At 48.4% G+C, this 70,869-nt stretch overlaps 1 protein-coding gene and 1 long non-coding RNA gene across 3 annotated transcripts; one reads left to right on the forward strand and one right to left on the reverse strand.

Annotated features, from left to right (window-relative positions):
- Positions 1 to 7,799: 7,799 nt before the first annotated feature.
- LOC311531584 lies at positions 7,800 to 11,813 on the reverse strand. The gene is made up of 3 exons (XR_014714246.1): positions 11,472 to 11,813; positions 8,835 to 8,989; positions 7,800 to 8,076 (listed from the first exon to the last, which is right to left on the reverse strand). It is a non-coding gene; the product is annotated as an uncharacterized lncRNA (long non-coding RNA).
- A 250-nt stretch (positions 11,814 to 12,063) lies between these two features.
- PES1 (pescadillo ribosomal biogenesis factor 1) lies at positions 12,064 to 33,522 on the forward strand. 2 transcript variants are annotated; one of them, XM_084649415.1, is made up of 15 exons: positions 12,064 to 12,225; positions 12,965 to 13,044; positions 18,478 to 18,631; positions 19,441 to 19,550; positions 23,575 to 23,746; positions 24,179 to 24,268; positions 27,290 to 27,406; positions 27,701 to 27,778; positions 28,233 to 28,322; positions 28,489 to 28,619; positions 29,172 to 29,297; positions 29,634 to 29,818; positions 30,066 to 30,205; positions 31,351 to 31,518; positions 32,589 to 33,522. In XM_084649415.1, the coding sequence occupies exons 1-15, from the start codon at positions 12,202 to 12,204 to the stop codon at positions 32,673 to 32,675; spliced, it is 1,752 nt and encodes a 583-aa protein (XP_084505541.1). In that variant the 5' UTR covers positions 12,064 to 12,201; the 3' UTR covers positions 32,676 to 33,522. The 2 variants fall into 2 exon arrangements, with proteins under 2 accessions (XP_084505541.1, XP_084505542.1); XM_084649416.1 differs by having other exon boundaries at positions 30,069 to 30,205.
- Positions 33,523 to 70,869: the final 37,347 nt, after the last annotated feature.

A 70,869-nucleotide genomic window follows, 5' to 3' on the forward strand; every position in this document is an offset into this window, starting at 1 on the left:
GCTCCTTCTCAGAATCAGGTTGGCCACCCCTGGCATAGAGTGACTACACGAGAGACCTTATAGCAGCACAGGTGCATCGGAACAGCTATGATGCTGTAAGGTCTCTAGTGTAGCCATAGCCTAAATCTCTAGCTGTTATAGTTGTGAAAAAAAATGACCCAAGTGAAACTGATGTAAGAGAGAGCCTCAAACTGACCCATTCATTCATTGGGTGCTAACTCAGAGGCCAATGATACTTTCAATGTCAACATTGTTAACTATTTCACTGTTCATCACAGCATGAAGGAAAGGAAAGGAAGTGTCATATTATAAAGATCTTCACACCAGTTGTCATAAATATAAAGGGAAGGCTAACCACCTTTAAATCCCTCCTGGCCAGAGGAAAAAACCCTTTCACCTGTAAAGGGTTAAGAAGCTAGGATAACCTCACTGGCACCTGACCAAAATGACCAATGAGGAGACAAGATACTTTCAAAAGCTGGGAAGAGGGAGAACATCAAAGGGTCCGTGTCTGTCTGGGTGAGGCTTTTGCCAGGGACAGAACAGGAATGGAGTCTTAGAATTTAGTAAGTAATCTAGCTAGATATGCGTTAGATTATGATTTCTTTAAATGGCTGAGAAAATAAGTTGTGCTGAATAGAATGAATATTCCTGTCTGTTTCAGAGTAACAGCCGTGTTACTCTGTATTCGCAAAAAGAAAAGGAGTACTTGTGGCACCTTAGAGACTAACCAATTTATTTGAGCATGAGCTTTCGTGAGCTACAGCTCACTTCATCGGATGCATACCGTGGAAACTGCAGCAGACTTTATATACATACAGAGAATATGAAACAATACCTCCTCCCACCCCACTGTCCTGCTGGTAATAGCTTATCTAAAGTGATCATCAAGTTGGGCCATTTCCAGCACAAATCCAGGTTTTCTCACCCTCCACCCCCCCCACACACAAATTCACTCTCCTGCTGGTGATAGCCCATCCAAAGTGACAACTCTCTACACAATGTGCATGATAATCAAGTTGGGCCATTTCCTGCACAAATCCAGGTTCTCTCACCCCCTCTCCCCCCTCCCAAAAACCACACACACAAACTCACTATCCTGTTGGTAATAGCTCATCCAAAGTGACCACTCTCAAAGTTTAAATCCAAGTTAAACCAGATAATCTGGGGGGGGGGGTAGGAAAAAACAAGGGGAAATAGGCTACCTTGCATAATGACTTAGCCACTCCCAGTCTCTATTTAAGCCTAAATTAATAGTATCCAATTTGCAAATGAATTCCAATTCAGCAGTTTCTCGCTGGAGTCTGGATTTGAAGTTTTTTTGTTTTAAGATAGCGACCTTCATGTCGGTGATTGCGTGACCAGAGAGATTGAAGTGTTCTCCGACTGGTTTATGAATGTTATAATTCTTGACATCTGATTTGTGTCCATTTATTCTTTTACGTAGAGACTGTCCAGTTTGACCAATGTAAATGGCAGAGGGGCATTGCTGGCACATGATGGCATATATCACATTGTTGGATGTGCAGGTGAACAAGCCTCTGATAGTGTGGCTGATGTTATTAGGCCCTGTGATGGTGTCCCCTGAATAGATATGTGGGCACAGTTGGCAACGGGCTTTGTTGCAAGGATAGGTTCCTGGGTTAGTGGTTCTGTTGTGTGGTATGTGGTTGTTGGTGAGTATTTGCTTCAGGTTGCGGGGCTGTCTGTCGGCAAGGACTGGCCTGTCTCCCAAGATTTGTGAGAGTGTTGGGTCATCCTTTAGGATAGGTTGTAGATCCTTAATAATGCGTTGGAGGGGTTTTAGTTGGGGGCTGAAGGTGACGGCTAGTGGCGTTCTGTTATTTTCTTTGTTAGGCCTGTCCTGTAGTAGGTAACTTCTGGGAACTCTTCTGGCTCTATCAATCTGTTTCTTTACTTCCGCAGGTGGGTATTGTAGTTGTAAGAAAGCTCGACAGAGATCTTGTAGGTGTTTGTCTCTGTCTGAGGGGTTGGAGCAAATGCGGTTGTATCGCAGAGCTTGGCTGTAGACGATGGATCGTGTGGTGTGGTCAGGGTGAAAGCTGGAGGCATGCAGGTAGGAATAGCGGTCAGTAGGTTTCCGGTATAGGGTGGTGTTTATGTGACCATTGTTTATGAGCACTGTAGTGTCCAGGAAGTGGATCTCTTGTATGGACTGGACCAGGCTGAGGTTGATGGTGGGATGGAAATTGTTGAAATCATGGTGGAATTCCTCAAGGGCTTCTTTTCCATGGGTCCAGATGATGAAGATGTCATCAATATAGCGCAAGTAGAGTAGGGGCTTTAGGGGACGAGAGCTGAGGAAGCGTTGTTCTAAATCAGCCATAAAAATGTTGGCATACTGTGGGGCCATGCGGGTACCCATAGCAGTGCCGCTGATCTGAAGGTATACATTGTCCCCAAATGTAAAATAGTTATGGGTAAGGACAAAGTCACAAAGTTCAGCCACCAGGTTAGCCGTGACATTATCGGGGATAGTGTTCTTGACGGCTTGTAGTCCATCTTTGTGTGGAATGTTGGTGTAGAGGGCTTCTACATCCATAGTGGCCAGGATGGTGTTATCAGGAAGATCACCGATGGATTGAAGTTTCCTCAGGAAGTCAGTGGTGTCTCGAAGGTAGCTGGGAGTGCTGGTAGCGTAAGGCCTGAGGAGGGAGTCTACATAGCCAGACAATCCTGCTGTCAGGGTGCCAATGCCTGAGATGATGGGGCGCCCAGGATTTCCAGGTTTATGGATCTTGCGTAGTAGATAGAATATCCCAGGTTGGGGTTCCAGGGGTGTGTCTGTGCGGATTTGATCTTGTGCTTTTTCAGGAAGTTTCTTGAGCAAATGCTGTAATTGCTTTTGGTAACTCTCAGTGGGATCATAGGGTAATGGCTTGTAGAAACTCGTTTTGGAGAGCTGCCGAGCAGCCTAGCCACTATGGATGTAGAAGCCCTCTACACCAACATTCCACACAAAGATGGACTACAAGCCGTCAAGAACACTATCCCCGATAATGTCACGGCTAACCTGGTGGCTGAACTTTGTGACTTTGTCCTTACCCATAACTATTTTACATTTGGGGACAATGTATACCTTCAGATCAGCGGCACTGCTATGGGTACCCGCATGGCCCCACAGTATGCCAACATTTTTATGGCTGATTTAGAACAACGCTTCCTCAGCTCTCGTCCCCTAAAGCCCCTACTCTACTTGCGCTATATTGATGACATCTTCATCATCTGGACCCATGGCAAAGAAGCCCTTGAGGAATTCCACCATGATTTCAACAATTTCCATCCCACCATCAACCTCAGCCTGGTCCAGTCCATACAAGAGATCCACTTCCTGGACACTACAGTGCTCATAAACAATGGTCACATAAACACCACCCTATACCGGAAACCTACTGACTGCTATTCCTACCTGCATGCCTCCAGCTTTCACCCTGACCACACCACACAATCCATCGTCTACAGCCAAGCTCTGCAACAACCGCATTTGCTCCAACCTCTCAGACAGAGACAAACACCTACAAGATCTCTGTCGAGCTTTCTTACAACTACAATACCCACCTGCGGAAGTAAAGAAACAGATTGATAGAGCCAGAAGAGTTCCCAGAAGTTACCTACTACAGGACAGGCCTAACAAAGAAAATAACAGAACGCCACTAGCCGTCACCTTCAGCCCCCAACTAAAACCCCTCCAACGCATTATTAAGGATCTACAACCTATCCTAAAGGATGACCCAACACTCTCACAAATCTTGGGAGACAGGCCAGTCCTTGCCGACAGACAGCCCCGCAACCTGAAGCAAATACTCACCAACAACCACATACCACACAACAGAACCACTAACCCAGGAACCTATCCTTGCAACAAAGCCCGTTGCCAACTGTGCCCACATATCTATTCAGGGGACACCATCACAGGGCCTAATAACATCAGCCACACTATCAGAGGCTCGTTCACCTGCACATCCAACAATGTGATATATGCCATCATGTGCCAGCAATGCTCCTCTGCCATTTACATTGGTCAAACTGGACAGTCTCTACATAAAAGAATAAATGGACACAAATCAGATGTCAAGAATTATAACATTCATAAACCAGTCGGAGAACACTTCAATCTCTCTGGTCACGCAATCAGACATGAAGGTCGCTATCTTAAAACAAAAAAACTTCAAATCCAGACTCCAGCGAGAAACTGCTGAATTGGAATTCATTTGCAAATTGGATACTATTAATTTAGGCTTAAATAGAGACTGGGAGTGGCTAAGTCATTATGCAAGGTAGCCTATTTCCCCTTGTTTTTTCCTACCCCCCCCCCCAGATGTTCTGGTTTAACTTGGATTTAAACTTTGAGAGTGGTCAGTTTGGATGAGCTATTACCAGCAGGAGAGTAAGTTTGTGTGTGTATGGGGGTGGGGGGGTGAGAAAACCTGGATTTGTGCTGGAAATGGCCCAACTTGATTATCATGCACATTGTAGGGAGAGTGGTCACTTTGGATGAGCTATTACCAGCAGGATAGTGAGTTTGTGTGTGTGGTTTTTGGGAGGGGGGTGAGGGGGTGAGAGAACCTGGATTTGTGCAGGAAATGGCCCAACTTGATTATCATGCACATTGTGTAGAGAGTTGTCACTTTGGATGGGCTATCACCAGCAGGAGAGTGAATTTGTGTGGGGGGGTGGAGGGTGAGAAAACCTGGATTTGTGCTGGAAATGGCCCAACTTGATGATCACTTTAGATAAGCTATTACCAGCAGGACAGTGGGGTGGGAGGAGGTATTGTTTCATATTCTCTGTATGTATATAAAGTCTGCTGCAGTTTCCACAGTATGCATCCGACGAAGTGAGCTGTAGCTCACGAAAGCTCATGCTCAAATAAATTGGTTAGTCTCTAAGGTGCCACAAGTACTCCATTCCTGTCTGTGTGTCTTTTTGTAACCTAAGGTTTTGCCTAGAGGGATTCTCTATATTTTGAATCAAATTACCCTGTAAGGTATTTACCATTCTGATCTTACAGAGGTGATCCTTTTCTTTTTACTGTTTCTTCTATTAAAATGTTTCTTTTCAAGAACTGAATGCTTTTTTTCATTGTTCTAAGATCCAAGGGCTTGCGTCTGTGGTCACCTATGCAAATTGGTGAGGATTTTTACCAAACCTTCCCCAAGAAATAGGGTGCAAGGGTTCGGAGGATTTTGGGGGGAAAAGACGTTTCCAAACAACGCTTTCTCAGGATCCCAGAGAAACGTTTGGTGGTGGCAGTGGAAAACCAAGGGCAAAGGGTAAAATAGTTTGTACCTTGGGGAAGTTTTAACCTAAGGTGGTAAAAGTAAGCTTAGGAGGTTTTCATGCAGGTCCCCACATTTGTACCCTAGAGTTCAAAGTGGGGAAGGAACCTTGACACCAGTGTTTACCAAAAGGAGTGATGGTGCAGAGTATAAAAGAGTAGCTGGAAAAGAGGTCTGGTGTGTGGAAGATCTATAAATTAATCTACATAGGCCTTTAACACCACATGTTGGAACTGAAAAAGGAGGTGAATGGTTTCATTCTCCTTGAGGTAGGCTCCTCTTTCAAAAGTTTGGGAAATGTTACCTGGACAAGAAATGCACCCATTGTGGCTGTTTAAGTGTTTGCCACAGCAGTGTGAATAGAAACTGAACCCAGCTCTTGTGCTCTCTGGTAAGTTCATGGGAAGATAAATGAAGGTTACTGTATTAGAATATAGATATTCAGGCCTGCCTGTAAAGACCAATACTTTAAGAACTTAAGTGTATTTTTAACACTTTGCTAGTTATAGAGGTATAAAACAAAGAATCAAAATCACATGTCTGCTTGTATATGGGCCTTCTCTCACTAGGATGGTCCGAGGCCTTGTTCTTAGGCTAAGGCCTTTGGCTCATCCTCACATCCCAAACCAGTTACATTGAAATAAGGTGGTATTGGGCTGTTAGGAAGACGATCCTGTCCTGATAGTGCCTATCACCAACAGCTAAAGAAATAGATCTTAAGATGGTTAAAGAAAACTTAGGTTTCAGAGTAGCAGCCGTGTTAGTCTGTATCCGCAAAAAGAACAGGAGTACATTAGTTAAGATGAGCTATTAACAGCAGGAGAAAAAAAACTTTTGTAGTGATAATCAAGATGGCCCATTTAGACAGTTGACAAGAAGGTGTGCGGATACTTAAGGAAATAGATTAAATATGCATAATGATGCAGGGAGTGGCTTGGTCATTACACATATTGAATCTATTTCCTTAAGTATCTTCACACCTTTCTCATCTTAACTAATTAGCCTCTCACAGTTTGTATGGTAACTTCCAACTTATCTGTATGTTTGTGGGTATATATATATATATATATATGTTCCACTCTATGCATCTGATGAAGTGAGCTGTAGCTCACGAAAGTTTATGCTCAAATAAATTTGTTAGTCTCTAAGGTGCCACAAGTCCTCCTTTTCTTTTTGCGAATACAGACTAACATGGCTGCTACTCTGAAAAAAGTACTCCTGTTCTTTTTAAAGAAAACGTAGTTTGATAGTATCCTGTCTGGCAAGAAATCACTTATCAATGGTTGCGGTTGTGAAACCCTCATTTCTGTATTATTTTATCTTTATGGCCCCCACTTTTCTATTGTTAATCTGTTTCTCTAATTGTTTTTGTTTGCTGTATAATTAATTTTGCCAGGTGTAAGTTAATTAGGGTAGTGGGATATAATTGGTTAGAGAATTATATTACAATATGTTAGGATTGATTAGTTAAATTTCAGTAAAATGATTGGTTAAGGTATAGCTGAGAATATTACTATACATACTGGGGTCAAACAGGAAGTGGAAGGGAAAATTGAAATCATGCTTGCTAAGCGGGGAAGGGAATGGGTATAGGGAACTTGGAACAGGGACACAGGCAAGGCTCTGCGGCGTCAGAGCTGGGAACAGAACACTGGGGAACAGACTCTATCAGCGTATAGCGATAAGCCCGACTGATGTGAAGGGCTTCGGAATATGCTTGCTTGGAAACTAACCCCAATAAACATTGCATTGTCTGCACTTTGGACTTCTGATCTTTTGCTGCTTGCTGTCTGTGTGACAAGAACCAGGGAAGTGGGAGGGTTGAGAGAAAACCCTCTAACATACTGTGACCCTATGCACCCTATATTCACACACTACTGCAGTACTATTTGTTCAAATTATGCCTTGTGCAGTATTACCTGAAAGCTAATAGACTGATTATTAATATGATTGTAAAATGCATGTGTTAATGTTACATGTGAAGTTCTAAATTCCCTCTGTACGATGTTACTAGAACTAGCCTGACCTAGGTAAAGGTAATTAACAGGTCTGTCTGAGACAAAGGAATGTAGGTTTACCTCAATATACATATTAGCAGTAAACAAAGCTCTCTAGCTAAAGGGTGTGTGTGTGTGTGTGTGTGTGTGGTGTGTGTGTGTGTCGTGATCCTGAACTCAAGAGGCAGAGATTTAACCTGGCTCCTCCACCCTAGAGAGACACAGGAGGCTGAATCCTCAGGAGGCCTTCCTAACTTGTAAGATAAAGACAATCACTTTGGGGATATAAGGATCAGGAAGAGAGACTCCATCTTTATCCTTCACCTTAGGAGACAAAGGAACCAAGTTCTTTGACCTCTGTGATGGGTCCTAGACAGCAAAAGCTGGAAAGGAGGCTGTGGGTGAGAGAAACCATCTTGAAGAAAAACTTAATCTAACAAGATACAGTCTTAGTCTTTTAGATGCATTTGCACTTTTATTTTCTTGTTATTTCTACCTTTATTCCTTTTACTTGGTATCACTTTATCCATGATTTTTTTGTTAATATACTTGTTTTGCTTTCATTAAAAATTGTCAGATTTCCCCAATAGGAACATGTTTAAGACAAGCAAATAATGCTGCTACTGCCCAAGTGGACTCGGATCTCACAGCACGAGGCACCGGACTGCTGTTTAACCCATCTGGAAATGGTCTGAGCAGATACATCACGGAAGAATTGGTAGGGGAAGTAGAAGTGGGTTGCAGCCTAGGCAGCAGTGACCATGAGATGATTAAGGATCCTGACAAAAGGAAGAAAGCAGATTAGCAAAATATGGACCCTGGACTTCAGAAAAGCAGACTTAGACTCCCTTAGGGAACTGATAGGCAGGATCCCCTGGAAGGCTAACGTGAGGGGGAAAGGTGTCCAGGAGAGCTGGCTGTATTTTAAAGAAGCCTTATTGAGGGGGCAGGAACAAACCATCCTGATGTGCAGGAAGAATAGCAAATATGGCAGGCGACCAGCTTGGCTGCCATATTTGCTGCATGCAGGGGTGTAATCAGGAAGGCCAAGGCACAACTGGAGTTGCAGCTAGCAAGGGATTTGAAGGGTTTCTACAGGTATGTTAGCAACAAGAAGAAGGTCAGGGAAAGTGTGGGACCCTTACTGAATGGGGGAGGCAACATAGTGACAGATGTGGAAAAAGCTGAAGTACTCAATGCTTTTTTTGCTTCGGTCTTCACAGACAAGGTCAGCTCCCAGACTGCTGCACTGGGCAACAGAGTATGGGGAGGACGTGAGCAGCCCATAGTGGTGAAAGAACAGCTTAAGGACTATTTAGAAAAGCTGGACATGCACAAGTCCATGGGTCCAGATCTAATGCATCCAAGGATGCTGAGGGAGTTGCCTGATGTGATTCCAGAGCCATTGGCCATTATCTTTGAAAATTTGTGGCGAGCGGGGGAGGCCCCAGACAAATTGGAAAAAGGCAAATATACTGCCCATATTTTAAAAAGTGAAGAAAGAGAACCCAGGAAACTACAGACAGGTCAGGCTCACTTCAGTCCCTGGCAAAGTCATGGAGCAGGTCCTCAAGGAATCCATTTTGAAGCACGTGGAGGAGAGGAAGGTGGTCAGGAACAGTCAACATGGATTCACCAAGGGCAAGTCATGCCTGACCAACCTGATTGCCTTCGTTGATGAGATAACTGGCTCTGTGGATATTGGGAAAGTGGTGGATGTGACATATCTTGACTTTAGCAAAGCTTTTGATACAGTCTCCCACAGTATTCTTGCCAGCAAATTAAAATAGTATGGATTGGATGAATGGACTATAAGGTGGATAGAAAGCTGGCTAGACTGTCCGTCTCAAAGGGTAGTGATCAACGGCTCGATGTCCAGTTGGCAGCCGGTAGCAAGTGGAGTGCCCCAGGGGTCGTTTTGTTCAACATCTTTATTAATGATCTGGATGATGGGATGAATTGCACCCTCACCAAGTTCACAGATGACACTAAGATGCGGGGAGAGGTAGATATGCTGGAGGGTAAGGATAGGGTTCAGAGTGATCTAGACAAATTGGAGGATTGGGCCAAAAGAAATCTGATGAATCATAGAATCATAGAATATCAGGGTTGGAAGGAACCCCAGAAGGTCATCTAGTCCAACCCCCTGCTCAAAGCAGGACCAATTCCCAGTTAAATCATCCCAGCCAGGGCTTTGTCAAGCCTGACCTTAAAAACCTCTAAGGAAGGAGATTCTACCACCTCCCTAGGTAACGCATTCCAGTGTTTCACCACCCTCTTAGTGAAAAAGTTTTTTCCCTAATATCCAATCTAAACCTCCCCCACTGCAACTTGAGACCATTACTCCTCGTTCTGTCATCTGCTACCATTGAGAACAGTCTAGAGCCATCCTCTTTGGAACCCCCTTTCAGGTAGTTGAAAGCAGCTATCAAATCCCCCCTCATTCTTCTCTTCTGCAGGCTAAACAATCCCAGCTCCCTCAGCCTCTCCTCATAACTCATGTGTTCCAGTCCCCTAATCATTTTTGTTGCCCTTCGCTGGACTCTCTCCAATTTATCCACATCCTTCTTGAAGTGTGGGGCCCAAAACTGGACACAGTACTCCAGATGAGGCCTCACCAATGTCGAATAGAGGGGAACGATCACATCCCTCGATCTGCTCGCTATGCCCCTACTTATACAGCCCAAAATGCCATTGGCCTTCTTGGCAACAAGGGCACACTGCTGACTCATATCCAGCTTCTCGTCCACTGTCACCCCTAGGTCCTTTTCCGCAGAACTGCTGCCTAGACATTCGGTCCCTAGTCTGTAGCTGTGCATTGGATTCTTCCGTCTTAAGTGCAGGACCCTGCACTTATCCTTATTGAACCTCATCAGATTCCTTTTGGCCTAATCTTCCAATTGGTCTAGGTCCTTCTGTATCCTATCCCTCCCCTCCAGCGTATCTACCACTCCTCCCAGTTTAGTATCATCCGCAAATTTGCTGAGAGTGCAATCCACACCATCCTCCAGATCATTTATGAAGATATTGAATAAAACCGGCCCCAGGACCGACCCTTGGGGCACTCCACTTGATACCGGCTGCCAACTAGACATGGAGCCATTGATCACTACCCGTTGAGCCCGACAATCTAGCCAGCTTTCTACCCACCTTATAGTGCATTCATCAAGCCCATACTTCCTGAGGTTCAACAAGGACAAGTGCAGTATCCTGCACTTAGGAAGGAAGAATCCCATGTACTGATATGGGCTGCAGAATGATGGGCTAAGCAGCAGTTCCGCAGAGAAGGACCTGGGGATTACAGTGGACAAGAAGCTGGATCTGAGTCAGCAGTGTGCCCTCATTGCCAAGAAGGCCAATGGCATATTGGGCTGTATTAGTAGGAGCATTGCCAGCAGATCGAGGGAAGTGATTATTCCCCTTTATTCGGCACTGGTGAGGCCACACCTGGACTATTGCGTCCAGTTTTGGGCCCCCCACTACAGAAGGGATGTGGACAAATGGGAGAGTCCAGTGGAGGACAATGAAAATGATTAGGGGGCTGGGGCACATGACTTAGAAGGAGAGACTGAGGGAACTGGGCTTATTTAGTCTGCAGAAGAGAAGAGAAGAGTGAAGGGGGATTTGATGGCAGCCTTCAACTACCTGAAGGGGGTTCCAAAGAGGATGGATCTCGGCTGTTCTCAGTGGTGGCAGATGACAGAACAAGAAGCAATGGTTTTAAGTTGCAGTGTGGGGTGGGGGGCAAGGGGGTGTCTAGGTTGGATATTAGGAAACACTATTTCACTAGGAGGGTGGTGAAGCACTGGAATGGGTTCCCTAGGGAGTTGGTGGAATCTCCTTCCTTAGAGGCTTCTAAGGCCTGTCTTGACAAAGCCCTGGCTGGGATGATTAGCTGGTGTTGGTCCTGCACGGGATTAGATGACCTCCTGAGAGCTCTTCCAACCCTAACATTCTATGACTCTATGATCATAACTCAGATGATTCTTAGAATAGGAAAAAATAACAAAGAGGAGTTCCTAAAACCTTTAGGTCTATTTAAAGACTATGCTAATACCCTTCCAGCATCTAAAGTATGCAACTCAGATGGCCCTTTATTAGCATGGAGCTTTGGAAAAAATACTGGTAAATTAACTGATTGACGCGAAACTTGGAAACTATTTTTGGCAAAAACCTGGGTCAGGCGCAAGGACCCGCCGTGTCTTCATGAAACCGAGCGAGCGGCAGGTCTGCCATCAAGGCGCGCAATTCCCGACCCCTCCGGCTCTCCTCACGGCCGCAGCAGAGAAGGGAAGCGCCGAGCACGGCGCTACGGGAGCAGCCCTCAGCGCGCAACCCTCCGCAGGCGCCTGCCCCGGCCCGAGCCGCTCCCCGCCCCTTGTGCGCAGCCCCCGGGTGACGCCGGGGGGCAGGGAGACCGGGCAGCCAACGCGAGGGGGCGGGGGGTACCAGGCGCCCGCGTGGGCACGTCGGGCTCCCACGGCCCCAAACCAGGACCGGCCCCACAGAACCAAAGCAGCGGCCGCCCCGCCCCTTTCCCGGCAAGCCCCGCGCAGCCCTGCCCCCCAGCGTGGTGTGCGCAGTCTCTGGACCCCTTTCCCAGCAGGCCCCGCGAGCCCAGGGTCTGCCCGACTCATGCCTGAGGGGCGCGCGGGCGCCCCCCGCCGCCTTCCTGAGGCTCCCCGCGCCCCGGGCCGGCGGCGCTGCGGGCTCCGCGCCGGGAGCGAGGCGGTGGCCTGGCGCAGGGCCGCTCGGATGGTGCCGCCCGCGCAGGCAGCGAGAGGCAGCCCCGGCCCGTGGGGTCCTCGGCGCGGCGCGGCGCGCCACGTGGGAGCAGTTGGAGCCGCCGCCTGGAGAGCCAGCGGGCGCGGGGAGCGGAGCGCGGCCGCCGCTGAGCCGCAGCCATGGGCGGCCTGGAGAAGAAGAAGGTACCGGCCCGCGGGGCTGCTGCTGCGCCTCGCCCCTCCCCGCTCCGCTCCGCTCCGCTGCCTGGGCCCGTCGGGGCTCGTCCCCCGCGCTGGGCAGCGGCTCGCGAGCTCGCTTCGCCCCGGAGCCGCCTGAGCCCGCGGGTCCCCGCGGGCTGGGCTGGGCTGGGCTCGGCTCGGTCTCCTCCCGGGCGTGCCAGGGCTCCGCTCGCTGCCAGCAGCGCGTCGGCCCCGGTCTGCGGCGGGCCGGGCCTGCTGCCCCGGGGCGCCGCTCTCTGTGCAGGCGGGGCACGTGCCGGCACCCGGCGGCCACCGGGAGTGTCCGTCCCCCCCCCCCCCCGTTAGTGCCCTTCGCGGCGTCGGCTTGCCAGTTCTTAAGGTGCCCACAAATCGCTCTCAGCTGGGTGTCAGGGCACCTCGTGTAAATCCCTTCTTGTCTCAGCTGCTGTGGGTTCCTCCTGCATGCCCTGCGCTCAGGTAATAATCCACAGAATATTGTTGCTATCAATAGATTCCTGAGATCCTAGGTAGCTGTTCTCTAAAGGATCCCCAATTTGGAGGTGAGCCTCTTTTTCTGTATCTCGGATCCTGTGTGGATTAGTCTGCTTAATATCTATACTGAGTTACTCACCTCACCTTCTCTGAGCCAGTCACTAGTTTTCCTTGTGCTCAGTGATCCCAATTCAAGGAAACTTCTGTCCCCTGTGCTGCTAATGAATCTTTGTCCTTGTTTCTTCCTAAGTACGAGAGGGGATCAGCCACAAACTACATCACTAGAAACAAGGCCCGGAAGAAACTACAGCTGAGCCTCGCAGACTTCAGGTAAGGAATGGTTTAGGGTTTCCAAGTGAGGTGAGAGAAGCTGAAAAATGTTGAATTGTCAGCCTTGGATATTGACTTGTTCTGTTCCTGTGTAATGTGACTTACAGTGCAAGAGCTGTCCAGCCTCCTTTGCTAATTTGTGATAGTCCTGCCCTGCAGGGTTCCTCTTCTAGAGGCGAAAGGGGATTCTGTTTGCTTATGTGTATATATATGTTGCTCCTCTCAGCCAGTTCAGTCTGTTTTCTGTGTTAAGGTTGCTAGTAAGCATATAAAGAGATGTGAGCATCTGGTCTTAGGGCTATTCCACACTGGCACTTTACAGCGGTGCAACTTTCCCACTTAGGGGTGTGAAAAAACACAGCCCAAGTGCTGCAAGTTTCAGCACTGTAACATGCCAGTATAGACAGTACACCAGCGCTGGGAGCTACGCCCCTCGTGGAGTTGATTTATTTAGAGCTCTGGGAGAGCTGTCTCCCATCGCTTGCTGCGACTACCCAAGCCACATTAAAGCGCTGCCAGTGTAGACAAGCCCGTAGTGAACTGTTTACAAAATCACCATTTGTCTACCCTTTTTTGCACATTCCTGGGGCTCAAACTTTAGATCCTCCCCAAGTTGAACTCAGTTGCTCAGAATCTATCTCAGCTAGTACATGGTACCCACTCTCTCTGCATGGAAGCCATATTGGAAAGTTATTAAGGGTAAAACTTGTAACTCCAGGTTGGCCAAGCCCAACTGAGATTCAGATCCTCATGTGTTGCATTGGGAAGCATGTAGACGTGTACAGTGTGGTGCACCATGGGTAGTCCAGTAGCACTGTCTCTTGGGAACTTTGGCAATGCATGGTGAAGCAGAAACAAGTCGTCCAGGGGTGGCTGGCAGCAAGGGTCAACTTCACAGTGTGCAACTCTCTCCTTCCCATAATGTTATCTAACTCCCATAATTTTTCACGTCTTTAAAAAAAAAAAAAAAAAATCCCACACATCTGTACAGCCCTCTTCCTTGCTGTTTGTCACCTTTGACAGAATCACGGAGCCTGTACAGCTCTGCCCTATTGGCATGAGTGTTGCAAGCACAGGACGCATGTTCCTTCGGTATTTACAGAGCCTCAAGAAGAACTGAAGTACATTAACTCCTCACTTAAAGTCGTCCCTGTTAACGTTTTGTTGCTGATCAATTAGAGAACATGCTTGTTTAAAGTTGCTCAATGCTCCCTTATAACGTTAAAAGAAAAGGAGTACTTGTGGCACCTTAGAGACTAACCAATTTATTTGAGCGTAAGCTTTCGTGAGCTATAGCTCACTTCATCGGATGCATACTTTGGAAAGTGTAGAAGATCTTTTTATACACACAAAGCATGAAAAAATACCTCCCCCCCACCCCACTCTCCTGCTGGTAATAGCTTATCTAAAGTGATCATTCTCCTTACAATGTGTATAATAATCAAGTTGGGTCATTTTCAGCACAAAACCCCGATGAAGTGAGCTGTAGCTCACGAAAGCTTATGCTCAAATAAATTGGTTAGTCTCTAAGGTGCCACAAGTACTCCTTTTCTTTTTGCGAATACAGACTAACACGGCTGTTACTCTGAAACCTGTCCTTATAACCTTGTTTATAAGGGACTGCCTGCTTTGTCCACTGCTTGCAGAAAGAGCAGCCCATTGGAGCGAGCTGGTGGGGGCTTGGAACCAGGGTGGACCGGCAGCACTCCTATCGGCTCCCCTAAGTTTCTTGTGTGGTAGCTGCCCACCAGGCTATCAATTGTCGGGCAGTTCAGCTGTCCCTCCCCCCCACTGCCCTGTGCTGCTCCTGCCCTCTGCCCTGGAGCTGCTCCCGAGAGCCTCCTGCTTGCTGTGCAGTGGGGGAAGAGGGGTGCTAATGTCTGGGTGTCCCCCTTCCCGCTGCTTCTGGCCCCCATCTCCCCAGAGCAGGGGAGACAGGATGGGGCTCAGGACGGAGAGAGCTTGCTGGCAGCAGCTGCTGTCTCAACTTGCAGATCTACTTAAAAAGGCAAAAAGAAAAGGAGGACTTGTGGCACCTTAGAGACTAAAAAACTTATTTGAGCATAAGCTTTCATGAGCTACAGCAAAGGCAGTATACTTAAAGTAGGGTCAGCATACTTAAAGGGGCAATGCGCATCTCTCTCTCACACATGGTGTGTGTCGCTGTCCCCCCTCCCTCCATTCGTGCTGCCTTGTAGTGTGTGGAGGGCTCAGTCAAGTGCTAGTTCATCATTTAACAGTAAGGCATTCCCTGGAAAATATGCCACCGTCTGCCACTTCAACCAAGCTTCACATCGCTGCTGTGTACAGTGTTAAATTTTTGTTTAAAACTTATCCTGTGTGTATGTATATGTGTGTATGTATAATAAATATAAAAATATAGTCTTTTGTCTGGCAAAAAAAAATTTCCCTGGAACCTAAGCCTCTCCTCCCCCCTCTCCCCCCCCATTAATTCTTATGGGGAAATTGAATTCACTTAACATTGTTTTGCTTAAGGTAGCATTTTTCAGGAACGTAACTACAACATTATGCAAGGAGTTACTGTAGCGGGGAACAAGATGACTTCTTGGAGGGCAGATTGCTGTGGGACATAGCGAGAACTCATTCAGGGTTGTTGATGTTCACAGAGCAGCTGTACGTGGTGGAGTGCCTATTCTGGGACTGAGAAATGAACATTTACTGGTGGGATCGCATCAAAATGCAGGCTTATGATGACAAGCAGTGGCTGCAGCACTTTCGTGTGCACAAGGCCACATTCCTAGAACTGTGTTGAGTTCACCCCAGCCCTTCAGTGCAGGGACATCAAACTAAGAACTGTGCTGACAGTGGAGAAGCGAGTGGGGATTGCACTGCTGAATTTTGTAATGCAGGATTGCTACTGGTCAGGTCATTCTCAGCAATGTGCAGGACATAGTGGATGGCTTTGCAGCAGTGGGGTTCCTGACCTGTGGTGGAGGCATAGGGTTATATGCGTGCCATCTGTTTTGGCACTAGACCACCTTGCCACAAAGTACATCAACAGAAAGGACTACTTTTCTATGGTTGTGCAAGCGCTGTGGATCACTGGGCATACTTCGCTGACATCAGTGTAGGCTGGTTCAGGGAAGGGGCATGACACTCATGTCTTTAAGAACACAGGATTGTTCATAAAGTCACAAGCGTGGACTTTATTTCCTGACTGGTGGATTGCCATTGGTGATGTTAAAATGCCAGTAGTGATCCTAGGTGACCCAGCCTACCCTTTACTCCCCTGGCTTATGAAGCTGTACACCGGCCACCTCAACAGCACCAAGGAGAGATTCAGCTATCGGCTCAGCAGGTGGAGAATGACCGTTGAATGTGCTTTTTGGTTGATTGAAGGGACATTGGTGGTGTTTACTGACAAGATTAGATCTGTGGGAAGGAAATTCCCAATGGTGGTAGCTGTCTGCCATGTCCTGCATGATATCTGTGAAGTAAAGGGGAGGAAATTGCTGCTGAGATGGAGGGCAGAGGTGGACTTCTGTCTGCTGAGTTTGAACAAGGGCTATTAGAGCTCAACAGGGCTATATGGCTCAGGGAGGATTTGAAAGTGCACTTTACTCCTGGGGGAATTCTGCACCGTTGTGTATGTGAAGAATATATGGGCTGTGCATAATTTTTTTTTTCTCTGCAGAAAATACATTCTGCTGGAGATGTGCTGCAGTTACGCTTTTCACCCACCAGGGGTTGCTGTGGCACCAGGACAGAGAGCTTGCCCTCAACAACCCTCCAGTTCATACCCAGGTCCCTTCCCAGCAATTACTTCCCTCTCCCTTAGCTCCTCCGTTATCCCTGACTCCCTCAAGCCTTTGCACTGCTTCTGAGGGGTGTGGGAAATATGGTTCTGTATTGTTGTGTACTCCAAGTTCTCTATTAATATACCTAGTAAGAAATCTATTTGTCAAAAAACATTTCCTGAATCTTTTTGTTGTCTGTATTGTTATAGACATACTTGCTGACATATATTTTTGAAATTAATTACCAAAATAATTGAAACTGATGTGATTATCTTGTTATTCTGACAAATAAAATTGTCAGAATTTTCCATTTTTTGCCACCAAATTCCCCCAGGAGTAGTTCTTTAACAGTGAGCCATAGTAATGCATTGTGGTATACCGTGCTCTCCCTGACCCTGCTATTTTGGAGCCTGTTACGAACTGTGTGGTGCTTGATGTACATCAATGAATATAATACTGACAATGCACCTATTAATTTTCCGGTGCTTGGTGTACATTTATGGTTATTACAGTGTGTGTCACTGACTTTATGGCTTGTGTCCCACTGTGTACGGTAACAAGTAAGTGGGTGCTTTCAGAACTGCTAGGCACTCTGCAGCATATGCTATGAACGAAGAAAGATGAATTCGTTTTCCAAATAATATAAATTTATTCAGTAACAATACCAATGCAAAAAAAGGCTGTGTGGTTTAAAAGCAAATACAATAAAAACTTGTTACATTCTGTTTCGTTAATATATTAAGGGGAAAGAACATTCATATCCATTATAGTTGCACACACTGATGTGTGAGAGCTATGGCTGCTGTATATGTGAAGCTGTTGTCCTTAATATCCCTTGGGGTGGAGTAGCAGTGTTTATTTCCCCCCTACTGTTCCATGACGGTGGTTTGTGGGGTGTTGGTGTCTCTGTCAAGTGTAGAATGAAGCTCTTCAGGTCTGTGGCGTGGCATCAGATTGATTGTTGGCCTCTTTGGCCTTCTGGTATGCCTGACACAGTTCCTTTGCTTTCACTTGGTGCTGCTGCTGGTCCCTGTTGTACCTTTTCTCCTGCGTCTCCCATGCAGTCTGCTCGTAGGTGTTTGTTTCTTTGGCTGGTCCATGTCTGTGCCTGTGCCACCGTAAGGTCTGTGCCTGTGTCACCGTAAGTATAGACATAGCTTCAGCCTGTGACACAGGTATGTTTATATTCTTGGGAAAGTGCCTTGAGTAGCACAGCTGTCTTCGAAGGGGCTTGAATCTATATTCTGAAAGACTGCACATGATGACTTAGGCAGTACTGTACAGATCGTGCTATAAACAGGTATGAGAGAGTGACTGCTGGGCCCAGTGCTGCTTTACACTGTTTGGAACGTAGCCTTGAGTAGCATGTTCCAAACTCTGCTACTGCTCTGTATGCTGCAATGCTGTGTATGGCGACTTAGCACGGATCCTGCAAAGTCAGTTGCAGGGAATGTCCCAAACCACTTTCTAAATCAAACATTAGACCCATGCAGGCGGTGGGTTTGAGTATTTCCTGGTTTTCAGAGGCTTGTTTACCACCCACTGCCCACCTTGTAGAAGGGCACTAAGCCACCTTAACTCTCTATTAGTGAAGTTCAGGGGCATCCCATCACCAGTGCCTTGAGCCACTAGTGCCTTTGTGTGGTTTCTCATCTCCTCTGTGTCTGTGTTGCAGGCGTCTGTGTATCCTGAAGGGGATCTACCCCCATGAGCCCAAACACAAGAAAAAGGTGAACAAAGGCTCCACTGCTGCCCGGACCTTTTACCTCCTCAAAGACATCAAGTTCCTCCTTCATGAGCCCATCATCAACAAGTTTCGGGAGTATAAGGTAGGCTGAGAGGGCCAGCTGAGCTTTGTGAGTTAGATTAGCTCTGTTCCATTTGAAAAAGACATTCCCCTACCACCCCTCTACATACAGGCTCTGGAGCTCCTGGCCTCCCTTGCCTGGGCTGCTGTCCACCTCCCATTAAGCTGTGCGTGTTCCTAACGTGCCATGGCTCTTGGGGCTGCTCTTGTCATGGGCAGTCTGGGCTTTGGAAACTGAAGGAGGCAGGCACCAGCTGCTGTGTGTGACTTCTTAGGCTGGTGGCTTGGTAGAGTGGGAAGCTGCGGATCTGAAGCCTGCCTGGGAGTCTGTCACTGCTGATGCAGATTCATTATTCATTGCTGTGGATCCAGCTGTGCTTGTTAACATGCCACAGGACCTTTGCTTAGGATTCTAGGCCTGTGTGAAGGACGCAGCCCTAGTGGTGGGGCACTTATATTGGCAGTAGAGAGCAATAGTGGGCTTTGATTCTGAGTGGGTGGAGGTGCCTGGTTTATTACTATGAGCTGAAGCCAGCATGAGCCAGTGAAGAGAGTAGTGGACTGGGAGCCAGGACTCCGGGGTTCTTTCCCCTGCTCTGCTCCTGACTTTCTGGGTGACCTTAGGCAAGTCCCCTTAGTCCTCTCTGCCACTGCGTAGTGTGCTGTGAGAAGGCAGGTTTTGAGGCCTGTTTCCTGTTGGTCTGTTAATCAAGCCCTTGGCAGTGATGGGAATGTGCTGTATGCCTTGACCTGAAGTGTGATAGGTGCAGGAGGTGGTCACATGATTGCATTCCCTTGTATCAACCCCTTGGCCTCTCTGTCTCTGCTCAGGTATTTGTCCGGAAGCTCCGGAAAGCGTATGGGAAAAGCGAGTGGAACACCGTGGAGCGGCTGAAAGATAACAAGCCCAGCTACAAGCTTGACCACATCATCAAGGAGAGGTGAGGTGGAGGTTGCCAAGGCTGGGACACCGATAGCACGGTGTGAAACAGCCCTGTTGTTGTATAGCAGATAAGGTAGGCTGGCTGGAACTTAGAAGGCTTAGTCTGATTAGCGAGAATCCATCCGAGCAAGCAGCTGGACCAGGGACTGTCACGCCCCCCAGCAGTAGGACTTGTACCTGGGACACTGCTTGGGCTTGACCTCAGGCAGCCTCTTCCAAGCATCGAATCCCACGACTGCAGCTCATGTAACTGACTCATTCCAAGATAGAATCACAGAAGTGGAAGCAACCTCAAGAGGTCGTCTAGTCCAGGCCCCTGCACTCAAGGCAGGACTAAGTATTATCTAGACCATCCTTGACTGGTGTTTGTGCAACCCCCAATAATGAAGATTCCATAACTTCCCTAGGCAATTTATTCCAGTGCTTAACCACCCTGACAGGAAGTTTTTCCTAATGTCCAACCTTGCTGCAATTTAAGCCCATTGTTTCTTGTCCTAGCCTCAGAGATTAAGAAGAAGAATATTTTTCACTCCTCCTTGTAACAACTTTTATGTACTTGAAAACTCTTATCATATCCCCTCTCAGTCTTCTCTTCTCCAGACTAAACAAACCCAGTTTTTTCAATCTTCCCTTATAGGTCATGTTTTTTAGACCTTTGATAATTTTTGTTGCTCTTCTCTGGACTTTCTCCAGTTTGTCCACATCTTTCCTGAAATGTGGTGCCCAGAACTGGACACAATACTCCAGTTGAAGCCTAATCAGCGAGGAGTAGAGCAGAAGAATTACTTCTCGTGCCTTGCTTACAACACTCCTGCTAATACATCCCAGAATGATGCTTGTGTTTTTGGTTGTTTTTTTTTGTTGTTTTTTTTTGCAACAGCAATACACTGACTCCTATTTAGTTTGTAAAAAGAAAAGGAGGACTTATGGCACCTTAAAGACTAACCAATTTATTTGAGCATAAGCTTTCGTGAGCTACAGCTCACTTCATCGGATGCATACTGTGGAAAGTGTAGAAGTGTTCTTCTACACTTTCCACAGTATGCATCCGATGAAGTGAGCTGTAGCTCACGAAAGCTTATGCTCAAATAAATTGGTTAGTCTCTAAGGTGCCACAAGTCCTCCTTTTTCTTTTTGCGAATACAGACTAACACGGCTGTTACTCTGAAATTTACCATTTTGTATGTGTGCAACTGATCGATTGTTCCTTCCTAAGTGGAGTACTTTGGATTTGTCCTTATTGAATTTCATCCTATTTACTTCAGGCTGTTTCTCCAGATCATTTTGAATTTTAATCCTGTCCTCCAAAGTACTTGCAACCCCTCCCAGCTTGATATCGTCCGCAAACTTTATAAGTATACTCTCTATGCCATTATCTAAATCACTGATGAAGATATTAAACAGAAGTGGACCCGGAACCAATCCCTGCAGGACCCCACTCATTATGCCCTTCCAGCATGAATGTGAACCACTGATATCTACTCTCTGGGAATGATTTTCCAACCAGTTATGCACCCACCTTGTAGTAGTTCCATCTAGGTTGTATTTCCCTAGTTTGTTTATGAGAACGTCATGCAAGACGGTGTCAAAAGTCTTACCCAAGTCAAGATATACCACTTCCCCCCATACACAAGGCTTGTTACCCTGTCAAAGAAAGCTATCAGGTTGGTTTGACACAATTTCATAGAATATCAGGATTGGAAGGGACCTCAGGAGGTCATCTAGTCCAACCCTCTTCTCAAAGCAGGACCAATCCCCAATTTTTGCCCCAGATCCCTAAATGGCCCCCTCAAGAATTGAACTCACAACCCTGTGTTTAGCAGGCCAGTGCTCAAACCACTGAGCTATCCCTCCCCTCAAATCCATGCTGACTGTTACTTATCACCTTACTATCTTCTAGGTGTTTGCACATTGATTGCTTAATTATTTGCTCCATTATCTTTCCAGGTACAGAAGTTAAGCTGACTGGTCTGTAATTCCCCCGGGTTGTCTTTATTTTCCTTTTTATAGATGACTATAATTGCCCTTTTCCAGTCTTCTGGAATGTTTCCCATCTTCCCATGACTTTTCAAAGATAATTGCTAATGCCTCAGATATCTCCTCAGTTAGCTCCTTGAGTATTTTAGGATGCATTTCATCAGGCCCTGGTGATTTGAAGACTTCTAACTTGTCTAAGTAATTTTTGACTTGTTCTTTCCCTATTTTAGACTCTGATCCTACCTCATTTTCACTGGCATTCACTATGTTAGACATCCAGTCGCCACCAACCTTCTTGGTGAAAACCGAAACAAAGAAGTCATTAAGCACCTCTGCAATTTCCACATTTTCTATTATTGTCTTCCTCCCTCTTTGAGTAATGGGCCTACTCTGTCCTTGGTCTTCCTCTTGCTTCTAATGTATTTTTAGAATGTTTTCTTGTTACCTTTTATGCTCCTAGCTAGTTTGATCTTGTTTTGTGCCAAGGCTTTTCTAATTTTGTCCATACGTACTGGTGTTATTTGTTTATATTCATCCTTTGTAATTTGGCTGAGTTTCCACTTTTTGTAGATGTCTTGAGTTTTAGATCATTGAGGATCTCCTGGTTAAGCCAGGGCGGTCTCTTGCCATGCTTCCTATCTTTCCTACACACTACGATAGTTTGCTGTTCCTGTGAGCTGCATCGTTGCCTTTAAAATGTTTATAAACCACTGCTTATGAGTTGAAGAGACAATGGGGCAAAGCAGGGTTGAGCCTGCACAGCCTTAGTACAAGTTCCAGGCCCCAGGGGCCTGTGTGATACCTAGCAGGATGTCATGGGCTCCCCTTCTCTCCCTGAATGGTGATTTCAAAGATGATGCTCGGAGTCACTCCCAGAGGAATGTGAATCCTGCAGATGATCTGCCCAGTCACATGGTGACTGCAGTGAAACATGAAGGATGCACCCACCAACGGTGCCGTAATCAGCACAGCTGATCTGTGTTCCAGTGTTGCCTGGAGGCCTCAGCTGAGGTCAGGGCCCCATTGTGCTAGGTGCTATACAAACACCTCATAAGAGACAGAGAGCTGACAGTCTACATAGACGAGACAGTGGCTGGGAGGGGAAACAGCCAGAGAAGGGAAGATGCACAGCAGAGCCAGAAGTAGAACCTAGGCCTTGTGACTCCCAGATCAGCAGCCTAGCCCAAGCCCATGCTGCCTCCCATCTCTTTTGGTAAGAGCTTTGTTGCAGGGCTTGTTCTATGTGTGTAAAGCACCTGTTGTCTGACAGCGCTACGGGGCAGACTTTCAAAGGTCAGTGGCACCAAACGATGCAGTGAGGCGCCTACTTTTGAAAACTGCCCTAGGTGCCTAAATATCTTTTGAGACTCTGTCCCTCTCCTCCTGCTGACTGTAAAGGTAGGTCTCAGGGTACGGCCAATCACAGTAACACCGGTAGCAGTGCAGACCAGCTGGACACTGGAATCCAGGTGTGGTGGTACCATAAACAGACCAAAGGGAGTGTTCACAAGCTAATGTGGCGTGGGTTGGTGAAGCGTGCATTGTACACAATGCAAACATATGCAGCATACAAGCTAGGGATCCGCAGGTGTTTGCACAAGTCAGGCAGCAGGAACATGATTTATTCTTGCACTAGTGAGCTTCCCAGGCTTCTCCATCTTGTTCCTCCCCACTGTGTATTTCCTCTTTGCCACAAGTGTAGGTGTCCATGCGGGGGCTTGTTATTCACTACCTGCCTGAATGGCACCAAAGTGGGTCTGGACTCCAACCCCACACTAGGGTGTCTGCAGATCCCCTGGCTTTGTTGGCATCTGGTGCCAGCTGTGGTAGTGAGGAGCTCAGGGATGAGGAAGCCTGCTCTCTAGAACTGGTCTGAGATGTCCCCAGACTTGGTTCACAGGGGCCACCCAACACCTGTTGAAAGGCTCCAGTTTTTGCCACTCCTGGGCTGGGTGCGAGTGCCGCCTTATTAGCGGTGTGGGAGGATGCTGCTATTTGGAGCCCCCTCCTGCTCTCACCGGGATTCTCTTCTGTGGCGGATGCAGGTACCCGACCTTCATCGATGCCCTGCGAGACCTGGATGACGCACTGTCCATGTGCTTCCTCTTTGCCACCTTCCCGCGCACTGGCAAGTGCCACGTGCAGACCATCCAGCTGTGCCGCCGCCTCACCGTGGAGTTTCTCAACTACGTCATCGCCTCCCGCTCCCTGCGCAAGGTGAGAGTCCCCTGCCAGCGCAGGCCCTTCTCCTGCCTGGGCAGTGCAGTGAGGGCATCGGCGAGAGGCACCCTGGTGTGGCTGGATGGGCAGCCAGTTGGGCTCAGAGATGCCTTCGGTTCCAGAACATCTAGTCACCAACTAATGCTTGCCCTGAGTGTTCCCAGGGAAAAGCGGGGGAGAGGCCTTCTGCAGCAGGGCAGCACTATGCTGTTGTCAGCATGTGCTCTGGAAAAAATTCACTCCCTGGATAGCGAGGGGTTAAGGGATGTCCGTCTCCTGCCTAGTACAGATCTGAGAGCCCTGCTTATGCTGCTGGAGGGTGGAGGGGGCCTCAATACATGTAGGATTCACAGTGCACTGGCCAGGCTGTCTCCTTTCCTGCCAGCAGCCGTGCCCCCCCCAGCTCCTCTCCCTTTGCTCTCCCACCAGGTGTTCCTGTCCATCAAAGGGATCTATTACCAGGCCGAGGTGCTGGGGCAGCCCATCACCTGGATTACTCCATATGCCTTTGCCCACGATGTGAGTACCGTGCGCTCTGCTCCTGTGTCTATCTGTCCATCCCCCAACCTCCCTGAGGCCTGTGAATAAGATGCCGGGGGGGGGAGGCTCTAGTATCCTTCCATCAGTATGGGGGTGGGGGAGTCCCAGGAGAGTGCAGGGTGGCTCCTCGAAGCTGCTGTAGCTGAGCTGCCACCCAGGGACTGCATGGTGCTCAGGATATCATGGGGCCTAATGCCCAGGGAACCGTCTGAAACAGCCTCTCACCTGCCCCTCTGGGGAGCTCCTGCCTCTGGGTCAGAGTCATCACCCTGCATGCACTAGTCAGCAACCCTGGAGCCCAGCCAGCTCATCGGTTCTCCTCTTGGGCTGGAAATAATTAACTTTAATTACTTCTCTGAACTTTATTAAAGATTAACGGGCTGGGTGACTGTGAGTGGGATGGAAGGCGGAGGGAGCGGAGCCTTCCCTAGCAAGCTCCCAGACAGTTCTGGTTGGTGGAAACTCAAAGCTGGTCCCATCAGAGGGGGTGGGGTCTCAGCCCTTGTCCTGGGGTGGGGTCCCTCATTAGCTGCTAATTGTCTCCACAGAGGCCAGGTCTGAGCAGACTCAGGGCAGTGTGAGGGGTCCTTTGCTGCCCTCTGACTGCTCTGCCAGATAAGCTGGGGGGAGTCTGTTGTGATCATCTTGACAAAGAAGCTGAGATTTGTTTCCAGTTCAGTTGTGCTGGAGCTGGGACTTGGAGAGCAGATGAGGATGCTAGTGTCTGGGCTTCAGGAGGGGAGCCAGACTGTTAGACTACAAATGTCATCTTCTGTAAACTCTCCTTTATATGAAGGCTGTGAGGTGCCACAAACAGGACTGTCCTTTGCTGCGCAGGTTAGAAGTGATATGAGAGTGCGAAGGACAGCGAACAGAGCAGGGTCCTGCAGGGACAACAGGGTGATCATGTTGTCACGGATTTTTGATGCACATGCACAAGGGGGCAGAGTTAAGGTTGAATGGCCCCTGCTGCCCCTGCTCGTCAGCATTTCACTTTGCCACTGGCTGTCTCTCTCTCCATACTTATCTGCCCCCTGCAACCATGGCATCTGAGTCCCACAGCGCTGCCGAGAGGGCTGTTGGCCCCGTTGTACAGGTGGGCAGTGGAGGCACAGAGACTAAGTGACTTGCCTTAAGTCACAGGATGTTTGTTGCAGAGCAGGAATCGAACTCGGGTCTTCCCAACGCCAGGCTAGAACGCTGGCCACTGGGTCTTCCCTCTGGGTTTGCTCTAGTTATAGATTCATAGAGTGAAAGTCAGACGGGACCACTCTGATCATGTAGTCTGACCTGCTGAATGACACAGGCTGGAGAACTTCACGCCACAATTCCTGCATCAGGCTCAGAACTTCTGGCTGAGCTAGAGTATCTCTTTGAAGATCCTGCTCTCCTCCCCTTCTGACATGTCCTATCGACCTCAATTTCTAGTTCCCCCTGCCCCAGGAAGGTCTTGTCTTTTCTCTTTTCTCTCTTCAGCCTCCCTTCCCCCCCACACCCAATGTCTCTGCTGGGTTATTCATTTACTGGCTGGGGAGCTGCATTGTGCCCCTCCAGTTAACTAGAAATCAATGACCTTTGCTGACCTTTAAGACACTCTAGGGCCTCTCCTAAGATCTGCCAGACCCCTGCAGACTGAGCAGCAGACAGTCCCAGAGATGCTGTCCAGCCATCTCCAGCTGAATCTGCCCAGTCCAGGGCTTTGACCACAGGCGGCACTCCTGTGCATTTTGCTTTCTCTTGGTGATCCCCTGGAGGGTCTCCACGGGTCATTGAGCTGAGTCTCACAGGCAGGACCCAGGAGCCCTCTCTGTTAATTGTGTGCTTTAAGACCAACCTCCCATCTTCTTGAGACTGCGGTTGCAGGTCTGCCATGCTCTGGGGAACCTCTCTTGCATGGGTTGATCTTCGCTTCAGGGTTGACAGAAACGTTCCCTTGTTCCTTGGCTGCCCTGGGGTTCCCAGGGTAGAGTGTGGGTGACATGCAGCCAGGGCCATGTAGAGGCCTACTCTGCTGCTAACGCATCATACCCTGCCCTGCTAGGGGACCGGGTGGGTGGGACTCTGCAGGCTCCCTCCCGTCAGCCCTCAAGGACCTTTTCCCAAGGTTGTTACCTCCCAGCAGTGCCTGCTGAGAGCGCTTAATGAGCAGCCTGGAAATCGCTGGCCTGGGGCATGGAGGCAGCTCCTGTGAATGCTGGGTGGGTAACTGTGTGAGATGGGGCTGGGGCAAGGGGGATGAGTCTTAAATGCAGAGTCAGTGAGTTTCTTCCTGCCGTTGCCTGGAGATGGAGTTCTCCCTGGCTCACTGCACATGGGGCTGCTACCGCTGCAGAGGGCTGAACAACACCTTGTCCCCTGGTCGGGGGGAGACAGCCCTGTTCAGCTGTGTGCTCCAGCTCTTGGAGCTGAGCATTTGCCAGGCAGACAGTTCCCAGGCTTGTGTGGGGGCAGGGGCGATACAGTGGTGTTCTCTGAGTGAAACTGAGGGATATAGGCGCGGGAACTAGGGTTTCGGGGAGTGCTGCAGCGCCCCCAGGTTTCACTGTGAGAAGTTGCTTTACAGCAGAGGTCCCCCAGTCTGTGCTGCATGCCCCTCTAGGGGGTGCTGAGGAACATTTTGGGGGCGTGTAGCTGAGGTCTGGGTCAGCCCCCGGAAGGGTGGGGAGGGAGCGCCACTCAGCTCTGCTCCTTGCCCCGCCACTGAGTATTGGCTGCAGGGCCCGGGGCTCCACTCCCAGCCCTACATGCGGGGTCCTGTCTGCCATTGGCTCCGTGCCCGGCCATGCACCTGATCCCGGCTGCAGGACCCATGCCCGGGGTTCTGCTCCTGCCCCCCAGCTATGGTCCCAGCCAGGGACCCCTTAGCCCTGTCCACATCCTCCTGTCCCGGAGCCACAGCCACTCCTGGCCCCAGCTCTGCACGGGGGAAGGTGCTGGTTATCACTGCTTCCCCCTAAGCTCTGTTGATGTCCCTGGTTGACCTCCCACTGTCTCTTCCAGCACCCGACGGACGTAGACTACAGGGTCATGGCGACCTTCACGGAGTTCTACACCACGCTGCTGGGCTTTGTGAACTTCCGCCTCTACCAGTCCCTCAACCTGCATTACCCCCCCAAGGTGATGGGCGGAGGGCACCACCGGGGTTTACGATCCCAGGCCCCTGGTAGCAAGCGGAGAGGTGACTCTTGCAGCAGGCCTGGGGGACTGCAGTGTGATCCAGGTTCTTCCCCTTGCCCGGGTGCTTAGTGTAGGGGAGACAGCCTGCCCCTACTGGTGGGGAGGGAGTGCTGTGGGTGGGCCCAGCACAGTCGGATCCTGCTGGAAGGGTGGTGACTGCCTGAGAGGCTGGGGAAGGGAGCAGCAGGATCATGCCAGACTCTGGCCCTGCCTTCACCCCTCTCCTCTCTGTAGATTGAAGGCCAGGCTGTGGCAGAGCAGAAGCCGGAGGAGGGGGAGGCGTACGCCATGGACTCAGAGAGCTACATGGAGGTGAGAGGCCCTGCCTGCCATGCGGACCCCACATGACACCCTGGAGCTGGTTAATGGGCCATGGGCCGCCCTGCATAGCTGGACACTCCCCAGCTGGCCTGGGGGTGGGGCACAGACCCTGCCATTCTTGGCCGCCCTGGCTGGGGGGCTGGGCCCCTCTCCCTGGTGCACTCGTTAACGTTTGTAGCCATGCAAACAAAAGGGACCTGGATCTCCAAGGCAGGGGCTAAAGGGGAGCCATTCCCCAGTGACATGCAATGGACCAGGTGCATTATGGGGCTTCCTTTGCGCCCGTGGGCATTGGATGCAGCTGGAGGTGGGATGCGAAAGAGGACCCCTGTAGGACCTACAGCCTGCTATTCCTGGGTCCTGCCCTGGGATCTTAACCACCTTTCCGGCAGCCTCCCCCATGTGAGAGCAGTGTGTGACACATTGCTGGTTTTTCCCACTGCAGAAGCTGTCAGCTCTGAGTGCCAGCCTAGCCCGAGTGGTAGCACCAAACCCAGAGGATGAAGTGCAGGTGGATGAGTTCCCTGTGGATGGGGTAAGAGCTCAGCAGGTTGAATTTATCACTGCTCCAAGTCCCCCCACACCTCGAAGGAGGCTGGCAGGGAAGGGACTGCCACAAGGGAGGGGGCTCCCCGCTGTCCCTCCCCTTGTCTGGGGAGGGCATGGTAGAGGAGCCTCTCATAGCGCCTTGCTCTGGCCAGGAGAGTGCGGAGCAGGAGGCAGCGAGGAAGAAGGAGCAGGAGGCAGTAGAAAAGCAGAAGAAGCTGTTTGAGGGGCTGCGGTTCTTCCTGAACAGAGAGGTGCCTCGGGAGCCCATAGCTTTCATCATCCGGTACGTGCTGATCACACTCCTCCTCCCTCAAGGCGAGCCCTGGGGATAGGGCGAGGGACTTGGTCTGAACTGGGTGGGTACCAAGTCCAGGAGTAAGTGAGGAGCAAGGGCAATGTTAGTGATGGAGGAAGCCCGTGAGCCATCTGGAGATCCTCTAGCCATGAGAGCAGGATTAACCCAGGCGTGATACTCTGGGGAGCCCAGCCAGTGTCCCTGCCTGCGAGAGCTACCCAGCGAGGCTGGGGTGAACGAAGTCCCTGGAGCAACCTTGAAGCCCTGCTGTGGCTCTGAGAAGGTGCTGTGGGCCCAGGTGCCTAGGCACATTCCCCTGGGCCCCTTGACAAGGTTGAGGGAGGGGATCTGCATTCCTGATCCTCTTGACAATCCAGCTTCTCCAGTCTTAGCCTCGTGGGATGTCACTGTGTCCCTGCAAGTTTCCACTGCAAACAGTGAGGCCCCTGTGTGTCCCGCATAGGACTCTGTTCCTTGCCCCTCAGCTGGTGCTGGGCCCTTCCCACCCAGCCTGATTCATGGGCGTTTCTCATTGGGCAGGTGTTTTGGAGGCGAAGTGTCTTGGGACAAGTCCATGTGCATCAGTGCCACCTACGATGTGAGGAATCCAACCATCACCCACCAGATTGTCGACCGGCCCAGCCTGGGAAAGCAGGTGATAGGCAGGTGAGCTCTGCATCTTTGCCTGGGTGAGATCTGAGCCTCTGCACAAGCGGCAGGAGAGGCCAACTGACTGTCCTGCTCTGGAGCCATTCAGCCCCCCTCTTTGCCCTCAGAGTTTCTGCCCTGCCACCCCTGGGCGCCTGTCTGCTGGCTTCAGTGCACTTTGAGCCAGGCCCCAGTGAGGTGTCTGCCCCAATCCCCTTCTGGTGTGCAAGTGGCCTGCTCCATGTTCTAGGGACCCCGCTGGGGGTGGGGGCCATGCACCCACATCCACTTCCTCTTGGCTCTTCCTTCCCTCCATCCCTCTTGCTCACTCCAGCCCTCTCACCACCCTCCTAGGCATTACCTCCAGCCACAGTGGGTGTTCGACTCGGTCAATGCTAAGATGTGCCTCCCGGTGGCTGATTATTTCCCCGGCGTGCTGCTGCCCCCGCACCTCTCGCCCTTCGTTTCAGAGAAGGATGGGGACTACATCCCACCTGAGAAGCTGAAGCTGCTGGCCCTGCAGAAGGGCGAGAACCCAGGTAATGGGGGGGCCAAGTCCCGAGGATCCAGCCAGCTTTCTCACCTTGGGCATCCTTTGCCTCCCTCTGGGCATCGGTCCCTCCCTCCTTTTGCCTCCTCGTCCCAGGTTATCAACAGGTCCTTTAGGAGCACAGACCTGGGAAACATTTACCTGGGTTCTCTGCCAGCCTATGCCAGGCTGGTTCTTCCTGCTCTGCTTAGGGGTTAGAATCCTGAATGGTAACTCTGCTCTCTTGACTTCTCTAGCAGAAGAGAGCAGAGAGGAGGCGGAGGAGGACAGTGATGAAGATGATGATGATAATGAAGGCTCAGAAGGAGAAGAACACTCTGAAAAGGAAGATGAATGGAAACTGAAGAAGCTGGAAGAGCAGCGATCCCAGGGAAAGGTACCATGCATAGCCATGGAGCCAGCGTGCCCTGAAGGGGACATCCCCATTGTGGTGCAGCTCTGGTCAAGCTCCATGCCTCCCCGTCTCAGCCCTCCACTGGGTAGCACCTGCTGGAGGCAGGTTGCTGAATGGCTTCCGTTCTGAACCCTCTGCTCACCTGTGCAGAACACTCCCCTTTGAGCCAAATGCTTCCTGACTCGGTCTCTGCAGGTGATGTCCCTTTCTGAGAGAGCAGGGGTTGGGCAAAGGACTTGGAGCTTGAGGTTTTTATTATTTTAAGGAGTTAATTTTTTTTTTTTAATCTTTGATGGGGCTCCTGCAGAATGGGCTGGGACCTCGGCCTGGCCAGGCCAGTCCAGTCTTTATCCAGGGCTAGCACCTGCCCTTAAAGCACCTCCAGCTTCTCTGGAATCTGCATAGTGATCATGCACAGCAAAAACCATTGCTACACTCACAAGTGAAAAATCGAGACACTGTGTGTACTCATGGGAGGTTGGAGGGGACAGGTCCCCCTCTGTGCCAGTCCACAGAGGACAGGAGTCTGCACAGCCCCAGCTAGGTAATGTTGGCTCAAGCAGTAGCTGCTCATGCTTTTGGCTCTGGAGGTCCCCGGTTCAATCCCTGGTGCGTTGGGCGAGATGGCAGCTGTCACATACACATGTGTTCTAGGGACGTGTATACGTTGTCTGAGGAATCTTGAAACTTCCCCCAAGCCAGACAGTGCCATGCTTTCTTCTCTACTTTTTCTAAAAAAAGTAGAAAGGAAACGAATCGCAAAAGCGTGAGGGAGCACAGCTGAAGTTCCTGTCACTGGTGGCGCTGGGCACGTGCCCTCTTTCCCATCACAGTCTCTGCCTGAATTCCTTTGGGGGTAGCTCCGAGGACCTCCAGGAGGAACCTTGGTGCATTCTCTGCCATGACGTTAATGGCAGCTTGTTAGTGGGGCGCTAGCTGAGCGCTCTGCCTTACCTGCAGGCAGTTCTAGCTCATGCTGCCCTGGCTGCTCCAGGCTCAGCTGTGGGATTCCCTCAGGATAGGGCCAGGGAAGGGGCAGCACCATCTGCAGGGCTGGGGGTGGAGTCCCTTGCAATGGATGCAGCAGGGGGCTTCTGAGGTCACTGGCTCTCTTGTGCCCTCCCCAGAAGCTGCCAGTGAAGGTGTCGGCTGGCATTGTGCGGCTGGAGGACAAGCAGCAAGCAGCCCAAGAGGAGCAGAGCGAGGAGAAGCGTCTCGCCATCATGATGATGAAGAAGAGGGAGAAGTACCTCTACCAGAAAATCATGTTTGGGAAGAAGCGCAAAGTTCGAGAGGTATTGTGGCCAGCGCTCACTCCCCAGCATGGGGATGAACCCCCTGGTCACTAGAGCAGAACTATAGGCCTTAACACTCAGCCTGCTCCCACCACAAAGTGCACACTGGTGAAGAGAGGTGGGTTACCGTAATCGAGCCAGGCTGCAGCGAGTTCTAACTGGATGGGGTGACACGGCACTGGGGAGTGCTAGGCCAGAAACCATCCGCACGCTGTGTAATATACCGAGTGAGGCAGAAACTGGCCAGTCCCCCACTTCTGGGAGGTAGGTGGGCATCATCCCTGCTTAACAAATGGGGAAACTGAGGCACAGAGCCAGTGACTTGCTCAGTGTCCCAGGGAGGGTTGGAGCCTCCATGGTGATTAGAACAGAGTTGCTGACTCCCAGCCCTATACTCAGTCCATTAGGCAATGCTGCCTCTCTATGGTGTATACAGAACAGGAGAAGCCACCGAGGGAGGATTGTGCATTCGGAGACTTTGGCCTGGGTTCAACAATGATGGAAATGATCGTGTAAACTTCCTGGGGTGGAGGGGGGCTTTTTCTATAACAATTCCCCTGGCCCACTTGGTCTGTAATGTACACTTCTCCCCCGGCCCCCGTACCTCGCCTCTGGACTTGGCCCTTGGGGCTTTCCCCTAGGGCTTGGTGACATTCCCCCCACACACCCCCCAAGTTCTCGCTGCCTGCCAGGGTAGATGGAAGTTTAAGCCTGGTGCAGAGCTCTGGCCTGGGAGTCAGCAAGGTTAGGTCCCTGAGGTGGTCCTGGGGTGTCCCAGGTGGCCTGTGTCCATGGCAGTGATGTGTACTGTGATTCACCATTCCCCCCCACCCCCCCAAAAACAAAAACAAAAAAACTAGAGCTAGTGAGTGACTGAGCTAACCATCCTGATCCAGCAGCAGGCCCAGAGCTTAGGGGTGGGTGGTCCTGGCCCAGAGGCTGAGATCAGGGTATGATCTCCTCCAGTGTTGGAGGGGGTTCGAATCTGGCTCTGGCATGACTGTAACAGGCAGGGGGAAGAACTGTTGTCAGTGTTCAGGGGTTAATCTGGGCGGTTTCTCCCCCCGCAGGCAACCAGACTTGCTGAGAAGAGGAAAGCTCATGATGCTGCCATGAAATCAGAGAAGAAGAAAACCAAGAAGGTGCGACGGGAGTGATGGGGCTGTCAGGCTCTGCCCTCCCTCCAGGACTGGAGCTGCCCCTTGGCCTGGGAGACCTATTTTCTAGGCTGTACCTCGGGCCTCCTCCATGACAGGCCACACTGAACAGAAGCCAACAGCATCTGGCTGGCCGTGATTTTCAGCTCTGTCGATGCTCTGGGGACACCCCCAATTACCGCTTATCCCCTCTATTTAAAAACAAAACCAGCCTCTTCCCCCATCCTCCGGGATCCCATCCAAGGCTCCTCCATGGGGAGGCTCCGGGAGCTTTCTTTGTCTGCTTCACCCGCACCGATGCCAACAGGTCATGGGTGGGAGGGGGCAGTGGATTCCCCCACCTGGTCTCTCCCAGCAGAGCCTCTAGGTAGGCAGATGAGGGGTGTGGAAAAGGAAGAATCCTCCCCGTGGCTGCAGCAGATCATGGATTCAGCCAAAGGTCCCCAGAAAAGCCAAATGGCCTGTTAAGTGTCAGCAGCTCTCCCTGGGTTGGGGAAGGAGAGGCTGTGCCTGGTGCAGGCGAATGTCTCAGGGCTCTGGGTCGTACAGAGCTAATGGTAAAAACGGGACCCAGGGTGAGCTGGCCCAGGCCCTGAGCTGGGGCTCCTCCAGCAGGCTGGGTGCCTTGGAGCTTGTGGCAGGTGCTGCTCTCAGAGGGAGGGTCCCTTTGCTGTTTGCTTTACAAGCTGGGGATCTGCACAGTCCCTTGCAGCCAGTGCAGGCAGGTTGTGGGGCCTCCCGGGAAAAGCTGCCTCAGCCCCCCCACCCCTGAGCTCCTCTCCGCACAGGGGCTGGGGCCTGAAAAGGGCTGTGATTTTACTGTACTTTAGTAAAGTCAACTTTCACAGCTGGCCTCCCGTGTGGTCTGTTGCCCCCTGTGAGCTATGGTAGCTCAGCCCTCTGTGACAGCTGCTGCCCTCCCAGCCTCAGGGCTCTGCTCAGTAGCCTCCAGCTCCTTTTATTTGACTGTAATCTCTTGAGAGGGAAAAGGTCACTATTCAGAGTGAACTCAGTGAACCCTGGGTGAATGCAGAAAACCCGCTGGGTGCGGCTGGCCCACTTGGGTGTCTGTAGCTATAAGCAAAAAAACCGAGGAGTACTTGTGGCACTTTAGAGACTAACAAATTTATTTGGGCATAAGCTTTCGTGGGCTAAAACCCACTTCACTGGATGCATGCTGTGGAAAATACAGTAGGAAGATACATATACATATGTGCTAATCCATTGTCTACAGCCATAGCTCCAATGTCTACAGCTAAGCTCTAAGATAAGTGGAGAACACTTCAACCTCCCTGGTCACTCGATTACAGACCTAAAAGTCGCAATTCTCCAACAAAAAAACTTGAAAAACAGACTCCAACGAGACGCTGCAGAATTGGAATTAATTTGCATACTGGACACCATTAAATTTGGCTTGAATAGAGACTGGGAGTGGATGGGTCGTTACACAAAGTGAAACTATTTCTCCATGCTAATTTCCCCCCCCCCACTGTTACTCACACCTTCTTGTCAACTGTTTGAAATGGGCCATCCTGATTATCACTACAAAAGGTTTTTTTTTCTCCTGCTGATAACAGCCAGCCTTAATGGATTGGTCTCGTTACAGTTGGTATGGCAACACCCATTGTTTCATGTTCTGTGGATATATATATTCCTACTGTATTTTCCAATGCATGCATCCAGTGAAGTGGGTTTCAGCCCCCAAAAGCTTATGCCCAAAAAATTTTAGTTTCTAAGGTGCCACAAGTACTGCTCAGTTTTTTTTGCTGATACAGACTAAACAGGGCTACCATTCTGAAACCTGTAGCTATATGGTCACTGCAGGGCAGAGAGATGCTCCAGTGCCGTCTCCAAGGATGGTGTGAACAGGACTGATTGTGTGTGTGTCACTCTTCCCACGAGCCACAGCTGCATCCCTTGAACTCAGTCCCAGGGCACCTGTAGAGCGCTTTGGCCATGATCTGACTCTTTCCACCCCCCACTCCCTTTGGCCCCTACATATAGGTGAGGGGTGGGGTTGGGCTGTCAGTGATGCTGCGTGAATTGAGTGCTCAGCACCCCTTGTCAGGCTGGGAACCTGCTGACCTGGGGCGGGAATGCTTGCGTTGCCTGGCTAGTCCTGTGTAGTCACCTTGCTTCTGAGACGTTAAACCTCCCCTGTGTAAGGGGGTGAGGTTAATGTGAGGGACTAAGGCAAGTGCCGGCTGGAGCCTGGCCAAAGGCAGGCTACTGCCTAGTATTGAGGGGCATCAGCAGCCTTAAGTATTTTGTATGGCCCCAATTATCTTAGCCGTGTGGGTGTCTCATAATATTTGATGTTTGTCCTCACCTCACCCCTGGGAGGCAGGGCAGAGCTGTTGTCCCTGCTTTACAAATGGAGAGCTGGCACAGAGAGACCAAGGGACTGTCCAGGGTCTCACAGGGAGCCTGGCTCTGCAAGGAATTGAACCATGGTCTTCCAAGTCACAGAATCACAGAATATCAGGGTTGGAAGGGACCTCAGGAGATCATCTAGTCCAACCCCCTGCTCGAAGCAGGACCAATCCCCAATTTTTGCGCCAGATCCCTAAATGGCCCCCTCAAGGATTGAACTCACAACCCTGGGTTTAGCAGGCCAATGCTCAAACCACTGTGCTATCCCTCCCAGATGAGCACCCTAAAACCTGGGCCATCCTTCTCCCCAGCCCCACTCTGCTAGTCCAGCCTTAGGCCCAACCACAGCTCTCTCCAGGAATTGCTGCAGGTTACACACACTGCTTTGAGGGCTCCACGTTCTAATTCATGCCTGTGTGTGTTTTCAAACGGAGGGGGGAGTAATGGGTTTTGAAATAACTAGCTGTGATCTGGCCCTTTTTATCAGATCTCAAAACACTTTGCAATGGAAGTCACTAGCCCCATTTTACAGATGGAAACAGCCACAGAGAGATGGTGGGATTTGCCCAAGGTCACCAGTGGCAGAAGTGGGAATAGAACACAGGTCTTGAGTCCCAGTCCACTACTTCTGAATCTGGTCTGTTATACATGCAAGAGACATGGGCAACTTAGTGAAAAGGGTTTTACCATTAAGGGCAAGCAGGCTTCAAGGTTCCACGCACCCACCAGCTGAGAGCTGAGTCAGTTGGAGCTTATGGGGGAGAGGTTATAAATATGGTAGCTGGAGACAGCTCTGTGGACTCAGTGGTGGATTGGCACAGGACAGAGATGTCTGCTGAGAAGGCAACATGCCAGTACTTGTACCACTTCAGATATGGGCTCTGGATTCCAGGTCTTGCTAGAACCCACAGAGACTGGGCTGTTGGCTCAGAGACTGGGATTGCTGCTGGCTGGGAGGAGGCTGTTAGGAAGAAAGAAAAAGAAGAAAATTAGGCTGATTTGGCATGATTTATTCTTGACAAATCCATGCTGGCTATTTTTTATAACCCTGTTATCCTCTAAGTGCATAGCTGATTGTTTAATAGTTTGTTCCAGATCTTTTCAGGTATTGAAATTAGGCTGACTGGTCTATCATTCTCTGTGTTTTCTTTGTTCCCTATTTTAAAGACTATGTTTAAAAAGGTACTATGTTTGCCTTGCCCCGCCCTCTGAACCTCACCCATCCTCCATGAATTCTCCAAGGGCTTGTCTATACTGGCAAGTTCTTTTGATGAAACTAATGTTGCCAAGGAAAAATCAACAAAAGCAAAGTCGCCAAAGCGTGTTTACATGTGACAGGTTGTGTCCACATTTGGGGCACCTTTGTCAACAGTGAGAGCAATGGACTGTGGGTATGTATCCCACAGTGCCTGGTGACAACATCTGTCACTAGGTGTTGTGGAAATGGAACCTGGCACATCCTGGGATGTGCAAAATGCACCGTCATGCACCGCTTTGTGTCCCACCCCTCCAAAGGTCTCTGGCTTCCTTTCGTGCTGTTTTTCCAACTCCCATTCTTTTGTAGTGCGCGCCAGCATCTGCAGTGAGCGGACGGATCCCGCACTTCTCTCCTATGTGCTGTTAGTTGTCATGAGGACATCGCGCATGGCAGCACAGTTACTCTCTGAGTTACTCGCAAGTTGACAGAGGATGAATTGCAGGCACCCAAGTGTGATATGGACGGCAGCAACTTATCAGTGCTTTGTGCATTCACAGAGCAGCTGCATACTGCAGAGTGTTGCTTTTGGGCGAGGGAAACAAGCACTGATGGTGGGATCGCATTGTCATGAAGGTGTGGGATGACAACCAGTGGGTGCAGAACCTCAGGATGCGTAAATCAACCTTCCTGGAGCTCTGTGCTGAGCTGGCCCCGACCTGCAGCACAAGGACACCAGATTGAGAGCTGCCCTTCCAGTAGAGCAGCGTGTTGCAATTACTGTGTGGAAGCTGGCGAATCCAGACTGCTACCAGTCAGTCGCAAGTCAATTTGGAGTAGGAAAGTCCACTGTTGGGGCTGTATTGCTCCAAGTGTGCAGGGCAATAAATTGTATCCTGCTGCATAGGACCGTGACTCTGGGAAATGTGCATGAAATAGTGGATGGCTTTCCCTAGCTGTGACGGGGCAATTGATGATTCCACTTTTAGCGCCAGACCACTTTGTTCTGAATACATCAATAGGAAGGGATACTTCTCCATGGTGTTGCAGGTGCTTGTGGATCACTGGGAGCGTTTCACAGACATCAGTGCAGGCTGGTCTGGAAAGGTGCATGATGCATGCATCTTCAGGAACAGTGGCCTGTACGGAAAGCTGCAGGCGGGAACTTTCTTTTCAGACCACAAGTTCACAGTGAGTGATGTGGAAATGCCCATAGTAATCCTGGGAGACCCAGCTTACCCCTTACAGCCCTGGCTCATGAAACCTTACACGTGGCACCTGGACAGCAGCAAGGAGCATTTTAACAACAGGCTGAGCAGGTGCTGCATGGTAGTTGAATGTGCCTTTGGCCCTTTAAAAGCTTGCTGGAGGTGTCTCAATGGCAGGCTAGAGTTTACTGAGGGTAATATTCCTGTGGTCATAGCAGCGTGCTGCACTTTGCATAATCTGTGTGAATCTAAGGGTGAAAGGTTTGCTCTGGTGTCGAGCACTGAGGCAGAGTGCTTGGCTGCACAGTTTGAACAGCCAGGGCCGGCCCACAACATTTTGGCAACTGAGGCGGGGAGCTCAAATGACGCCCCCATGGCCCCTCGCTTGCGCCAAAACTTTGAAAGGCTCTCTTCAAAACTTTGAAGGCTCACCATGAACATTTGTGTCTATGTATCTCAGGAAAGCTCCTTCCTGCTTAGATAGAAAAGCTTCCTTTGCTTTCTTTCTTTTTCTGAATGCTGCCCCAGAGAGGCATTTTCTTCTTTCACTCATGACTGCTGTTCTGGGCCAGCTATAGTGGCTCCCAGCACTCCGTTGAAGGGGACAAATAAGCAGGCTGGTAGCAGGGCCTGAGTGAGGGAAGATGTCAGCATCTTAAGGGCCTAACTGGCTCCTACTACTTCAGTTGGCTGCCTGTTCTCCTCAAGTGGATTCAGGGAAGCAGCAGGAAACAGGAAGCTCCCTGAGAAGCTGGGGTTAATCAGTCCAGGCTCCTGGGGGGGCTAGAGAGGTACATAAGAGGCTCCTTCTCCTCTCTCTCCCTGCAGCTCCTGCTGCTTTCTGTTATTCCCTCTCCCCTTTTCTCCGGCCTGCCTATTATGTCTCTTGTGCCCTCCTTCCTCCAGCACAGCACTGCACCATCTCTGTGCATCTAGCGCAGAGAGAATACAGATACACCAGCAGCAGACACCATTTTCTACACTCTGGGTCCTAGTGGCGCCCACCGCGGCTGCCTCAGTTCACCTCCTGGTAAGGCCAGCCCTGTGAACAGCTGGATGCTAGGGCTGTCAGGAGCCCAAAGGGCTGCTATTAACATCAGTGAGGCTCTGAGGAACCACTTTGATAATAAGGGGCAGTAACATATGTCTGCTTTGGAATTGCTTCCCTGTTGCATTCATGTACAGTTTTGGGGCCCAAGATCCGTGCAACACAAGGCTTTAGAAGACCGTTCCTGAGAGTGAATTGATTGCTATATGCTTTTGTAGAACACGAAATAAAAACACTGTACCATTAAATACCTTAGCCTCTATATATTGTTTTAAAGGGTAAAGCCTCACAACTGTGTGTAGCTCCAGCTGTCGTGGTGCAAGCTGTGAGACGGGGTGGAGTGCTGGGGAAGCTCAGGAGAGCTGTGGCGAGAAAAGGAACGTGTGGGCCTAGAGGGGGGTGGGGTTGGCGAAGAATCGTGCATCTGCAGCAGTGGGGCTCGAACTGTGATCTGCTCAGTCTGCAGCTGGATCAGGGACTCGAGCGTCTCTGCCTGATCCCACGTCACTTGTACCACACACTGTGTTGCTTGCCTAGCACAAGCAGCGTTCTCTTTCCTGTCCTGCCTTTTGGCTTCCCAGCACTCTTTCCGTTCCCTGGTCTGTCTCTCATCACGCTGTATAACCTTGAGGGACATTTCTTCTTTGCTGCGCCTAGGTTTTTTTCTTATGTGCTGCAGCCGGTCCACGGGGGTGCATGATGTGTTCTTCAAGGTCTGTGCTGGACAGAAGAGGGATTGTTACATTCCAAATGACTGAAACATCTTCGTAAAAAGGGCATTTTGCTAGTAGAAATCACTTTCTCTCTGAGACTCTAGGCAGGCACACAGCTTCGCGAAGACCCCAGTCATGGTGAGTTTCGGGAGTCGGGGGAAGGTGGGTGTGCATATGGAGAAAAAGGTTTTGGCTTTCAGGGCAGTTTTGGAGGGAACTCATTCTAAAATTATCCCACACTTTTTCACAGGCGGCCAACCTGCTGGCTGACATCTTGCTGCTGAGAGTGACCAGAGAAACCAGGGTTCAGCTGCTGAATGCTTGCGGTTTTCACCCCGGTTTCTATACAGCTCAGCTATGTGCTGCTTTGGTCCCAGTTCCAGTGATTGCTAAATGGCATGGTACAGTTTCCTACAATGGGGGAACGAACAAGGCTGCAATCCCTTGGAATCTGCGACAGAGGATTAACAAGTACCTCTTGGAAACTTTCCAGAGCCTCTCTCTGGAGGATTCTCTGCAGGTCTCAATGTCCCTCAACACCCTGCTTCGCCATGCAGATTATCTACACAGGGCAATGTCCAGCTCATAGCAAACACTACCTGCCTCCCACTTTTCGATTCCCTACACAAGCCACAGCAACTTACCTAGAGTCTCATCTGGTTCCCGCTCATTGAGCATTTCTGGAGTGGAGAAAAGTTCCTGGCTGCCTGCCCCATCAGGCAACCCCGCTGGGAGCACCACATCTTCTTAAAAAGAAAAGGAGTACTTGTGGCACCTTAGAGACTAACCAATTTATTTGAGCATGAGCTTTCGTGAGCTACAGCTCACTTAATCCGATATGAAGTGAGCTGTAGCTCACGAAAGCTCATGCTCAAATAAATTGGTTAGTCTCTAAGGTGCCACAAGTACTCCTTTTCTTTTTGTGAATACAGACTAACACAGCTGTTACTCTGAAACCACATCTTCTTCTAGCTCAACTTCTTCATCCACAATTTCAGCTTCTGGATAACCCCTCTTTCCGCTGTATGCGAAGTATCCACGGGGCAGTCGGCGATGGAGGTGGGATCACCACCAAGGGTAGCATTCCGCTCCTTGTAGAAGTGGCAGGTCTTAGGTCCACCACTGGAGCGATGGTTCCCTCCCGCACCTTATGGTATGGCTGCCTCTGCTCCTTTATCTTCGCGCTGCACTGCTGCATGTCCTGATCATAGCCCTTTTTGCACAAGCCCCATATGTGTCCCAGTTCCTACAGGTGTGACTGAACAGCCTCCTCTCCCCGTATACTGATCACATACAACAGCTCTGCAGTGGTCCAAGCGGGAGCGCGTTTGGTGCGATAGCCAGCCATGCTCCTCTGGGAAGCTCCTCTGGGAAGCCAGCAAGCAGATCGAGGGATGTGATCGTTCCCCTCTATTCGACATTGGTGAGGCCTCATCTGGAGTACTGTGTCCAGTTTTGGGCCCCACACTTCAAGAAGGATGTGGATAAATTGGAGAGAGTCCAGCGAAGGGCAACAAAAATGATTAGGGGACTGGAACACATGAGTTATGAGGAGAGGCTGAGGGAGCTGGGATTGTTTAGCCTGCAGAAGAGAAGAATGAGGGGGGATTTGATAGCTGCTTTCAACTACCTGAAAGGGGGTTCCAAAGAGGATGGCTCTAGACTGTTCTCAATGGTAGCAGATGACAGAACGAGGAGTAATGGTCTCAAGTTGCAGTGGGGGACGTTTAGATTGGATATTAGGGAAAAAACTTTTTCACTAAGAGGGTGGTGAAACACTGGAATGCGTTACCTAGGGAGGTGGTAGAATCTCCTTCCTTAGAGGTTTTTAAGGTCAGGCTTGACAAAGCCCTGGCTGGGATGATTTAACTGGGAATTGGTCCTGCTTTGAGCAGGGGGTTGGACTAGATGACCTTCTGGGGTCCCTTCCAACCCTGATATTCTATGATTCTATGAAATGAAATTTAAAATTCCTGGGGCTTGCAAGGGGGAGGGTCGGGTTGGCTGCAGGCCAGGGTGAAAGTAACTTAAAGGACTTACCGGTACGCCAGAGTCCTGAGCAGGGGGCGGGGCCTCAACCGGAAGAGGCGAGGCCTCAACTGGAAGAGGTGGGTCCTTTAAATACCCAGGCCCTTTAAATCACTCCTGGAGCTACCAGCTGCAGAGGTGGCTGGGAGCTCAGTGGCTATTTAAAGGGCTCGGGGCAGAGGCTGCCGCTACCGCAGCAGAACTCTGGGCCCTTTAAATCACCGATGGAGTCCCAGGGACTCCCAGCTGCTGCCGCTACCCCAGGCTCAGGTGGCAATTTAAAGGGCCTGGGGCTCTGCTGCAGTAGCAGCAGCTGGGTACCCTGGGCCCTTTAAATCACCACTGGAGCCCTGCCGCTGCTACCCCGGGGCTCCGGCCACTGCAGGGAGCCCCAGGCCCTTTAAATCACCAGCCTGGGGAAGCTGGTCCAGTCCAGCAGGCATACCGGTTCTTGCCAGTACGCCGTACTGGCTTACTTTCACCTCTGGCTGCAGGGCAGCAGAGTTCAAAACTGTTGACCAGAGCGGCAAGTGTGGGACACTTTCTGGAGGCCAATAAAATCGGGAAAAACCCTGTGGTGTCTACACTGGCCGTTTGTCGACAATAAAGGGAGGGGAAAAGACAAAAGTACCTTGCAGGGTGGAAGTTTTTTGTCACCAAAACTAGGCAGGGTTTTTTTTTTTTCCAAAAAAAGTGACTTTGCAGTGTGTACGCTATCACTGTTTTGTCACCAAAAGCCAGTTTTTGGTGACAAAACTTGCAAGTGTAGACAAGCCCTAAGATAACTGCTAAGCGTTCCAAGATTGCTTCAGTGAGTTCCTTAAGTACCCTAAAAAGAAAAGGAGGACTTGTGGCACCTTAGAGACTAACAAATTTATTTGAGCATAAGCTTTCGTGAGCTACGGCTCACTTCATCAGATGCATTTGATGAAGTGAGCTGTAGCTCACGAAAGCTTATGCTCAAATAAATTGGTTAGTCTCTAAGGTGCCACAAGTACTCCTTTTCTTTTTGCGAATACAGACTAACACGGCTGTTACTCTGAAACCTTAAGTACCCTAGCATGAATTTCATCAGGCCTTGCTGGCTTGAATACATCTAACTTACCTAATAATGACAGGTTTTAGAGTAACAGCCGTGTTAGTCTGTATTCGCAAAAAGAAAAGGAGTACTTGTGGCACCTTAGAGACTAACCAATTTATTTGAGCATAAGCTTTCGTGAGCTGAGCTGTAGCTCACGAAAGCTCATGCTCAAATTAATTGGTTAGTCTCTAAGGTGCCAAAAGTACTCTTTTTCTTTTTACCTAATAATGGGCTCTTCATCTCGAAGACAAAGGTGTAAAAGATCTGCCGGCTGGAAGTTGAAGCTAGACAAATCTGGAGTAGAATTCAGATTTAGATTTGTAACAGAGGTGAGTAACCATTGGAACATCTTATCAAGGTAATTTTTAAAGCACAATCAAAGGCTTTTTAAAAAGATCTGTTCTAGGAATAATTTTGGATAAAGTCTATGGCTTGTGTTATCCAGGAGGTCAGACTAGATGATCACAACAGTACTTTCTGGCCTTGGAATCTATGAATCTAAATCGTCTTTAGCCTGTTCTTTCCTTATGAATCTAAATCGTCTTTAGCTTGCGTTCCTTCTCCCTAGTTGTTAATATGAATTGTGTTAAGTAGCTGGTCACCATTAACCTTGTTAGTGAAGATTGAAGCAAAATAGGCATGAAACACCTCCGCCTTCTTGATGTCACATTTATTAGCTCTCCTTCCCCACGAAGTAGAGGACCTACTCTTTCCTTCATTTTTTCTCTTGATCCTAATGTATTTAAAAAGCAAGACAACAAGGTTCTTTATCTCCCTTGCTAGGTCCAACTATTTTGTGCCTTAGCCTGTCTGATTTTGTTCCTATTTTGTGCTATTTTTATTCTTCTTGGGGTTTTTTTGTACTCTACTCTTCCATATGAACGTGTTGGTTCATGTTTCCACTCTTGGGATTCCTTTTTGAGTTTCAGGTAATCAAAGAGTTCCTGATGGAGCTCTTGGCCTCTTCTTCTTCTTCTTCTCTTTCCTTTGTAATGGCATAGTTTGCCGTTGTGCCTTTAAATGGCCTCCTTGAGAAACAGCCTGCTCTCCTGAGCTGAAGAAAAGCTTGGCGTAGGCTTGAAAGCTGGTCTCTCTCACCAACAGAACTTGGTCCAGTAAAAGATATGACCTCCCGCAGCTTGTCTCTCTGATACCTGGGACCAACATGGCTCCACCAACACTGCATTAAGATCTACATTCAGGTTTGGTTGCACACTAGCTCCGAGGCTTAATGCTTTTAGAGTACTTTCCAGAAAATGCCATGAGAAGAGTGAACTCGCGCTGCAGCAGCAAGGTGAGCTGAGCTGCAGGCAAAGGGAAGTGGAACCACTGTACACTCTTACTCCAGCAGTCTCCTACCCTATTACCTCATAGGAACATGAGGAGGATACAGAGCTGAGTGGGAGAGTTCTCTTTCTGAGAGAATCAGTGCCCCTCAGCCAGAGCAAGAACAGGGCTGTGCTGTGGGCTGAGGGGTTGTTTGTGTAAACTGGATCCATGCAAGGATGCTCGCAGGCTTGTTGTGCTGCTTCCCTGCAGCACTATTCTCACCTGTGAGCTGCCTCTTGATGACAGTACAGCAGAAGTCAGGTGGGCTGATGAGGTGTGTGGGTAGGTGAGAGACATGCAGGGCTCTGATGGGAAATACACAGACCTGTCCTTTGTGACCGTGCAGCTCTTCTCTCTAACACACATAGGGAGAGTGATTGTGACCCACTGAGGCATGCAAAAATGGCACCTGTTCTTCAGGGGGCTCTGTAGGCACAAAACCCAATTGCCTGAGAGCGAGTTAATTATTTCAGTTCCCTTAACGATGGAGCCAGGGCCTTAGCTCGGGGCTGCTCCAGCCTCTTCTTCCCCCAGCACTTCCAGCCCTGACCAGCAGCACCCTATATTCGTCCCACCCAGGGGCTTGCTGCATACCCTGAAAATGGAAGGATTTACTCACCTAGCTGGAGACAGCTTGTCCCATAGGGGCTGGGGCTATGGATTTAGTGAAGGTGAATGAGGCCAGATGGTCAGGCTGCCCTTGGCCCGGGAGACTTCCTTTCTAGGCTGTACCTTGGACCCCCTCCAGGATAGGCCACACTGAACGGAAGCCGACAGTATCTGGCCAGCCGTGACCTTCAGCTCCGTTGATGCTCTGGGGATACTGCTAATTACCGCTTATCCCCTCTATTTAAAAACAAAACCAGCCTCTTCCCCCATCCTCTGGGACCCCATCCCAGGCTCCTCCATGGGGAGCCTCTGGGAGTATTCTTTTTCTGCTTCACTCACGCCGATGCCAACAGGTCATGGGTGGGAGGGGGCAGTGGATTCCCCCACCTGGTCTCTCCCAGCAGAGCCTCCAGGTAGGCAGATGAGGGATGTGGGAAAGAATCCTCCCCGTGGCTGCAACAGATCATGGATGCAGCCAAAGGTCCCCAGAGAAGCCGAATGGCCTGTTAAATGTCAGCATCTCTCCCCGGGTCGGGGGAGGGGAGGCTGTGCCTGGTGCAGATGAACATCTCGGGTCTCTGGGTACATACAGAGCTAACGGTCAAAACGGGTCCCAGGATGAGCTGGCCCAGGCCCTGAGCTGGGGCTCCTCCAGCAGGCTGGGTGCCTTGGAGCTTGCGGCAGGTGCTGCTCTCAGAGGGAGGGCCCCTTTGCTGTTTGCTTTGCAAGCTGGGGATCTGCACAGTCCCTTGCAGCCAGGGCAGGCAGGTTGTGGGGCCTCCTGGGAAAAGCTGCTTCCTGCCCACCACCGCCCCTGAGCTCCCCTCCACAAAGGGTCTAGGGCCTGTAAATGGCTGTGATTTTACTGTACTTTAGTAAAGTCAATTTTCACAGCTGGCCTCCTGCATGGTGCTGGCAGGGCTGGAGCAGTGTTGCACGTGCCTGTTTGCAGATGCTGCGATACCGACAGGATTAGATGGCAACTGAGCAGCAGGGTTGGGCATCTCAGAGGTGCCTAAATGTTGGCTTGAGGCACCTAAAGCAACCATTCGGTCTTGTCTGTGCAAAAGTGGCTATGGCAGCACAGCCAGGGCGCTGTAGCCCTCTAGCATAAACACTTCCTACATCGAGGCCAGGGGGCGGTCTGTGGCTGTAGTTATTCTACCTCTCCAAGAGGCAGTAGCGAGGTTGGCGGAAGAATTCTTCCATCACCCTAGCTGTGTCTGTACTGAGTGTTTCGCAGCCCTGAGCAACGTAGCTGGGTCCATACGTTTTAACTGTGGGCCAGGCCTAAGTTCCTCTGTGGCTCTAGCCCAGAGATACCAAGTGACTGGCCTAAGGTCCCACAGGAAGCCTAGCAAAGCAGGGTCTTGACTCAGGGTTTCAGTCCTAGATCTGCAGTGGGCCATCCTTCTCCATAGTCCCACTGTGTTAGTCCACTCTCAGGGCCCCACCCTGCTCTTTGGCCAAGTTGCAACACCAACAGCTCACTGATGTGGCAAATGGAACTGAGATAACGAAGTTAATCACAACGTATGCATTTCGCGTTTGCGGGGAGGAGGGGGGCATGGGATCCACATGTTTATAGTGCAGTATTTGAGCTTTTAGGTGCAAAGAAAGGGAGGGAAGCAGTGGTGAGGAGTCACTGATTTTATAATCCCTAGCTCTTATCAGATCTCCAGCACTTTCAACGAGATCCATAGCATCCCCTTTTTACAGCTGGAGAAGCTGAGGCAGAGGGAGGCGAGGTCAGCCTGCGAGGGATAGTGCTGGGAATAGAACCCAGGTTTCCTGAGTCTTATTCAAGTGTCCAATCTACTGGGCTACACTGCCTCTCTAGCTGCACTAGCCAGGGAGTGGGGCAGATTAGCTAAAAGGAGCCAGAGAGTTCTGATCAAGGGGTGTTGGAGTTACTGGACATGTTCTTTCTGTTAAGTGTAGGCAGTCTTGCAGGTTCCACATGTTCACCCTCTGAGAGATGAGCCAAGGGGAAAAGGTTATAAATATGGGAGTTGGAGAGAGTCCTGTGGATGCAGTGGCGGATTGACCCAGAACCAAGAGAGGGCTGCTGTGGTGACTTCATCCCAATATTTGTACCACTTTGGATACAGAATCCTGATCTACTAGCTTTGGATCTAGCCCCACTGCTGCTCTGTCTGAGTAATTGCCATTGAAGACAATAGGGGCCTGGTATACAAGGCAGCTGCTGGTTTGAGCCCCTGTTCTTTGTCATGTGGCTCCATGCAGTGAGAGGTAGGCAACCTAACCAAATGCTTTCCAGATGGCAATGGATGACGTCTGAGCTTAAGTCCATTAATGGCTATTAGCCAGGATGGGTAAGGAATGGTGTCCCTAGCTTTTGTTTGTCAGAGGGGTGGAGATGGATGGCAGGAGAGAGATCACTTGATCATTACCTGTTAGGTTCACTCCCTCTGGGGCAGCTGGCATTGGCCACTGTCGGCAGACAGGATTCTGGGCTGGATGGAACTTTGGTCTGACCCAATATGGCTGTTCTTATGTTCTTACGATGTGCACCAGCCTGCACAGGGTCTGAATGGGTAAAAAGCTCTGCATCGCTGTACTCCACCCACTGAACTATGAAATTCCTACCATTGGAAATTATTTTGCACAGTTAAGAATACTGACAAGCTTCTATCTCTTTGCGAGGGTCCAGCCCTCTGAACTTAAACCTGCAGATCATAAGGGAATGATAAGGGTGTGGCTAGCTGGAGCATGCAAGATTGGACTCTGCTTCCAGCCTGAGCTATGTCCTGCTCATGGCAATTGGTTGGGGGGTTAAAACTGTATTTTGCAGATGGCCCCTGTCATAACTATAAAGGGAAGGGTAACCACCTTTCTGTATACAGTGCTATAAAATCCCTCCTGGCCAGAGGCAAAATCTTTCACCTGTAAAGGGTGAAGAAGCTAAGGTAACCCCGCTGGCACCTGACCCAAAATGGCCAATGAGGGGACAAGATTCTTTCAAATCTGGAGGGGGGGAACAAAGGGTTCTGTCTGTCTGTGTGATGCTTTTGCCGGGAACAGATCAGAAATGCAGCCTCACAACTCCTGTTAAATTAGTAAGTAATCTAGCTAGAAATGCGTTGGATTTCCTTTTGTTTAACGGCTGGTAAAATAAGCTGTGCTGGCTGGAATGTATATTCCTGTTTTTGCAAAAAGAAAAGGAGTACTTGTGGCACCTTAGAGACTAACCAATTTATTTGAGCATAAGCTTTCGTGAGCTACAGCTCACTTCATCGGATGCATTCAGTGGAAAATACAGTGGGGAGATTTATATGCACAGAGAACATGAAACAATGGGTGTTACCATACACACTGTAAAGAGTGATTCCTGTTTTTGTGTCTTTTTTTTGTAGCTTAAGGTTTTGCCTAGAGGGATTCTCTATGTTTTGAATCTGATAACCTTGGAAGGTATTTACCATCTTGATTTTACAGAGGTAATTCTTTTACCTTTTCTTTAATTAAAATTCTTCTTTTAAGAAACTGATTGATTTTAAATTGTTCTTAAGATCCAAGGGTTTGGTCTGTGTTCACCTGTACAGATTGGTGAGAATTCTTATCAAGCTATCCCCAGGAAAATGGGTGTAGGGCTTGAGGGGATATTTTGGGGGAAGACGTCTCCAAGTGGGCTCTTTTTCCCTCTTCTTTGTTTAAACACTTGGTGGTGGCAGCATACGGTTCAAGGACAAGGCAAAGTTTGTACCTTGGGGAAGTTTTTAACCTAAGCTGGTAAGAATAAGCTTAGGGGGTCTTTCATGCAGGTCCCCACATCTGTACCCTAGAGTTCAGAGTGGGGAAGGAACCTTGACAGCCCCTGTTTTTATAAAGTGCTGAACCAAAAGCCAGGATCCAAACAGCCTGGACAGCAATATGGGATGAAAGCAGGCTCCTAGTTTTGTGTCTTCTGTCTCTGTTTAAAGTAAGGGCAGTATATTGTGAAAGTAGAATGAATTATATTGAAATTATAATTCATTAAAGAAATGCTGCTTGAAGAGTTTGTTGAAATATAGTTGTTAAGAAGAGAAACATTAAGGAGTGTGAGGCAGTGGGTCCTCAAACTAATTAACTTAGAGCTCCTACTGAGCTAGGAGATTGGTAAACCTTAGCATGCAAATAAGATATGTATGTATATTTGTCAGTTTCTGCTTCCTTTTGTCTGCTATGTTAAATTGGCTTTGGCTTCTGTATAAATAAGTTAGGTTGAGCTTTTGCAGGGGGCTCACATATATCTGGGTGCATTGGCAAAGCACTTTGCTAATAAACAGAGTGGTCTGACAAATTCTGTGAGCCTTGAATCTGACTTTGACAATATCAACAGAGAGATAGTAATGCTTTCCAGACCACTCTCTGCTGCTTGGTAGCCTTCTTGCTGTGCCAGCCTGGGGCCTAGTTTGAGCAGACCACACCAACTTGGGTGTACTTTGTACAAGCCACCAAACTCCTGTAATTGCGATTATAGTTTCAATTGAAAAGACTTGTGCCCCAGCCTGCTTCAGCACATCTCCGTATCCGCACACCAGTCTGCTCAAACCACCACCATTGTATTCTGAGCAATGTCTGTCATACAAACCATGTTCCCCAAAACCTTCCACCATTAAACAGCCGCAGTGGAACGCAATGAGAGATGTAAGAAGGCAATGACTGGTTGATACTGTCTACAACTAAGGGAAATTTTTTGAATGAAGTGGGGTATTTTTTCATAGAAAAACAGCCTTGTTTTTTAAATAAACCTTTTTTTCTTCAGAAAATTGTCTGTTTTTGACTTTTCTATCTAAATTTGTTGGTCGTTGAGTTTTATTTCTTGGTTTTTCTTCTTTTCTCCCTCCCCCTTTTCCCTATTTTTTTGTTGTTTTTGAATATCATTTTTCCCTAAACTAAAAAATTAGCAAAACACTTTTAAAAAATTGACCCATTTTGAACCCTGCTGAAGAAAAATAAGTGAACTAATTTGTACATTTTTTAAAAATGTGTTTTCCCCCCTTTTCTGACGAGCTCTAGTGGGTGTGACTGATGAGATGTGGAACAGGACGATGCGGGGAGATAAAGGGAGGCTGCTGTAGATGGCAGGAGTTGCGGTGGCGGAGGCTCTCTCACCACGTGGCTTACTCTGCGTGAAGGTGTTAGGGGGCTTATTCCTTCACCCACTTACTTCCCTGGTCCTTCTCGCATGAACAGAGAGCAACAATACCCGAAGTCCAAAGGTGCAAACAATTCGGGGTGAACTTTTTATTTATTGGGGTGAACTTCCAGCAAGCATGATTCCAGTTTCCTTCCTTAGTATCCTCCTTCCCAGCTCTGACACCACAGAGCCTTACACCTGTGTCCCTGTTCCGATTCCTGCTCTTAGCCATGCATGATTCCAACTTCCTTACTCCCATTCCCTGTTCCCATTTCCCCCTTTAGCAAAACATGATTCCAATTTTCTTACCCCCATTCCCTGTTCCCATCTCCCCCCTCCCATCTCCTCAACTTGAGTTCTGCTTAGCTATACCTTAACCAATCATTTTCCTGAAATTTAACTAACCAATCCTAACATATTGTAACATGATTATGTAACCAATTATATCCCACCACCTTAATTAGTTTACACCCAGCAAAATTAATTATACAGCAGACAGGAACAATCACAGAACCAGACAGAGATTATACAGACCATCAACAGCAAAGTGGGAACTATAATGACAAGACAATACAGAAGTGAGGATTTCACATCCCAGCTATTGATAAGTGAGTTCTTGCCAGACAGGATGCTATCAAACTAAGTTTCCTTTTACATTTTCTAGGCACTTCCCTTTCTCTGGAGGTGATAGGAATACAATCCTGTCCTGATAGTGCCTAACAGCCCAATAGCACCTTATTTCAATGTGACTAGTTTGGAATGTGAGGAGGTGACCGGTCGCTTTCCAGCTTATGGCTGCCTCTGCTGCTTAGCCAAAGGCCTTAGCCTAAGAACAGGGCCTCAGACTGTCACAGTAAGAGAAGGCCCTTACACCAGCAGACAGTGATTTTGATTCTTTCTTTTATACCTCTGTCACTAGCCAAGTGATAAGAATACACCTAAATTCTTAGAGTACAGGCCTTTACAGACAGGCCTGAATATCTATATCCTAACACTCCACCCTTTTTTTTCTTTTGGGATCCTCCTGCCCAGGTATCCCTGGAAAAGCATAGGACATATGGCGACACATTTCCTGATAGGGCCAGGCATCAAGGTGGAAGGTGTCGATATTCCATTTGTCCCACTGCCCCTTGTGTAGTATTGTGCCCTGCACCTTCTCTCATACGGGCATACCACACCTATTCCAATTAGTGTTCCAGACTTCCCATTAGAGTGGGCCTGAGAAGGTTAGGTCCGGGTTGTCTAGTACACTGCAGGGTTTGGAGGGCTTATTACATTCCTAATAGGTTATCTCCCTATGCAACGTAACACAAGTACAGTTAACAATACAAAATCCACAGCAACACCGAGTCCTGACCACTGCAGTATGGTCCAACATCCGAGACACCCCCAAAATACTGCCTCTCCTCCTTCGATGGGGTCACGATCTTGTGTCCAGTTGCTGGCAGTTGCAACAAGCTGCTCCTTCAAGTTTTGTATGCTTTTGTCCATATCACAAGTCCATTGAATGTTCACAGAGAAATGGGATATTGTCCAAACCAGCTTGACCACTTGGTATGGAATCAGGCAGTAAGCCCTGGCTTATTCACAGCAATAAGATTCACAGATCCATTTGTGCACCAAAGTCCATATAGCAGCATGTAGATGGGTGTAGTTTGGTTATGGGCTGGTGTAATTGTGCCCCCAGTAATATGTACATTCCCAGCAAAACACCTTATACACAGTACATCCAATTGTCCACCCCTTGCATAGGCCATTGATCCTGCTCCTCTATAGTCATAGGAGAGGGGCACATCCAAACATCTTCTATTGATTTACACTATTTTACACACCCCTCCATTAATTCCCAGTGAGCTCCTCCCCTTTTCATTATTTCCATAGGGCTTGTGGGGGCCACCTTAGTTGCCATTCCATTTCCAGGTACCACGGTAGCTATTACACAGGTGCTGGCCTCCTAGTTGAGAATTTGCATTCCCATACACATCTTCCCCCCCAAGGCCAGCCTTTGGAAGCCATCCCCCACCCACATCATGAGGTTTTCTGTTCATTAAAACACAACAATGCTAGCAACAAGACAAACACCACAGACAAACAACACAAAACATAGATCCATGGTATTCTGGGTTATTTTTCCCGCTGGCGCCAGCTTGCTTGTAGAGTGTCTGAAAAACAAAAGAAACAATTTCCTTCCCCATGGTGGGGACAGATTATTGCTTAATAATAATACCACTTTCTTTTACAAATGTCCTTGCTACTTGCAGGAAAAACAGAAGAATTACCTCCAGACTGTCCTTATTTTGTTCTATAGTCAGGCTAGTGAATTACCTCACTCACTGGTCATTTATGAAATTCATGAGATGGTGTACCTCAGTTTCCCCTCTTGTACAACAGACCAAGTTTGCAATAGTTTCTCTGCTGTACCAAGCTTTAAGTTTATTCTCTGATAATAGCTGAGACACAGCTTCAGATTTTAGCACTGTACACACACACACCCCTTAAGGTTAACCTGTCCCCCTTATTTTCAGGCTTGACTTGTTTTTTTCACCTCCCTTTCCTGAAGGGCCATAATCTGAGTCTTCTAGTAGCTTGTTTGCTGACCAGATGTATTTGTTATTTGCAGCTCCTTTGTGCCCATCAGCTAGGTAATTTGCATTTACACAGAGGATTACTAGCTTGCTTCTGGATCCAAAGCTGTTAGCAGCTCAGACACTGTCTTAAAAGGGAAGCATTTTACTTCCACCAGAGTTCTGATTACTTTCCACTTTCATCTCCTGCTCCAAAACACAGCGATCTGAAAAAGAAAGCACAACCTATTGTGGCTCCTTTTGGAGCCCTATTAGGATTTTAATGAAGTACCATGTTTTATTTGCATTTCTTTTACTCCTTTTCCAATATACACTGCACATGTCCTGGGAAAATGCAAATTCCTTCCATATAGTTTAACCTCCATAACATCATATTAGCCAAATTAATTTTACACAAGGTATAACTGCCTCCCCCAGGCCTACAGAGTTTTCATGCAGAACCCACCAAAGCAACAATCTAATCCCCCAGAGCCATCCCAAGGCTCAGTGTTCCCATCATTCCTCCCCTTTTCCTTTTCTTTTACCTGTGCACACACACACAAAATTCTGTTTTGCCTAACATCCCTTGCACTGTGATTACTCTTTTTTACACAACTGTACCCTGATTACACTTCCATCTTGTACAACTAGACACAACTAGGGGCAGCCAAGTTAAGTTCCAAAAGAAACCTCTTCCATCCTTTAGTGATTTTGATTACATTACCCAATAGTCAAATAATTTTGCTCAGATTCTCTCTCCACCTCCTGCCTGCAGCAGTCCCTTATAGACCATTTCTGTGGGAAAAGGGCCCATTTTCCCTCAGAATAGCTATAAAGGCTTCTGGGGACAGAAGCGTAGTGGTGGTAGTAGTCACTCTACCTGACCCCCTTCGATAATTTAATTACCAAGCTTCCATCCAATGTGACTGCACAGAGTTGCACATACAGTTACATTTCTAAAACTGGGTTTTATCATTAAACAAAAACTTCCTTCTTGACATCTCACATAAGTATCCAAAGTACCCTCCATTAAAACTTCAGAAAAACAAAAAAGAGTGTGGAAAGGCAGGTTGCACTTTGAAACTTTTATTTTTTTTTCCTCCACTCCCCCAGGACCAAGTCTCAGATCCAGTCTCTAAAGGTGGTCTGTTAACTCTGCTTTTGACCTTAAACCCTTTTGTGCCAAATCATCTTTCACTATCCCTAACTAATTTACAACCCTTCAGCAGCCCTTGCTGAAGCAGCACCAAACTTGAAAGATTACTGGCAGCTTCCCATACTGCTGCCCTTACTTCAAACCTCTCAAGCAGACTAAAGTGCCTCTTTTCCCTGGGAGGCATTCAGTCCCCATGGGCAGGGACCTTCTTCCCCTACCCATATACCAAGGAGGGTGGGCTCCTCAGCCACCCCCCATACCTCTGGGTCCCCTAACACTTCCTCCATTTCCTTTTTAATCTTATCCTAGGTTGACCCCTGTACCTGGTATGGGCCCTGGTCCTCCCTTATCCATTTATCCAAAAAATCCTTTACCCTGGCTTGCCAGAACCCGCAACTACCATCACGAGAGTTTGCGATACCCCCTCCAAGCAGCTGCGCAGACTGTTGGGGAGGGGGACTTACAGGCTGCCACCCACCTATCCAATGCGATGCATCCAAGTCACCGGCACCAAGATGTTAGGGGGCTCATTCCTTCACCCACTTACTTCCCTGGTCCTTCTCGCATGAACAGAGAGCAACAATACCCGAAGTCCAAAGGTGCAAACAATTCGATGTTTATTGGGGTGAACTTCCAGCAAGCATGATTCCAGTTTCCTTCCTTAGTATCCTCCTTCCCAGCTCTGACCCACAGAGCCTTACACCTGTGTCCTTGTTCCCATTCCTGCTGTTAGCCATGCATGATTCCAACTTCCTTACTCCCATTCCCTGTTCCCATTTCCCCCTTTAACAAAACATGATTCCAATTTTCTTACCCCCATTCCCTATTCCCATCTCCCGCTTTAGCAAAACATGATTCCAATTTTCTTACCCCCATTCCCTGTTCCCATCTCTCTCACACACACCCAGATGCCCCCCACACACACACACACAGTCACTTCCTCATTGACTACAGATTATATAGTAAAACTTGAGTTCTGCTTAGCTATACCTTAACCAATCATTTTCCTGAAATTTAACTAACCAATCCTAACATATTGTAACATGATTATGTAACCAATTATATCCCACCACCTTAATTAGTTTACACCCAGCAAAATTAATTATACAGCAGACAGGAACAATCACAGAACCAGACAGAGATTATACAGACCATCAACAGCAAAGTGGGAACTATAATGACAAGACAATACAGAAGTGAGGCTTTCACATCCCAGCTATTGATAAGTGAGTTCTTGCCAGACAGGATGCTATCAAACTAAGTTTCCTTTTACATTTTCTAGGCACTTCCCTTTCTCTGGAGGTGATAGGAATACAATCCTGTCCTGATAGTGCCTAACAGCCCAATAGCACCTTATTTCAATGTGACTAGTTTGGAATGTGAGGAGGTGACCGGTCGCTTCCCAGCTTATGGCTGCCTCTGCTGCTTAGCCAAAGGCCTGAGCCTAAGCACAGGGCCTCAAACTGTCACAGTAAGAAACGGCCCTTACACCAGCAGACAGTGATTTTGATTCTTTCTTTTATACCTCTGTCACTAGCCAAGTGATAAGAATACACCTAAATTCTTAGAGTCTAGGCCTTTACCGACAGGCCTGAATATCTACATCCTATATCTATAAGGGACACAGAGGAGGAGGCCAGGGTTAGAGAGCTGGAGATGTCGGGGGGAGCAGCGGGACTCTTTGGAAAGCCCGGAGGGCCATTTTGAGCTGGAGGAGGGAGGCACTGGGCGGGGGTACTTGCCGTTCTGCGTGAGGGTGGCAGCAACGCTGCCGTGCTGGGCTGTGCTCTGGAGAGGCTCTGCCTGGATTGATGCTGTGGGGCGGAGGGGCCCGGTGTGGGGCCTGTACCGGGCTGGCAGGGCGCGCTCAGGGCAGGGCCAGGCCCGGGGAGAGAGCCCCCTGCTGGTGACCCAGCCGCGCGGCAGGCGGGTCTCCTCAGCCCGGCTCCCGCAGGTGAGGTCTCTGGCTCGGTTCAGGTGTGGGGCCTGGCTGGGCGGGGGTGACCCCGGTCCCCTCTCCGTGCCCAGGCAGGGGTCGGGGGAAGAGGGTTACAGCGCTGGGGCCACGGGGCATGCTGGGGGCTCTGGCTGAGGGAGGGAGCAGCTGGCAGTGCTCTGGGGGTGTAATTTTACCGCAGGCCCCAGGAGGGCCCCAGATGTAACCCCATGTAGGCCAGCCCCCTGAAAGCGGGCCCCACCTCATCCTGTGGGGATCCTTGCCAGCAGGCGAAGGAGAAGCACTTACTTTCCCTACAGACTTTTGTTTTCCAATGATGACTTCAATTGTAGAGCAGCTGCCCCAAGCAACCCTACAATAACAAACCCGTGTTTCCGGCTCAGCACTCGCAAGTCACCCCACCATAACAAGCCAGAGTAGGGGCAGCCTGCGGCTGGTGGGCTGCCCTATGAAACCCAAACAAGTGCCCCAAAGCTAGGGGTCACGAGTAGGTGTCCAATAACAAACCATTGTACGTAGCCCAGCCCTCACAAACAACCCTACAATAACAAAACCGGGGGTGAGCCCAATGCGGGGGAGGGTGGGGGGCATTCAGTAATGAAATGGGTTTCTGGGTCAAGCTTCTAGTGAGGTTAGCAGTAAATACAAAGGGAGGGCTGGAGTGATTTTTAAAATGAGAAGTACCTCTGAGAAGCCTGCAGGCCTCCTCCCCCAGCATCTTGGAGGCGGGTTTGAGCTGCCACAGGTTTGCAGACTAAGCAGTGTTACAGGGTTGCCAGCCCTCCAGGATTGAACTGGCAGCCCTAGGCAGGATGTGTGTGCTGGGATGGAGCCAGCCCAGTTAAAGGTGACACTGCTGAATCCCAGGGTAACTGAAATGCATCACACCCTTTGCCAAGGTTGTTCCCAGGCACAGTCTAGCCAGGAGGGGGCAGACGGAACCGATGTTACTCTTTGTGTGAAAAGAAAAGGAGGACTTGTGGCACCTTAGAGACTAACCAATTTATTTGAGCATGAGCTTTCGTGAGCTACAGCATCCGATGAAGTGATCCAATGAAGTGAGCTGTAGCTCACGAAAGCTCATGCTCAAATAAATTGGTTAGTCTCTAAGGTGCCACAAGTCCTCCTTTTCTTTTTGCGAATACAGACTAACACGGCTGTTACTCTGAAACCTACTCTTTGTGTGTCACACCTGATCAAACCAGAAAAATCCAATAGCCTTGTTCCAGGCCTAGTTTTTGTGTGTTGAAGGGCACAGGGAACAGCTGTCCCTTGAATGCATGCTGGCTTTGTCAGACATTTTGCTGAGCTTGTGTAACCCAGAAACAGCTTCTTGTTTAAAACACCAAGCAGCATTATCCTGAGCTGGGCCCTCAATGATTATTTATTGTTTCTGTATTAAAGCACCGTAGCGTAGATCAGAGCCTTGCTTTGCTAGATATTCTACAAAGACCTCTGGCCCGGAAAGCGTATAATCTAAATGGACAAGACGCACCCAGGGCAGGATGGGAAACAAGGGCATAATAAAGAACAGGTGTCAGAGTATTGCATGCAGATGCATCCCCTGAGGCAGCCTGGGCAGTTTATCACTGGCTCGTTTAGTTCTGTCCATTCAGCATGTAAATTCCAGAAGTATCAGCCTCTGCATCCACACTTAAATACTCCTCATGCTCCAGGGGCAAGGTGTGATGGAAGCTCAGATGGCCCCTGAGCCTGGCCAGCCAGCCCCACCCTCAGTCACAGCTCGGCTCCATTTCCTGTCCATCTCCCAGGCTTACTACTGCAATTCCTTTTCACTGCCTTGCCTGTTTCCATTTCCTGGGTGGTGCTTCAAGCTGGCTCAAGTCTGTCTGTTCACCAGCCTATACATCAGGTTGATCTCAGTGTATTTATACACCTGGGCTTGGGGTTTCCAGGTGGTCACATAACACAGTGTTGTGATAGGGATAACAATTCCCACAGGACAGAGATTTACCTGGCTACTAAGACAGGTGACTACACTTAGCAGGTGGCTATTAGGACAAAAACAATGAGGAGTCCTTGTGGCACCTTAGAGACTAACACATTTATTTGGGCATAAGCTTTCGTGAGCTAAAACCCACTTCATCAGACGCATGGAGTGGAAAATACAGTAAAGAGGTATAAATACACTGCATATGAAAAGATGAGAGTTGCCTTATCAAGTGGGGGATCAGTGCTAATGAGCCAATTCAATTAAGGTGGAAGTGGGTTATTCTCAATAGTTGACAAGAAGGGAGGAAAAAATCACTTTTATGGTGTTAATGAGTTCAATGTAATCAAGGTGGCCCATTTCAAACAGTTTCATAGATTCATAGATATTTAGGTCAGAAGGGACCACTATGATCATCTAGTCTGACCTCCTGCACAACATAGGCCACAGAACTTCACTCATCCACTCCTGCAAAAAACCTCTCACCTATGTCTGAGCTATTGAAGTCCTCAAATCGTGGTTTAAAGACTTCAAGGAGCAGAGAATCCTCCAGCAAGTGACCCATGCCCCATGCTACAGAGGAAGGTGAAAAACCTCCAGGGCTGCTTCCAATCTGCCCTGGAGGAAAATTCCTTCCCAACCCCAAATATGGCAGTCAGCTAAACCCTGAGCATATGGGCAAGATTCACCAGCCAGATACTACAGAAAATTCTTTCCTGGGTAACTCAGATCCCACCCCATCTAATACCCCATCACAGGCCATTGGGCCTATTTACCATGAATATTTAATTACCAAAACCATGTTATGGCATCATACCATCTCCTCCATAAACTTATCGAGTTTAATCTTAAAGCCAGATAGATCTTTTGCCCACACTGTTTCCCTTGGAAGGCTATTCCAAAACTTCACTCCTCTGATGGTTAGAAACCTTCATCTAATTTCAAGTCTAAACTTCCTGGTGGCCAGTTTATATCCATTTGTTCTTGTGTCCACATTGGTACTGAGCTTAAATAATTCCTCTCCCTCTCCGATATTTATCCCTCTGATATATATATAGAAAGCAATCATATCTCCCCTCAACTTTCTTTTAGTTAGGCTAAACAAGCCAAGCTCCTTGAGTCTCTTTTCATAAGACAAGTTTTCCATTCCTCGGATCATCCTAGTAGCCCTTCTCTGGACCTGTTCCAGTTTGAATTCATCCTTCTTAAACATGGGAGACCAGAACTGCACACAGTATTCCAGATGAGGTCTCACCAGTGCCTTGTATAACAGTACTAAAACCTCCTTATACCTCTCCTGATGCATTCCAAGACCGCATTAGCTTTTTTCACAGCCATATAACATTGGCGGCTCATAGTCATCCTATGATCAACCAATACTCCAAGGTCCTTCTCCTCCTCCGTTACTTCTAATTGATGCATCCCCAGCTTATAACTAAAATTCTTGTTATTAATCCCTAAATGCATGACCTTACACTTCTCACTATTAAATTTCATCCTATTACTATTACTCCAGTTTACAAGGTCATCCAGATCCTCCTGTGGGATATCCCTGTCCTTCTCTAAATTGGCAATACCTCCCAGCTTTGTATCATCCGCAAACTTTATTAGCACACTCCCACTTTTTGTGCCAAGGTCAGTAATAAAAAGATTAAATAAGATTGGTCCCAAAACCGATCCTTGAGGAACTCCACTGGTAACTTCCCTCCAGCCTGACAGTTCACCTTTCAGTAGGACCCGTTGTAGTCTCCCCTTTAACCAATTCCTTATCCACCTTTCAATTTTCCTGTTGATCCCCATCTTATCCAATTTAACTAATAGTTCCCTATGTGGCAAGGTATCAAACACCTTACTGAAATCTAGGTAAATTAGATCCACTGCGTTTCCTTTGTCTAAAATATCTGTTACTTTCTCAAAGAAGGAGATCAGGTTGGATTGGCACGATCTACCTTTTGTAAAACCATGTTGTATTTTGTCTCATTTACCATTGACTTCAATGTCCTTAACTACCTTTTCCTTCAAAAATTTTTCCAAGACCTTGCATACTACAGATGTCAAACTAACAGGCCTATAGATACCCGGATCACTTTTTTTCCCTTTCTTAAAAATAGGAACTATGTTAGCAATTCTCCAATCATACAGTACAACCCCTGAATTTACAGATTCATTAAAAATTCTTGCTAATGGGCTTGCAATTTCATGTGCCAATTCCTTTAATATTCTTGGATGAAAATTATCTGGGCCCCCCGATTTAGTCCCATTAAGCTGTTTGAGTTTCACTCCTACCTCAGATATGGTAATATCTACCTCCATATCCTCATTCCCATTTGTCATGCTACTGTTATCCCTAAGATCCTCTTTAGTCTTATTAAAGACTGAGGCAAAGTATTTGTTTAGATATTGGGCCATGCCTAGATTATCCTTGACCTCCACTCCATCCTCAGTGTTTAGCGGTCCCACTTCTTCTTTTTTTGTTTTCTTCTTATTTATATGGCTATAGAACCTTTTACTATTGGTTTTAATTCCCTTTGCAAGGTCCAACTCTACTTGACTTTTAGCCTGTCTCACTTTATCCCTACATGTTCTGACCTCAATAAGGTAGCATTCCTTGCCGATCCCTCCCTTCTTCCACTCCCTGTATGCTTTCTGCTTTTTCTTAATCACCTCCCTGAGATGCTTGTTCATCCAGCTTGGTCTACAACTCCTGCCTATGAATTTTTTCCCCTTTCTTGGGATGCAGGCTTCTGATAGCTTCTGCAGCTTTGATTTAAAATAATCCCAGGCCTCCTCTACCTTTAGATCCATAAATTCTTCAGTACAATCCACTTTCCTAACTAATTTCCTTAATTTTTGAAAGTCAGCCCTTTTGAAATCAAAAACCCTAGTTGCAGATTTATTTTTGTTAATCCTTCCGCTCAGTTTGAACTGAATTAGCTCATGATCACTTGAGCCAAGATTATCCCCTACAACCATTTCTTCTATGAGGTCCTCACTACTCACCGAAACCAAATGTAAAATGGCATCCCCTCTAGTCGGTTCAGCAACTATTTGATGAAGGAATCCATCAGCTATTGCATCTAGGAAAATCTGAGCCCTATTATTATTACTAGCACTCGTCCTCCAGTCTATATCTGGGAAGTTAAAGTCTCCCATGATCACACAGTTTCCATTAGTATTTACTTTATTAAAAACATTAAAAAGGGCTCTATCCATATCCAAATTAGATCCTGGCAGTCTATAGCACACCCAAAGCACTATCCCAGGGGAGGTTCTAATAGTTTTCTTCCCCAGTTGACAAGGAGGTGTGAGTATCAGCGGGGGGGAATTAGTTTTTGTAGTGACCCATCCACTCCTAGTCTTTATTCAGGCCTAATTTTATGGTGTCCAGTTTGCAAATTAATTCCAGTTCTGCAGTTTCTCATTGGAGTCTATTTTTGAAGTTTTTTTGTTGAAGAATTGTTACTTTTAAGTATGTTATTGAGTGTCCAGGGAGATTGAAGTGTTCTTCTACTGGTTTTTTAATGTTATAATTCTTGATGTCAGATGAATGTCCATTTATTCTTTTGCATAGAGACTGTCTGGTTTGGCCAATGTACATGGCAGGGGGGCATTGCTGCCAGATGATGGCATATATCACATTGGTAGATGTGCAGGTGAATGAGCCCCTGATGGTGTGGCTAGGTCCTATGATGGTGTCCCTTCAATAGATATGCAGACAGAGTTGGCACCGGCATTTGGTGAAGGGTTTGGTTCCTGGGTTAGTGTTTTTGTTGTGTTGTGTGTAGTTGCTGGTAAGTATTTGCTTCAGGTTGGGGAGCTGTCTGTAGGACACCATCATAGGACCTAACCACATCAGCCACACCATCAGGGACTCATTCACCTGCACATCTACCAATGTGATATATGCTATCATCTGCCAGCAATGCCCGTCTGCCATGTAAGCCCACGAAAGCTTATGCCCAAATAAATTTGTTAGTCTCTAAGGTGCCACAAAGACTCCTCATTGTTTTTGCTGATACAGACTAATACGGCTACCACTCTGAAACCTGACTATTGGGACAGTTTTCACTCCAGCCAATCATCATAGGTTCTGAGCAATCAGAAAAGTGTGGACTCCCAGGCTATAGGTATGTAGCATGGAGCACTTTTCATCATAGGTCTCAGTGGCTTTGCAGAGGTGGAGTAAGAATTATTGCCATTTGATAGATGGGAAAACAGGGAAAGAGAGAGATGAGGTAATCCACCCACGGTAAAGCAGCAAGTCAGTGAAGTGCTGGGACTAGAACCCATACATAACTGCTGCCTCCTACTCTGGTGCCCTATAACTTTGACTAACCTCATTATTTCTTTGTGGTGAGAAAAATAAACCAACACAGGCACTGACTTCTGGTGTCATTTATATGTATGTACAATCTTGAAGAAGGATAGTAGATAGTACAGCTCAGACTCACAGCTCTTTCAGATCATCAGCTGCTAGCTGTTTGCACCCATGGCCTGGGTCGCCTCTCATTTGCAATAGTCTAACTCTGCTAACTTCAGGGGAGCTACTCCTGATTTATTCTGGTGCCAGTGAGAAGAAAAGCAGGCTAGATGGTTTCTCTGTTACTTCTCAGCTCAGCTGTATGTCTGTTGGTTTTAGCTCATCTCTGAGCACACTTAGGACTTGTTTTCACTGCAATGTTAATGAGTGAGCAGCAAACAGAGGACAGGCAAACAGGGAGAGGAGCTACGGTGAGTGCTGCATTAGGGGGGCTGTGTTGTGAGCTAACTTTCTGGATAGAAGTCAGCATTTGTACTGCAGGCACAGCATGCTGAAGAATCAGACAGGTGTGACAGGAGAGTAATAGAAGGCAGATATATTAGCCCCAGGTTAAGTAGGTCCCTTTTCTCTGGGTAAGGTAACAGGGAAGGTTCCAGAACAATCAGGAACCTTCTGGAGACAATTAAGACTGATTAGAACACCTGCAGCCAATCAAGAAGCTGCTAGAATCAATTAAGGCAGGCTAATCAGGGCACCTGGGTTTTAAAAAGGAGCTCACTTCAGTCTGTGGTGTGCGTATGAGGAGCTGGGAGCAAGAGGTATTAGGAGCTGAGAGTGAGAACGTGTACTATTGGAGGACTGAGGAGTACAAGCATTATCAGACACCAGGAGGAAGGTCCTATGGTGAGAATAAAGAAGGGCTTGGGAGGAGGCCATGGAGAAGTAGCCCAGGGAGTTGCAGCTGTCGCCCAGCTGTTCCAGGAGGCACTCTAGACAGCTGCATTCCACAGGGCCCTGGGCTGGAACCTGGAGTAGAGGGTGGGTCCAGGTTCCCCCCAAACCTCCCAACTCCTGATCAGACACAGGAGGAGTTGACCTGGACTGTGAGTTCATGAAAACGACCAAACTGAGGGCTGCCGTGAAGCTCCAAGGCGAGCAAATCTGCCAGTAAGCGCAAGACCCACCAAGATAGAGGAGGAATTTTGTCACACAGGGCAGTGCAGAACAGGGAAGAAAATTGGCAGCATGTGACCTCCAGAAGAAGAAAGAGGAGAACCCATGCACCCCCAATGCAGATAGAGGTAAGAAACCATTTTCAGGCTCTCTGCACAGGTACTACAGTGGAGAATGGTTTGGAAGAGTTATCTGAGGGAAGAGATCAGAAGGAGACCTCATCAACCGAAAGGCATGAGATGCATTGTCCTAGAGATGGGGGTTCTATAACCACCACTCCCAAAAGTAGGAGACAGGTGGTGGTAGTCAGGGACTCCCTCCTAAGTGGGACAGAGTCATCCATCTGCCGTCCAGACTGGGAAACTCGAGAAATGTGCCGCTTGCCTGGAGCTAGAATTCACGATGTGATGAGTGTCTGCTGAGACTGATCAAGCCCTCGGACTTTTATCCCTTCCTATTTCTCCACGTGGGCACCAACGATAATGCCAAGAATCACCTTGAGTGGGTCACTATAGACTACGTTGCTCTGGGAAGAAGGATAAAGGAGTTTGAGGTGCAAGTCGTATTCTCGTCCATACTCCCTGTTGAAGGAAAAGGCCCAGGTAGGGACCATCGAATTGTGAAGGTAAATGCATGGTTGTGCAGGTGGTGTCAGAAAGAGGACTTTGGATTCTTTGACCATGGGATGTTGTTCCAGGAAGAAGGATTGCTAGGAAGAGATGGGATTCACCTAATGAAGAGAGAGAAGAGCATCTTCTCTTTCAGGCTTGCTAATCAAGTGAGGAGGGCTTTAAACTAGGTTCACTGGGGGATGGTGACCTAAGCCTTGAGGTAAATGGGGAAGTGGAAAGGAGGAAACACAAGGAGGAGGGTGCAACTGGGGAGGCCTCCTGATTCATACTGAGAAATTAGGGCAATCAGCTAGTTATCTTAGGTATCTGTACATGAATGCAAGAAGCCTGGGAAACAAAAGGGAAGAATTGGAAGACAAGGAACTATGATGTGATTGGAATAACAGAGACTCAGTGGGGTAACTCACGTGACTGGAGCGCTGTCATGTATGGGTATAAACTGTTCAGGAAGGACACGCAGGGGAGAAAAGGTGGAGGAGTTGCACTGTATGTACGAGAGCAGTATCATTGCTCAGAGCTCCAGTACGAAACTGGAGAAAAGCCTGTTGAGAGTCTTCGGGTTAGGTTTTGAGGCGAGAATAACAAGGATGATGTCGTGGTGGGACTCTGCTGTAGACCAACAGGCCAGGAGGATGAGGTAAATGATGCTTTCTTCAGACACCTAACAGAAGTTTCCAGATCATAGGCCCTAGTTCTCATGGGGGGCTTCAATCACTCTGACATTTGCTGGGAGAGCAATACAGCAGTGCATAGACAATCAAGAAAGTTTTTGGAGAGTGCTGGGGACAACTTCCTGGGGCAAGTGCTGGAGGAACCAACTAGGGGTCATGCTCCTTTTGACCTGCTGCTCACAAACAGGGAAGAATTGGTAGGGGACGTAGAAGTTATTGGTGACAAGCTGGGCAGCAGTGACCATGAGATGGTTGAGTTCAGGATCCTGACAAAAGGAAGAAAGGAGAGCAGCAGAATATGGACCCTGAACTTCAGAAAAGCAGACTTGGACTCCCTCAGGGAACTGATGGGCAGGATCCCCTGGGAGGCTAATATGAGGGGGAAAGAAGTCCAGAAGAGCTGGTTGTATTTTAAAGAAGCCTTATTGAGGGTGCAGGAACAAACCATCCCAATGTGCAGAAAGAATAGCAGATATGGCAGGTGACCAGCTTGGCTTAACAGAGAAATCTCTGGTGAGCTTAAACACAAAAAGAAGGCTTACAAGAAATGGAAACTTGGACAAATGACTAGAGAAGAGTATAAAAGTATTGCTTGAGCATGCAGAGGTGTATCAGGAAGGCCAAAGCACAATTGGAGTTGCAGCTAGCAAGTGATGTGAAGGGTAACAAGAAGGGTTCCTACAGGTATGTTAGCAACAAGAAGAAGGTCAGGGAAAGTGTGGGACCCTTACTGAATGGGGAAGGCAACATAGTGACAGATGATGTGGAAAAAGTTGAAGTACTCAATGCTTTTTTTGCCGTGGTCTTCACAGACAAGGTCAGCTCCCAGACTGCTGCACTGGGCAGCACAGTATGGGGGGAGGTGAGCAGCCCTCAGTGGTGAAAGAACAGGTTAAGGACTATTTAGAAAAGCTGGACATGCACAAGTCCATAGGGCCAGTTGCAATGCATTCGAGGGTGCTGAGGGAGTTGGCGGATGTGATTGCAGAGCCACTGGCCATTATCTTTGAAAACTCGTAGTGATCGGGAGAGATCCAAGACGCTTGGAAAAAGGCAAATATAGTGCCCATCTTTTAAAAAGGGAAGAAGGAGAACCCAGGGAACTACAGCCTCACCTCAATCCCTGGAAAAATCATGGAGCAGGTCCTCAAGGAAGCCATTTTGAAGCACTTGGAGGAGAGGAAGGTGATCAGGAACAGTCAACATGGATTCACCAAGGGCAAGTCATGCCTGACCAGCCTGATTGCCTTCTATGATGAGATAACTGGCTCTGTGGATATGGGGAAAGCAGTGAATGGGATATATCTTGACTTTAGCAAAGCTTTTGATACAGTCGCCCACAGTATTCTTGCCAGCAAGTTAAAAAAGTATGGATTAGATGAATGGACTATAAAATGCATAGAAAGCTGGCTAGATCGTTGGGCTCAATGGGTAGTGATCAATGGCTCAATGTCTAGTTGGCAGCCGGTATCAAGCAGAGTGCCCAGGGGTTGGTCCTGGGGCCAGTTTTGATCAACATCTTCATTAGTGATCTGGAATGATGGGATGGATTGCACCCTCAGCAAGTTCACAGATGACACTAAGATGTGGGGAGAGGTAGATATGCTATAGGGTAGGGATAGGGTCCAGAGTGACATAGACAAATTGGAGGATTGGGCCAAAAGAAATCTGATGAAGTTCAACAAGGACAAGTGCAGAGTCCTGCACTTAGGACGGAAGAATCCCATGCACTGGTACAGGCTGCGGAACAACTGGCTAAGCAGCAGTTCTGCAGAAAAGGACCTGGAGATTACAGTGGATGAGAAACTGGATATGAGTTAACAATGTGCCCTTGTTGCCAAGAAAGCTAATTGTATATTGGGCTGCATTAGTAGGAGCATTGCCAGCAGATCAAGGGAAGTGATTATTCCCCTCTATTCGGCATTGGTGAGGCCACGCCTAGAGTATTGCGTCCAATTTTGGGTCCCCCACTACAGAAGGGATGTGGACAAATTGGAGAGTCCCATGGAGGACAACAAAAATGATTAGGAGGCTGGGGCACATGACTTATGAGGAGATGCTGAGGTAACTGGGCTTATTTAGTCTGCAGCAAAGAAGAGTGAGGGGGGATTTGATAGCAGCCTTCAGCTACCTGAAGGGGGGTTCCAAAGAGGATGGAGCTAGGCTGTTCTCAGTTGTGGCAGATGACAGAACAAGGAGCAATAGTCTCAAGTTGCAGTGGGGGAGGTCTAGGTTGGATATTAGGAAACACTATTTCACTAGGAGGGTGGTGAAGCACTGGAATGCGTTACCTAGGGAGGTGATGGAATCTCCATCCTTAGGGGTTTTTAAGGCCCAGCTTGACAAAGCCCTGGCTGGGATGATTTAGTTGGTGTTGGTCCTGCTTTGAGCAGGGGTTGGACTAGAGGGCCTCCTGAGGTCTCTTCCAACCCTAATCTTCTATGATTCTATGAGTTATATCTTGTGTGTTAGCCCTAACTGGAGCCCTGTCCAAACACAAAACCCTTCCCTCAAGCGTGTTGGTATTTTTAATTGGAGTTGGTTGCCTAAGAGGTATAGGGGTATAGATTGAGTGAGTGAGCACAACTCATCAGCCGCTAACGTGACCACTGTGTCATGTGGACACAGGCTAGCTCCACTTGCGTGCGGCTAGTCCTCCACTGCACTCCAAAATTCTCCCCAAATGCTCAGAAAGGACAGACAACTTCTCCCACAATTCACTGGGAAAGAGTTCATAGAACTAAGGACCAGGGGGTGTGCCTGCAGCAATCTTAGCACCACTCCCGTGAGTGCAGCACCAGTATGGGTGTCGCAGCTAGAGTATTTATCGCAGTGTGGCTACTGTCACTTGAGCAAGGCCAGCTTGAGAGAGGTGTTAACTACAGCATAGATAACTCAAGGTAACTCTGCAAGGATGACGCTGCAATCGCCTCAGCCAGCGGTCAATTGTTGCCCTTGAGTTGAAGCCTGTGACACAAATTCTGCACTGAATCCCATCCCATGTCACCCATAAAAGTGTATGCGATTGCACAGTGGCAGATTTGGGCCCTCCATGGCTCTATCTGCATTAGGCAGCCTTTCACAGATATGTCGCACTGTTGCTAACGCCCAGCAGGAGCCACCCCCAGTGCAACCGCCACCAGCATGACCACTGATTGAGTTGTGCCCACTGGGAATTACAGGGCTAAAAACCTAGTGTGGATGCTGCCTTCGATGTGAGGCTGTTTGTGGTCTGTCAGTTAGGTAAACCGTCTTGTTACTTATAAACTGAGCTCATTTGACCTGGAGTCTCTAGGAGACAATAAATATGGAGCTCCAGTGGCATGGTTACAGAGACAAAGTACAAATGCAGCTTTATTCCACGCTCAGCACTAGCTATTGCACTGGGTGTCTCTGTAGTGGCCAAGTTTGGTAACCTCTTGTACAGGGAGTTCCCTCCCCAGCTGAAATACTGCCACTACCAATAAAGGGTGGTGGTTCCAAGTGGATAGCACATTGGACTGGATCTCAGGAGACCTGGGTTCTATTCGTAGCCATGGCCTGCTGGGCAAGACATTTGCCTCAGTTTATCCATCTGTAAAAGTGAGTTGTTGATACTGACAACTTTGGAAAGTGCTTTGAGACCTTTGATGAAAAGCGGTTTTTAAGAGCTAGGTATTATTATTATCATTTTCCTATCGTGTATTTGCTCTGACACCTCAGGGAATTACAGACCAGTCATCTTAACAGATAATGGAGCAAATAATCAAACAATCAATCTGTAAGCATCTAGAAGAAAATAAAATAAGTACCAATCAACATGGATTTGTCAAGAACATATTATGTCAAACTAACCTAATAGCTTTCTTTGGCCGGGTAACAAGCCTTCTGGTTGGGGGAAGTAGTAGATGTGGTATATCTTGATTTTAGTAAGGCTTTTGAAACTATCCCACATGACCTTCTCATAAACAAACCAGAGAAATACAGCCTAGATGAACCTACTATGAGCTGCATGCCCAAGTGGTTGAAGAAGCACACTCAGAGTTATCAGTGGTTCACAATCAAGCTAGAAGGGTATAGAGAGTGGGTTGCCACAGGGATTTGTCCTGGGATGGTTCTATTCAATATCTTCATAAGTGATTTGGATGTTGGTGTACAACATACACTTATAAAGTTTGCAGATGATACCAAACTGAGAGGAGTTGCAAATGCTTTGAAGGACAGGATTAGCATTCAAAATGATCCTGACAAACTAGAGAAATGGTCTGAAATAAATAGGATGAAATTCACTAAGGACAAATGCAAAGTTCTATGCTTAGGAAGGAACAATCAGTTGCACACATACAAGATGGGAAATGACTGCCTAGGCAGGAGTACTGCAGAAAAGGATCTAGGGGGTTATAGCGGATCACAAACTAAACATGAGTCAACAGTGTAATGCTGTTGCAAAAAAAGCAAACATCATTTTGGGATATATTATCAGGAATAAGCAAGACTTAAGAAGTTATTCTTCTACTCTACTCAACATTGAGAAGTCCTCAGCTGGAGTGCTGTGTCCAGTTCTGGGCACCATGCTTTGAGAAAGAAGTGGACAAATTAGAGAAAATTCAGAGGAGAGCAACAAAAAGGGTCTAGAGAACAGGACTTACAAGGAAAGATTGAAAAAATTGGGTTTGTTTAGTCTGGAGAAGAGAAGACTGAGGGTGGACATGATAACAGTCTTCAAGTACATATACAAATATTATAAAGAGGAGGGTGATAAATTGTCCTCCTTAACCTCTGAGGAGATAGGACAAGAAGCAAAGGGCTTAAATTGCTGCAAGGATGGTTTAGGTTCAACATTAGGAAAAGCTTCCAACAGTCAGGATAGTTAAGCACTGGAACAAATTGCCTAGGGAGGCTGTGGAATCTCTGTTGTTGGAGGTTTTTAAGACCAGGTTAGACAGACACCTGTCAGGGATGGTCTAGATCAGTGGTTGTCAAACTTTTTCAGTTCAGGGCCCATTTGTAAATTTCAGTGTCCTGTCATGACCCAGTAAATTGCTTTAGTACAAATAATATCTGGCTTACGATTACACATGAATGCCATAAGTACTAAGTACATGGTACCACAGCAGTGGCTCTTGTCCACCCAGAGTGGGCTTGGCTCTGAGATTGCAACACTGCTCAGGTTTGCCTTGGCTGGGCCAAAGTTGTGTGAGTGGCACTGTAATCTGAGATATAGGATCACAGCACCACTCACTCAGATTTGGTCCAGACAGTACCCCCATCATCAAGACAGAGGGGCTGGTGGGCCAAATCTGAGCAGTGCTTCCACCCCATGCACTAGGTTACAACACCCAGAGCAGGAAGCCAAGGCCAGCTAGCTCCGTAGGACTGAAGTCCCAAAAGTCACTGCTGTACAATGAGCATGGGCTGGCTTTGCAACATACCCCCTTCCCATAGCCCTCCCATGAGACCCTTTGTCACATTCTGGTGACCCACAGGGTGAGAAGCCCTGGTCTAGATAATACATAGTCCTGCCTCAGCGCAGGGGACTGGGCTAACTGACCTCTCAAGGTCCTTTCAGCCCTACACGTCTCTGATTCTATGTGTAGGACCCTAGACTGGCAGAGGCGTCTTTCAAGTCTGTGACAAAGGCCCGTGTGAAATACTTCAGAACGTGTAAATCCTCCACACTGGACAGTTATAGTCTATCCTGCCCATGGGAGTTGTTGGTTCCTGACTCCAGTAGCTAGTGGTTGGCTCTTGCTCTGAACCATGAGAGTTGATTTCTCTTCTATGTTTTTATCCTAGCTAAAATAGCTGTGGCTGTTCTTATCCTTATCTATGTCTATTATTCCCTTATTGGGGGACATTGGTTTACAGGAGGGTGGGACTGTCCTTTTACTCTGGTTTGAAGGGATAAGCCAATCCCTTTGTCTGTATTTAATGTTAAAGCCCCATTCTTACTTTCCAGCTGTTGTGAGAGTTTCCCAGGCAGGGCCAGGTGTGGTTGTGCAGACGGATTGATGCCAGGTGTCAGGGTAAGTCCTTCCAAGGTTCAACTGATGGCAGTGTTTCTTCTCCCCTCGTGCAAGGGTGGGTGTGGGGCATGAGACAGTGGCAAATCCACATGGTGCTACACCAGGACAGTCCCATTACAAAGAGACTCATGCTAGAATCAGGTGATGCCCAACAGCACCCAGTCAGGCCTCTGTCTTGGATGTACCAAGGTGTAAATCAGGGGTCAGACTGGGAGGAAAAAATGGTGGTATTTTCCTAAGCTCAAATAAATTGGTTAGTCTCTAAGGTGCCACAAGTACTCCTTTTCTTTTTCCACAAAATAAGTTCTGCCTTCTGGGAGTCACCACAATGAGACTGCTCACAGCAGATTGTGCAGATGTTCAGAACATGAATGTGCCTAGTCTCCAGGGTCTACTGGCCTCCTGGAGCTCAGTTCCCCCTCCCTGGGGACCAGATGTGCCTTGGGCTTGTCTCCTTCTTGATTGGGGGAAAAAATAAGTGGTGACATATCCCACTCACTTGTGGCACCAAAATGAGATGTCACTCACAATAACTTGTGCAGCTCCATGACCGTCCCTTTCCTTCCTCACTTTAGCAATGAAATATCATCACCGGGCATGTGACTAAACCCCTCAATGGGATGAATGGGGTGGTTCACATCTCTCAGAACTATTATCTCAGGCTCTCTGCATACTCAGATAGACTTCTTAGGGCCAGTTCAGATTTGTGAGGTTTTCATAGCGACCGTAATAGCCAGAGACTTGCTTTGTTTTGTAATTGAAAGCAGAGGTTCTGATACAGAATATAGATGCATACTGGCTGTTTCCTAGCCCTAGTTAAGTTCGTTAGAAAGGTAACTACCTATCTAAGAGGTTAGAATCCCTTTGATAACAGATATCAGAGCATATGGGGTGGGAGAGTTGCGCTATATACCAGATGACTAGGGCCCTACCAAATTTATGGTCATGAAAAACACGTCACAGACTGTGAAATCTGGTCTTTTGTGTGCTTTTGCTCTATGCTATACAGATTTCACGAGGGAGACCAGCGTTTCTCAAATTGGGGGTCTTGACCCAAAAGGGAGTTGTGTGGGGGTCGCAAGGTTATTTTATGGGGGATG

This window comes from Lepidochelys olivacea, assembly GCF_965140295.1.
Source record: "Lepidochelys olivacea isolate rLepOli2 genome assembly, chromosome: 15".
Taxonomy (NCBI): Eukaryota; Metazoa; Chordata; order Testudines; family Cheloniidae; genus Lepidochelys; species Lepidochelys olivacea.

Coding starts and splice junctions, on each gene's coding strand:
- PES1 (XM_084649415.1), top strand. CDS start 12,202: ATGGGCGGCCTGGAGAAGAAGAAG. Junction 23,747..24,178: donor CCTCCCGCTCCCTGCGCAAG/GTGAGAGTCCCC, acceptor CTCTCCCACCAG/GTGTTCCTGTCCATCAAAGG. Junction 30,206..31,350: donor AGCAGCGATCCCAGGGAAAG/GTACCATGCATA, acceptor TGCCCTCCCCAG/AAGCTGCCAGTGAAGGTGTC.